General features: G+C 42.8%; 1 protein-coding gene across 1 annotated transcript; it reads right to left on the reverse strand.

Moving 5' to 3' along the window:
* Positions 1–6,563: 6,563 nt before the first annotated feature.
* Positions 6,564–33,839, reverse strand: LOC145341364 (uncharacterized). Its single transcript, XM_080186296.1, has 4 exons — positions 33,275–33,839; positions 19,680–19,827; positions 12,763–12,918; positions 6,564–7,571 (listed from the first exon to the last, which is right to left on the reverse strand). Exons 1-4 carry the CDS (start codon positions 33,357–33,359, stop codon positions 7,346–7,348), a joined length of 615 nt encoding a protein of 204 aa, XP_080042422.1. The 5' UTR covers positions 33,360–33,839; the 3' UTR covers positions 6,564–7,345.
* Positions 33,840–72,089: the final 38,250 nt, after the last annotated feature.

Here is a 72,089-nt window from a genome sequence, read left to right on the forward strand (position 1 = left end):
TCAAGATGATGCCAAATATGAAATCAGAAAATATGAAAAAGGAAAGATCACTCATCTTGCTGAATCTACCATATCAATGTATTCTATCTCAGTCATTTAACCTCCTCAACATATGTATATTTTCACCTGAATCGCAAATGTGATAACCTCAAAATTAAATTGACCATTGTTGTATTTCCATTCCTCTATAGCTTTTCAGAAGTAATGTTTTCTGTATCCCAGCACAATTCACTGTGTCCTGTGTGCCCTGTACATACTTCTGTTTCTACTTGGGTAAATTCAGACAACAGTGCCTTTAGACTTATCTTTTTAAAACATTTTTTATGCATTGTTTTGTACTATTTGCTGCCATCTCTTGTTTCCTTGGTCTTCCACTTTAGCTTTCCACTTTAATCTTTCATTTCTATCTTTGTTTCCTTCTCTTCTGTCTTTCCAGGTATCCACCTCACCCCACTCTGGTGTAAACCCTACCCAACAGCGCCAGCAAATTCCCCTGTAAGGAAAATGGTTCCAGTCCTGCTGGGGTGCAATCTGTCCAACTTGTACAGGTCCCATCTTCCCTAGAATCGATCCCAATGCCTCAGCAATCTAAGTCCCTTTCCCCTTACACCATCTCTCCAGTCAGCCATGTGTTCATCTGAAGTATTCTCGTATTCCTAGCATGTGGCACTGGAGTAATCCTAAAAGTACTATCTTTTGAGTTCCTGCTTTTTAATTTATTCCCTAGCTCCCTGGATGGTGCTTTCACGATCTCATCCCTCTCCTTACCTACATCATTGGTACCGATGTGGACATAACACCTAGCAGTTCACCCTCTCCCTTTTCAGAATGTCTTGCAGTCGGTCAGTGACATTCTTGACCCTGGCACCAGGGAGGCAATGTACCATTATGGTGTCATGTCTACAGCTGCAGAAATGTCAATCTGTTCCACTTACCATTGCTCTCCCAGTCTTTACTCCACATCCCACCTATCCATCGTGCAGTTGGGTCACTTGTGGTGCCACCTGTGGTGGTCATTCATTCCCTTTCTGCCTGCACATGTGTTACTGGCGGTGTGCCCACCTCAGTCTATGTGCTATCCACAAAGATCTCACCATAGCAGATGGCCCACAGAGGCTCCAGGCACTGCTCCGTTTCCGAAACCCCCTCCACACCGATGGTCCCAACAACTGTGGGCATTTGAGGTGCCCTTGCGCTTCCATTTCTGTCTCATCAACGCTCACTTCTCATGATGGGGCTGCCAGCCATCGAGGACTGTATGCTGTCTGTGGTGGGAGGCCCACTCACTGTTTCACCCGCTATCTTTAATCAGGCAGCAACCATGAGACAGCCTCTTCATTGTCGGCCTTTCATAAGGTCACACCGGGGTGGGGATGGGAGCAGACATCAGACACCAGTGAGGCTTAGAACCTGGAAATGGTCAAGTCAGGTTTCTCATTTTTCCTGAGCGAAAAATTCAGCTCGTGGTGTCTACCAAGATGAGTACAAAAAAATGTTCGAACAGGAAGTGGTCAAGGTGATTAAGAGGGCATATGGCATGCTTGCCTTCAGTGGCCAGGGCATTGAGTACAAGAGTTGGGAAATCGTGTTGCAACGATATAAAATCTTGGTTAGGCTATATTTGGAGTATTGTGTCAGTTCTGGTCACCAGACTACCAGAAGGATGTGGAAGCTTTGGAGAGAGTGCAATGAAGGCTCACCAGGATATTGCCTGGCCTCGAGAGTGTTGGCTATGAGGAGAGGTTGAATAAACCAGGATCATTTTCACTAGAAAGACGGAGGCTGAGGGGAGACCTGATAGAGGTCTAAAAAATTATGAGAGGCTTAGGCAGGGTGGATAGTTAGAGGCTTTTTCCCAGGGCGGAAGTGTCAATTGCAATGGGCCACAGGTGCAAAGTGAGAGGGGGAAAGTTTAAAGGAGATGTACAGTGGGAGTTTTTCACACAGAGAGTGGTGGGTGCCTGAGCACGCTGCCAGAGGACGTGGTGGAAACAGGCACATGAGCAACATTTAAGAGGCATCTGGATGGGTAAATGAATAGGGAGGAAATAGAGGGATATAGATCCAGGATAGGGAAGAAAGCTTTTTTTAAAAGTTTATTTGGAGCATCATGATTGGCACAGGCTCGGAGGGCAGCATTTCAGTTTAGAATGAAGAAATTCTTGATGACAAGAGGCTTTTAAGTATTCACAAAGTCTCTAAACTCTGCACAAAAATTATGATGCATATCCTCCATTTAAGATGAAATTATTTTATAAATGAAACCTTGTGATTTGATACTAAGTGCACTGCTAAATCATTAATGAAATATTGATGAACTTTGTAAAATTCTATTTTATCATGCCTATGACATGCATACTTTTTAGTAGTGGTGAAATGGCAGTTTTAGACGTCAATATCCATACAAGATGCACAAGATTTCTTTTCTGAGATTTAACAGCGCTTTCGATACACGTCCACCATTTTTGGAGTACTTTGATGTGGAACAACTGTGCAAAGATCCTTTTATACGATTAAAAACTGTAGAACAGATTGTTCTGATGGCCCACTGTCTGAGTTGTACAACCAAGACAACCACCTAGCTACCAGGAAGCAGCTATCATTACCAATCTGCCAGCAATGAGCACATCTGGAACATCTTGCAAATCGTCTTCATTATGTGTGTCCTGAGGTTTTAAGAGGTTAAATTAAATATACCAGGAAAAGAATCAAAACAAACACAAAATCAAGACAACATGAGTATAGGTTTCACAGTGCAACAGATGAAATTATATAGTTTAATCCTCAAAAATTGACAAAGTTTCAATTATGAACATATAGAACAGAATTTGACTTTTATAATTACTGTAAATAATTTAGTATTAAGTCCCGATTGTTATATCTAATGACTCACCGTCAGTGCCACTGATATTTCTATATTTATGAATTTTAACACGCACACATTTTAAATCATCCTTCTCATAACTCCACAACTTCAGCTAATCTTGATTGCAGTTCCAATTCTTTGTTGATATTTCCAAAGCTCCACACATTGTGCTGTCTGGCAGTAATGACTCAGAAGTCAAACATTCATTTGGCACATTTCCAATGGAACCATTGGAAAGAATGCATCTCTTACTCCCTGTGAGTGATCTGTAAAACATGAGCAAAGAACAGTACAGCACAGGAGCAGGCCCTTCAGCCCACCAAGCCTGAACTGATACATGGCTTATATCCCTCTGTTTGTCTCCTGTACCCATGTGGATTAATCACACACTCAGGTCCATAAATTGCCTGTATGAAGTGTTGATTTTTCCTGCCTCTAATATTCTGCCCAGATTCTGTAATATAATCCCTCATTTTAGCAATCCAGACTCCACATCAGTTCCCTAGGCTTTGAAAAGTCACTCATGTTTTCAGTGATGTGGAGATGCTGCATTGGACTGGGATTGGCGCAAGAAGAAGTCTCACAGCACCAGGTTAAAGTCCAACAGGTTTATTTGGTAGCACAAGCTTTCGGAGCACTGCCCATTCACCGGATAACTGATGAAGGGGCAGCTCCGAAAGCTTGTGCTGCTAAATAAACTTGTTGGACTTTAACCTGGTGTTGTGAGACTTCTTACTATGTTTTCAATGAGCAAATAACAAATGATTGCAATTAATAAAATACCACATCAGAGATGCCTCCTATTAAATACGCCACCTTATGAGAGGTGCCCATTATAATAGTTCCTCATCTTAACTTGCTTTGAAACACAAGGAAGATAAAAATGACACATCATTTGCACAGGATCTGAGCAGATGGAGAAATTGAGTTATACTTTCAAAGATCCTACCGCATTGCAAACTTGATTTAAAGGGTCATATTTCACATTAGTCTCAAATCAGATGATCTTATGGGGTACTTTGTAATCTGTTCAGTAACTCAGTGCTGTTTACCAGGATAGACCTCTACCTTTCTAACATGAAAATCAATATTGGATTTGTGTCTAAAATCCACGCAACCTACCAGAATCATCACAGAAAACAGATAATAGAAGGCATACTTAGGACAAATTAGGATGGAATTTATGAAGGTGGGGGTTAAAATATGGTGGCACAGTGGTTAGCACTGCTGCCTCACAGTGCCATGGACACAGGTTCAATCCCCAGCTTGGGTCACTGTCTGTATGGAGCCTGCATGGTCTCCCTGTGTCTGCGTGAGTTTCCTCCAGGTGCTCCGGTTTTCTCCCACAGTCCAAAAGACGTGCTGGTTAGGTGCAACGGTCATGCTGAATTCTTCCTCAGTATACCTGAACAGGCACCGGAGTGTGGCGAGTAGGGGATTTTCACAGTAACTTCATTGTAAACCTACTTGTGATACTAATAAGCTTAAAACTTAACTTAAAATGCAGATTTACTTATAATTGTAACTCTTAAACAGCTGGAGTTTATCTGGTTTGGTCTGATTTGATTTATTATTTTCGCATGTATACAATGAAAAGTATTGTTTCCTGCATGCTATACAGACAAAGCATACCATGAAAGGAGAGAGTGCAGAATGTAGTGTTACAGTAAGAGATTGAATTGGAGAATTATTAGAGAGTTTAAAAGAGTTAGAATGAAGTTTTAGGAGTATAGAATGAAGTTTTAGGAGTATAGAACAAGATCAAAAGACAGAATTAGAAGGTATGCTGGGCCCAACTTGCAAGAAGTCACCTCGCTCCGGTGCCCATCTTGTGAGAAACAACATGATCCAGTGAGAGCAGGACAATAAATGGCGCCAACTTGTGTTGCGTCTCTGACTGCTTTCCAACTTTCAGGCATCCAATTTTGAAAGCTCCCAAGAAGAACTTAACGATAGTCAAAACCTTGAGGCAGATGTTTTGTTATCGCGATTCTTGTAAATAGCATATTAAAGCCACAAGTGGTTTTCATAAATTAAGATAAAAGCAAATTCCAGAATCTGAAGAAGAAAATGAGATGCCTCATTCCCTTAAATCACTCTGATGTTCAGGTATAAGAGACAGAAACAAAAGTTAAGAATAGGTTCAGACTAATCCCAAACACTAAGGACGATACAATCATACTAACTGAGAAGAGATTCATGATAACAAAGGAATTCTAGGAAGGAATTAGACTAAAGACAAAAGGCAGAATGGGAAGAAAGGAGAGATGCTAAGACTCAGAAGAGGAAAATTAAGATTGAAGACTGACATATTTTGAAAGGTAATCTAGTAACAATTAAAAGAAATCAGGGGAAAATGTGCCTTCATGAAGCAGGAATAAACAATTGAACATTGAGGATTCTCTGTAGATTTAGCTTGCATAAACAGACAGATGGAACCAGAGCTTTGCAAAAGAGGATGTGATTTCATCAGACGTTGCAACTATTTCTGGCACAAAGACATGAAGCTTTTCTTTCACAAATGCCCCCAGGATGGATATCTATCAGGAAAGCGTTGAACATTCTGCAGGTGACAAAGGATTCATTTGCAACGACAGAGGAGGCTAAGGCAGAGGGGAGTCAGGTGATGTCATTCAGAGGGAAGTGGTCAGCTTTTGTAGCAGAGGCAAAATAGGACAGATTAGCTCTGAGTAAATCAGGACACGATTGAGCGAGTGAAGTGAGTTGCGATTGGCATCAAAAACAACATTGCGGTCTTACAAATTATAGAAAAGAACCATAAAATCCCTATAGTGCAGAAGGAGGCCATCAAGCCTGCATTGCCCATAATCCCACCCAGGCCCTATTCCTGTAAACCCATATTTACCCTGCTAATCCCCTGACACTAGGCTCAATTTAGCATGGCCAACCCATCTAACCCGCACGTCTTTGGACTATGGGAGGAAGCCAGAGCACCCGGAGGAAACCTATGCAGACATGGGGAAAACATGCAAACTCTACACAGACAGTGACCCCAGACTGGAATTGAACCCGGGTCTCTGGTGCTGTAAGGCAGCAATGCTAACCACTGTGCCACCGTGCTGCCGTGATGGAGGAAATTGCAACTCATCCAACACTGGATGTCGGACAACACAATGGACAATGCCGAGGTAAAGTGAATTGGTGCAAAGGTACATGGGAGCTGGTCCAAAATCTGTGAATGATATCACCGCAAAGCAACATGTGGTGGAAGAGGAGAATGGACCAAGGGTTGGCCTTTGAGGGACCCCAGAATCCACTGCAGCGATGCTGCTGAATATTGGCATAATCATATTTAATCTGGCTTCAAGCAATTTAAATTGTACAGGCCAGCAATCCAGCTTTTACAGAGCTGTGTATAGATCTTTCCCAATAATAGGAAAATACTGTAGCAAAAATGAATAGTCTCAAACACATTTTGACAGTAACTGCATAGTGTGAGCTTCAGTGTGAAGAGTTATTTTAAAATCTTGACTTTTGACTGACCTCATGCACAAATTGCATGCATGCAATTATTCAATGTTAACAGGATTAGTTCAACACTCTGGATTGAATTATATACCTGAATTGCTTCCATCAGAAGTATTACATTAATCAGTCTTCTCTGACACTTGTCTTGATGTGGAGATGCTGGTGTTGGACTGGGGTGGACACAGTAATAAGTCTCACAACACCAGGGTAAAGTCCAACAGATTTATTTGGTATCATGAGCTTTTGGAGCGCTGCTCCTTCATCAGGTGAGTGACTCATTTGTCACACTTACCTGGGCTGTGGAGTGACTGGACGAACAGATCTTGAGGCAAAAATCCACTGTGACCTTAAAGCACAACACACCTTGAAATAACTAGTGCAATAATGCTTTAATGACCTCAAGTTTGGAATTTTGCTATATCAGGTATGCAAACAATAATAGAAAAAATTAATTTAAGAAGTACATTAAACAGCCTTTAAGACAGACATACAATTGTTTAAACAGAAAAACGCTGAAGCAAACATATATGATGGCAAAACATTAATTCTGTTTCTCTCTCCACAGATGTTGCCAGATCTGCTAAGTTTATCCAGCATTTTCTGTTTTTATTTCAGATTTCCAGCATCCGCAGTATATTGTTTTTATTATACAATTGCTGTACGCTAGTTACTGTGGAGTAAACAATCTTTTACATGCTTTGAATATTGTACTGTGGTCAATTGCAATTAAATTATTAATACCACAGCCAATGATTTATTCAGGACCTTTGATAAGACATAAAAAAAATGAATCCCCTTGAAATAGTCGATTGTCATTGGTGAACATCCTTTTTGTTTAGAGTATAAACATTTCCTCAATAAAACTTTAATAAAACCAGGCCTGTTATGTTATGTTAATCATAAGGCACATGTCAGTCCCAAGCATCTTATATTCTGTGGCTTTTCTGCTCAGTTGGACACTATACTAACAGGTGTTTAATGGTTCTCATGTCAGGGATGATGTCTTGGAATATGACCTCCATGTTTATCTTGAGGTTGTTCAAAAGCACAAGTCTCATCAATGTGCAAATCTGTCACTGAATTCAATAAAATCTCTGATTCAGTGAATCCACAATTGCTGGAAATCTGTGGATTCCATAGCTGAAAAGTTACTGTTGGTCCACTTTCCCTGCAACTCGCCGTGTTCTCAAAGTCCTTTACAGTCTTCTCTTGGTACCTGCATTCAATAAAACAGACTTTAAAAGCCAGCAGTAGACACTAGCAAGCAAAAACTATAAAATATTTGCCGTAAAGCACTTGCTGGATTTAGAAAGATAACTGGTCACTTCGGCTTTTCACAGCCAAACTTCACGGGTGAGCACAGTGTCAGCAAGCAGTTAAAGAGCAATACAGTCAAATCTGATCTCTTCCTCACCAAATGGGATTCCCTTTGTGTCTTAGCAATCACAGATCTTGTCTCGTATGTTTCCCTTTTTGTCCAAGTTACAAAACCAAGTGTAGTACCATAAACACCCTGGCTAAAGAATCTAACTCAAAAAGAGCAGGAATCATAACTAAAAATTAGCAAGTTACATTGCTCACCACCGCAGCACACAATATGTCACTGAGGCAGCTTTGAAAATCTGTTTCAAAGCAAATGAGATTCAAATAGTTACATACAGTAACATTACTGTGCATCCCTTTTGCTCCAGTATCAGGTGGACTTTATTTAATTCAACTTGACTTAGTTGCCACTCCAGTTCCGTCAGTCATTTAGAGTTGCCTTTTCACCATGAGGCTGCCACACTGGGGAGGATCACTCATTTAAAATTAGCCATATCCTAGGAGGAACCATAAGCATCTCTCTCTGCCTTTCTCGCTCTTCATTGCAAATCTGCACGCTTCAGTCATTCCTCCCTCCATCCAGTTTCTGATGTTGTCCACCCATTCAGTCCTTTTCTAATCTGGTCTGGTCTTTCCTGAAGTTTCACCCTCTATTGTCATCAACACCAGACCCTCACTCTGCCTTTTTCACTGATCATACTTTCTTATTTTCTGCTTTATCTTGACAGCTAAAAGCCCATGAGAAGCTGGGACTTGGATATTTTCCTGTGGACAAATTCATTAGTTCTTCACTTTGTCCAGTTGATTGTAAAGGGACCTTCACCAGAGCCACATTTCAAAAATTGTAATCCTCTTCTCGTCAATCCTATGAAAGGTCATTCCTGGGAAGCATGGCTTATCAGGCTAGTTGTTCTAGTTTTGAGTAGTCTTAGCTGCCATGAACTTTTGACAAGGCCACAACCAGCTTTGAAATTAGCCAATCATTTCACCAAATTCCACTTCTCCATTTCAGCTCAATAATTTCTCTCATCGCTTTGACGTGCATCACTCCTTCAGCCTCAGGTGTGATATCTAGGCCTGGCACTCTGCTGTTCTCCAGATTCTTAATTACATCTTCAACTTCACTAATCAGCGCTTCCAGTTCCAAATCCTCCCAGGAAACAGCTGTGGAACAAGCTCCATTCGCATCTGGACCACACAGCTGCCTCACAGATTATATTGCTGTCTGCTCTTTCAACACCAATGCCAATTGTTAAACTTCTTTCAAGTTTAAAAAGTTTAAAAGTTTAAAGTTTTTATATTAGTCTCAAGCAAGGCTTACATTAACACTGCAATGAAGTTATTGTGAAATTCCCCTAGTCGCCACACTCCAGCACCTGTTTCGGTCAATGCACCTAATCAACATGTCTTTAAGGCTGTGGGAGGAAACCAGAGCACCCGGAGGAAACCCACACAGACACAGGGAGAACGTGCAAACTCCACACAGTCAGTGACCGATGTCCCTGGTGCTGTGAGAGAGCAGTGCTAACCACTGTGCCCGAGCTTGACATTCCTGGAGTTTTAGAATCCCTACAGTGCAGAAGGAGGTCATGTTTTGAGTTGGCATTGACTAGAAAGTCAACGTGCACCCCCTTAACATCCTCTTTAGAGAATTCTGCAATTGACATATTTACCTGCATGAGGTTCTTTGCCACACGTTGTATCAGAATCACTCTGGGGGGGGCGATTTTGAGCTCACATTCACCCTCCGTGCAAGTGCCAGCAGAGGTTCAAGATCCGCAAGTGGCAGTACTCAGTGGTCAGAGCATGATTTCAGATCTTCTCTGCCCCTCACCAGCAACATCGTCAGGTTCACGCCCTTGGCAGTGCCAAGCTGGCAGTGTCAACCTGTGCCAAAGGGTGGGCCCTTGTGGGACCCTCATGAGGGAGAGGGGCAGATTTATTTAGATGGGCTGGTGGCCAGGACTAGTCGAAAGAGCTGGGGATGTCAGCAAATATGCTGGGCTCTGGGGGTATCTGAGTAGGTTTGACATCTGTTGTCAGGGTCTGACCCCTCTTGAAGGTTTAGGCCAGCTTCATCATCCATTATTCCATACCAGGCTAGGCCCTTTCCCAGCTGTACTTCTAGGGTTTCAACAACTTTTGGGGTCCTAACCTGTGGTAACTAACTCTTTTTACTTTGTACTTCCTTTTCATCGAGAGGGACAAATGGTTATGGCTTGAGGAGCACTATTCTGCATCAAGCGTTACTGACTGGGAACCTATAAAGCATTGAGGCCCTGTCCTACTACCTGTCATGCCATGGACATATTCGTCTGTGTCTTCACTGTCATCAGAAGCATCAGTTGGTGGGCGGCTCGACTACTGGAGATTTCAGGCACTTGAGGGATAGGTGCCCTCATCACCAAGTAACGCCTGCCATGAACACACTGGGTCAAATGCTGCCTTGATGTCAAGGGCATCGCTCTCACCTCACCTCTTGAGTTCAGTTCTTTTATCCTTGTTTGGACTCAGACTGCAATGAGGTCAGAAAGAGAATGGCCCTGACAGAACCCAAACTGAGTATCAGTGATCGGGTTTTTAATGCGTAAGTACCACTTAGCACTGCCTACACACATTCCATCACTTCACAAGTGATTGAGAATGGACAGATGGGGCTGTAATTTGCCAGGTTGGATTTTTCCTGCTTTCTCGGGACATTGTATACCTGGGCAATTTTCTACATTGCCAGGTTGTTGCCAGTGTTATGGCTGTATGGAACAGCTTGGCAAGGGGTACAGCTAATTCTGGAACACAAATCTTCAATACTACTGCTGAAATGTCAGAGTCCATAGTTGTTGCAATATCAGTGCCTTCAGACTTTTCTTGATATCACATGGAGTGAATCAACTTGTCTGAAGACTAGCAGCTATGATGCAGAGACCTCAGGAGGAGACCAAGATGAATCATCCATTGTCACTACTGGCTGAAGATTGTTGCAAATGCCTTACCTTTTGCTGATAAGTGGCAAGTGATATTTGCATCACAAATGTGCTAAGCAATGGCCACATCCATTGAGATAATCATCCACAAGAGATAATCTAACCATCTTCTACTGTGTATAATGACATGGAAATTGGTGAATCACCCACCATCAGTATCCTGGGGGTGATCACTGACCAGCCATATAAATAGTCTGGCGACAAGGGCAAGTCAAAGACTGGACATGGTGAGTAACTCACCTCCTGACTCCCCAAAGCCTGTTAACCATCTGTAGGCACAAGTTAGAAGTGTGATGGAATTCTCTCCATTTGCTGGAAGAGTGCAGTTCCAATAACATTCAAGAAGGCCTATTCATTCAAGAGGCAATCAGAACAAAGCCGGCAACCTGATGAAAAGCCCACCCTCCACTTTAAACATTCTCTCCCTTCACCACCATCTCACTGTGGCAGTAGTGTGTACCATCTACAAGATGATTTACAGCAACCCACCAAGGCTCCTTCGACAGCACCTTTCAAAGCTGCAGCCTCTACCACTTAGAAGAACAAGGGCTCCGGATGCATGGAAACACCACTAACTGTAGGTTCCATTGCAAAGTCACATACCATGACTTGGAACTGTATACCATTTCTTCACTGTTGCTGGATCTAAATCATGGGACTCCCTCCCTAATAGTACTGTGGGTGCACCTACACCACATGGACTGCAGTGGTTTAAGAAGGTGGCTCACCCACCACTAACTTCTCAAGGGCAGCTAGAGGTGGGCTTCATTTACCAGCAATGCTCATTTAACACAAAACATTTTTTTAAAGATTAATGCAACTTTGGCCACATTTTCAGAAGCTATCTTAGAGCAAAAGTAATGAAAACAATTATTCTTAACTACCTTAAATGGTCAGTCGTTTACAAGATTCTTGTGATTCAATGCTATATCTTCCTAGAAAATCCTGATTTTTTTACAATGATCTTTGAGATTGATCTCTATCTAAGGACAACAGCAGTGAAAGATCCGTGTGTTAATAGTACGTTTCGTGTACCACACTGCAAATCCCTTACAGCCAACAGAAACAGCTAGAAGTAGCCAACTTCAAATCTATATGTCCTATGACCATCAAGAAAGAATCCAGAAATGACAGGTCCGAGACAAAAATCACTTCATTCCTGTCAAACCGCTCCCCATAAATATCTCACTTTCACACGGCCGTGTATGTAACAGCTAATAAAACTTACGGATTGAGCCAAGCTGCACTGCAAAGGCCTTTCTGCTCTGTAACTAAGAAGATGTTTCACGTAAAGTGTTTTAACTATGTTAGTCCGGGAAACCAGAAAACAAAGAAGAGGCAGTGAATGATGGTTGAGTATTAACACTTGTACGCTTCCCTTTCAGAGTAGCAGTCGCATAGCACTTCACTACATTTTTTTCCCCATCCACTCTGATCTCATAGATTAACCTCCAGTATTCACTTCAGCAGCCAATAGTGACCCTGATCAAGTGATTGGTTACTTTGCTACAAGACAGTAACTGCAGTAAACACTTATTATCCCACTCCTTTCTGGCAGAAGGTGCTGAAAAAAAAGTGAGAACAGATTCTTCCTCCTCCTCGTATCTTTGATTCGCTCAGCAAGGACTTGGATTCAAATGTAGGATTTTCAAAGATGTGTGTGGCTCAGTTTCACAGCAGTCAGCAATCCATTAAATGATCAGAGACCTTTATTTCTTCGTATGTTAAAGAAAGGTGTATTATTTATTAGTGTCAAAAGAAGGCTTATGTTAACACTGCAATGAAGTTACTATGAAAATCCCCTAGTCACCACACTCTGGCGCCTGTTCGGGTACACTGAGGGGCAATTTAGCACAGCCAATACATCTAACCAGCACGTCTTTTGGACTGCAGGAGGAAACCGGAGCAGGCAGAGGAAACCCACGCAGACACGGGGGGAATGTGCAGACTCTGCACAGACAGTGAACCAAGATGGGAATTGAACCCATGTCCCTGGCACTGTGAGGCAGCAGTGCTAACCATTGTGCCACCGTGCTGCTTAATGCAGTGTAGCTATTTACATTCCACAAGTTCTTTGGCAATCATAGATTCAAAAAAAATTACCTGCAGAATTCTTTGTTGTCCAGTCCACTCCTTTCTAACTCTTTGGTTAGTATATTATCCTGGAGTTTATTGTTGTTATTGTTTCGGCCTTTGTAACCATGGTAAAAGATTCCTGACTCTTCCACCACATCATATTCAAACCAAGTTGGCAATCCTCTGAAAAATAAATTTCAGGATTTGGCTGAAATAGTGTTTGAAATAAAATTATATTGTTCCACGAATTAGCCTGCATGTTTATTGTTTACTGTCTCCCAGATGGCTACATGACTTTGGCTGAGTAGAAAAGCATCATAATTATTCCAATTGAGGTTAGATAGAGCCATTGGTTTTTCCCCTCCCTCGGTTTTAGGAATTTGTAGATAATGGATATTTTCTCCAAATGTTTAGGAACATTGGAACAGATGTAGGCTATTCTGCCTGTCACGCCTGCTCTACTGTTCAATACGATCGTGGCTGATCAGACACTTGAATGATTTTTACCCACACTTTTTCCAATAACCCTTTAATTTATTGTAAATCGGAAATCTATCAATCTCTACTTTAAACATACTCAATGACTGACCTTCCACAGTCCTCTGGGGTAGAGAATTCCGAAGGTTCACAATGAACACTCTGTGTAAAGAAATATCTCCTCATCTCGCTCCAAAGTTGCTTCCCCCTTATTTTGAAATTGTACCCCTTGATTCTATACACTCCAACCAAAGGAAACTGCTTACCTGCATCTACTCTGTCTATTCCTTTAAGTATTTTGTAAGTTTCAATGAGATCACCTCTCATTCTTTGAAACTTTAGAGAATACAGGCCCAATCTCTCTTCATAAGACAGTTCCGCCATCTCCAGAACAAATCTGGTGAACCTTCATTGCACTCCCTCTATGGCAATAATATTCTTTTTGTGGTAAAGGGACCAAAACTGCAATACATTGCAGGGAGCAGTCAAACTAAGCTGCTATACAATTGAAGCAAATCCTCACTACTCCTGTGCTCAAATTCTCTCATGATGAAAGCTAACACTCCATTTGTCTTCCTAATAGCTTGCTACACCGGCACGTTAACCTTCAGTGGCTATCGTAAGAAGTCTCATAATTCCAGGTTAAAGTCCAACAGGTTTATTTGGACTCACGAACTTTCGGAACACTGCTCTTTCTTCAGGTGAGTCCAAATAAACCTGTTGGACTTTAACGTGGTGTTGTGAGACTTCTTATTGTGCTCACCCAGTCCAATGCTGATAGTTCCACTTCAGGGACTATATACAAGGACACTCAATTCCCTGTGTACATCCACATTTTCTAAACTCTTACCATTTTAGAAATACTCTGCAAATCTGTTCCTTCTACCAAATTAGCTCCACATTTTTCCACATAATTCCATCTGCCATGTCCTTGGCCATTCACTAAGTCTATCCAAATCCTTCTGAAGCCACTTTACATCTTCCTTACAACACATATTCCCACCTAGCTTTGTAACATCCGTGAACTTGGAAATATTACATTTGGTCCCCACATCCAAATCATTGATAAATATTATGAATAGCTGGGGCCCAAATACTGATCCTTGCAATATCTCAGTAGCTACAGCCGACCAACACGGGAACATAAGAACATAAGAAATAGGAGCAGGAGTAGGCCATCCAGCCCTTTGAGCCTGCCCTGCCATTCAATAAGATCATGGCTGATCTGTCGTGTCTCAGTTCCACATTCCCGCCCTCTCCCCATAACCCTTAATCCCCTCGCTTATCAAAAACCCATCAACCCGCGTCTTAAAAATATTTAGTGAGGCAGCCTCCACCACCTCAATGGGCAGAGAATTCCAGAGATTCACCACCCTTTGAGTGAAGAAGTTCCTCCTCAACTCTGTTCTAAACCGCCTCCCCCCCTTTTATCTTGAGGCTGTGCCCCCTAGTCCTACTGTCCTTTCTGAGTGGGAAGAGCCTCTTCACCTCTATCCTATCCATCCCATTCATCATCTTATACATCTCAATGAGATCTCCCCTCATTCTTCTAAACTCTAACGAGTACAAGCCTAGTTTATCCAGCCTCTCCTCATAGCTCAACCCCCTCAACTCCGGTATCAGCTTAGTAAACCTCCTCTGCACTCCCTCCAAGGCCAAAATATCCTTGCGTAAGTGCGACGACCAAAACTGCACACAGTACTCCAGCTGCGGCCTCACCAATGCCCTGTACAGCCGCAGCAAAACCTCCCTACTTTTATATTCAATCCCCCTCGCTATGAAGGCCAGTATCCCATTAGCCTTCCTGACCACCTGCTGCACCTGCAGGCTGGGTCTTTGCGACTCATGCACAAGGACCCCGAGGTCCCTCTGCACCGTCGCCTGCTGCAGTTTTTCGCCCCATAAGTAATAGTCCTTCCTACCATTATTCCTACCAAGGTGGACCACCTCGCACTTGCCAACATTAAATTCCATTTGCCATTTCCTGGCCCATTCGCCCAGCCTATCTAGATCCTTCTGCAGACTCTCCACACCCTCCGCGCAATTTGCCGTTCCACCAATCTTGGTGTCATCAGCAAATTTCAACACCATACACTCGGTTCCCTCCTCCAGATCATCTATATAAATGGTAAATAGCTGAGGCCCCAGCACCGACCCCTGGGGCGCTCCACTAGTCACCAACCGCCAATCCGAATAGCACCCATTAACCCCCACTCTCTGTCTCCTATTTGACAACCAATCCTCTATCCACGCTAACACCCTACCCCCAACTCCATGCCCCCTTACCTTCTGCAATAATGACCTATTTATTCTTACTCACTGTTTTCTAGCTATTGGTCAGTCCTTTTTCCTTGCCAATTTATTGACTCCAATCCATGTGCTTTATTTTGCTAATCGATCTCCTTTGATGGATTTTATCAAAAGCCTTCTGAAAATCCAAATATACTACGTCCATCTCCTTTATCGATTTTGTCAAAAAACTCCAACATGTTCATGAAACATGACTTCCCATTCATAAATCCATGCTGACTATGCCTAATCAAATAATGATTATCCAAGTATCCATTTATCACATCCTTTTAATAGATTCTAGCATTTTCCCTTCCACTGATGTAAAGCTAATGTAGTTCCCTGTTTTCTCCTCTTAAATAGGGGAGTGACAATTTTCCAATCTTTTAGGAACCATTCCAGATCCTACAGAATTTTGAAAGATGATCACCAATGCATCCACTATCTCTACAGCAACCTCTTTCAACACTCTGGGATGCATAATATCCGGTCCCAGGGATTTATCAGCTTTCAGTCCCATTAATTTCTCCAATACAATCTTCTTACTTATATTAATTTCTTTCGACTCTTCACTTTCCTAAGTCTTTTGGATCTCTACATCTGGTAGATTTCCTAAGTAACTTGCTCAGTGAAAACAGACACAAAATAATCATTTAGCTTCTCTGCCATTTCTCTGTTCTCCATTATAAATTCTCCTGACTCTGCCTGTAATGGAGCTACATTTGTCTCAGCTAAACACTTCCTTTTTACAAACCTATGGAAGCTTTTACAGTCTGTTTTTATATTTTGTGCTAGATTGCATTCATGTTCTGTTCTCCCTTTCTTTATAAGTTTCTTGGCCTTCCTTTGCCATATTTCAAAAGCCTCCCCATCGTTAGATTTACCACTATTACTGGCAAATTTATAAGCCATTTCTTTTAATGTTATACAATCCATAAGTTTCTTTGTCAGCCACAATTGACAGTTTTTCTTTTAGGTTTTTGAACCTTGAAGGAATGTAGAGGTGCTGTGTGCTATGTAATAATTCTTTCAAGACTATCCATTGCCGATGGAAAGTCATACGTTTTCATATATTTTCGCAATCGAGATCAGCCAATTCCTCATGTGAAACCTCATGCTTTCAGAATTTCCTTTATTTAACGTTAACATCCTGTCTTCAAATTGAACTTCCTCACTTTTAAACATAATGTAAAAATCTATCACACTGTGATCACTCATCCCTATATGTTATTTTACAACTAGATCATTAATTAGCTCCTTTTCATTGCTCAATATTGGATCTAGAGTAGCCTGTCTTCTAGTTAACTCCGCAACATATTGCTCCATAAAATCATTCCTAGCACGCTCTGAAACTTGTCTTCCTCAGCATTCATGCTCACTTGGTTTAACCAGTCTATGTGCAGATAGAATCACCCATGATCACAGTATGGCTCATGTTATATGCTTTCCTCATCCCCTGATTAATACAATGCCCCACACTACCATTACTATTTGATGGCCTATAAATAACTCCAATGAAGGTCTGCTGCCCTTTACTGTTCATTAGCTCCACCCAGATAGACCCCATACATTGTTTTTATGACCTGAGATCCTTCCTTACCACTGTGCTGACACCATTCCTTATTATCAGCACAACTCCATCTTCTTTCCTTCCTTGTCTGTCCTTCCTAAACAATGAATGTCCATGAATAGTCAGTTCCCGGTCTTGGTTGCCATGTAGCCATATTTCCATTATGCCAATTATGTCATACCCATTTATCTCTATTTGTGCCTTTGGGCCTTGTTACGAATGCTGCACGCAGTCAGGTAGCGAGTCCTTAACTTTGTCCTTTTGACAACATTCCACATTTGGTGCATACTTGATGCTTTGTGCCTCCTGCCTTCTAGTCCATGATTTACTTCCTGTTACCAATATTACTTTCTTCCAATTTGGACCACCCTCCAGGTTCCAATCCCCCGACAAGCTCATTTACGCTCTCTCCAACAGCTCTGGCAAATCTCCCTGCAAGCATATCAGTGTCAGTCCTGTTAAATGTAATCTGCCCATCTTGTAGAGGTCCCACCTGTCCCAGAATCAGTCCCAATGCCTCAGAAATCTGATTCTCTCCCTCTTAACCATTTCTCCAGCTAGATATTTAATCAGTCAATCCTCCTACTTATATGCTCACTAGCATGTGGAACTAGGAGCAATCCTGCTTCTTAATGTCCTTCCTAACTCTCTGAAATCTGCTTTCAAGATCTTGTTCTTTGTCCTACCCATGTTGTTGGCATCAATGTAAACCACGTTCCTCCCTGTAAGGCTAACAGATAATCCAAAGCCAGCCGATTTTGTAATGCCATGGCAACTGGACAGGCACTGGCCGAGGTCTCGGCTGAACTGGTGGCTGTCTGAACCATGGCATTACAAAATCGGCTGGCTTTGGATTATCTGTTAGCCTCGCAGAGTGGAACGTGTGCCATTGTAGGTCAGGAATGCTGTACTTATATCCTAGATGCCTCTGAAAACATCACCAACCTGGCCGACCGCATAAAGAGACAGGCTGATCAAATTCAAAAGATTGGTTGTGAATTTCGTGACTATGACCCACCGGGTTGGTTAGGATGGCTGGGTCACGGATTATTTGATTGGATCTTTAAAGCCTTCATGCTAATACTACTACTGCTACTGGGGGTAGGGTTGCTTGGTTGCTTGTGTAAATGCATTTTTAATTGGGTCATGGATATACCTATTTAACTAGGTGTCATGATATGACAAAAGGAAGGAATGTGAAATTGTACGAATGAAGTAGTGGCATGATGGGAAAATTGGTCAAGTATTTGGTACGAAATAAGGAAAACTGATTCCGCATAACCGTGATGTGGAGATGCCAGCGTTGGACTGGGGTAAACACAGTAAGAGGTCTGACAACACCAGGTTTAAGTCCAACTGATTTATTTGACAGTAAACTCACAAGCTTTCGAGGTTAACCTCTTCCGCATAACCTAAGACATGAATAAGACCGGAGAAGGTCAAGACCTGATAAGGCTGACTCCGCATGATCTAGGGCTGTATGAGTGAGATAAGATGAGGTCAGAGATGACAAAGTCATCGGCCTTCTTCTGCTCTATCAAAAGGACAAGATAAAGGTATGAATGATGAGACAAAGAGTTTTAGGAGGTCAGCAGGTTGTACCATTATTTATGACATTACTTATGATGCCTCTATTTGATCAAATTCCTGAATAAGCTCTGGTCATGCAAACTGATAATGATTATGTATATATACTGAATTGATTCTGTATGTAAGCGCGGACTTGAGGAGGAATCAGCAAGTCATAACAACGGCTCTCTGAACTCAAGTTTATGCCTATGCTGCATGCAGTCTTTCGTAAATAAAGACAAGTTATTTGGTTGGAACGAATTTTGTTGAGTCTCTCTATCACAGTCAAGAAGCAGGAAAATTTCCACTTCAACATCCTACCCCCCTCCTCTTGTTTTTTCTGACAAAGTGTTGTAAGATCTAGAGAGAAAACACCCCTGTTTCAGTCAAAGTCTGACACTTTGGTTAGATTCCAGCCAGTATGTTTTTTTCTAGTTGCAAACAAATTTATCTCATTAAAGACAGAGAAAAGAAGTCTCAGAACTGCAGCCAGAAACTGAAAAGGACACAAAGGTTTTCTTACTTTTCAAGCCCTCACACAGAAAATCATGGGAAGTCTCATCTCTTTACAACCCAGCCCATGTTGGTAATTAACGCTATGGGACACTATTCCCCAAACCTGTCAGTGTGCTGACCCACTTGTTTTTTTTATAACAAAGCAATTTGAGCCAAAGCAATAAAGTGCTTCTGATAACATGGAACATCTCCAGTCTGGGCCAAGTTAGTTGATCCCAGTTGATGCAACATGTTGAGGTATTGTCAACATGTTTCTGGATTCGGAAGGCTAAACCTGGGAGGATTCCTGTCGCTGGGGGTTTTCCAGTGAGTCTTGTTGAAAATACTTGCACATGAGCACAAACAAGCTGGGTTGTGGTTCCTGACACAGTTGGGTTTGTCTGTCTAAGCTCAAGCACCAACAGAATTCATGGGGCCCCAATCATATGTTAGGGGCAGACAAAATGGGAGAAAATTGGCAGTGAGCGCAGAAACAACAATCACCGTAACATTATAACACATTCTTCACTAATACCCTTCTTACCTCTGCTGTTTTCTTCTTTCATTCTTCTTCACACATTTGATAAGACAATTGGTTAGAAAAGCCACACTCATCAATAAAATGACAGCCGTACTGACAATGGAAGCAATCACTGCAACTTTAAAACCGAAATCTTCATACTTCGAGACAGCTAAAATGAAACAGCAATATTCCTGTGATTAGTTACCTTCCAAAATCTGCATTATTCATATGTTAAGATGGGGAACAACATTCTGTAAAATTTGAAAAATGAAGAGATAGTGCACGTCCATGTCTCGATGAGGGATTCTGGCAAATTGTTTTATAAAATAATGAACATTCTAAAAGGAACTATGTAAGATGGGAGTAGTAGATAATTAGGGAAGAACGCAACAGCTTTACATTGTCTTATGAAGGTTGGTGACGAAAATGGATTGTAATAAAACGTTTAGTAAACATCTTGTGGTTAAAAGTCCAGTTCATAGCCGACAATTTCAGAAGTAAGACATAGGTCAGATGAAATCATAATGCGAACACAAACAGGATGTGGGTCTTGAATAGAATGAGGAAGCACATAAGGCTCGCTCTGAGCAATAAAGCAGAGCACACAGAAGCTTGTGCTATCAGTCTCTACAAAAAAAATAGGATATTGCAATGCAGTGACTGTCACTATTAGAAATTTACCAATCTCCAGTTTTGAAATGCCAAGCAGTTCCTACACCCATATATGAGGTCAGAGGTAACATCTGTCCAGTTCAGTTCCACTCCAGTTACCCTCAAACTTAGTACTCTGATCTCCGTCGCCAGCTAAATTATTGGCGCAATCAATTAACAAAATGTGATTTTGCTATCCTCCTAATTACCATGGCTAGTTGTGGTAAAGCTGATTAGTTAGATTGGGCCCATAGATTGGATAGATTTAAATGCTTTTCATAAGTGATTTAGATTACGGATGGCATGGTGGCACAGTGGTTGGCACTGCTGCCTCACAGTGCCAGGGACCCGGCTTCAATTCTTGACTCGGCTCACTTCCATGCAGAGTCTGCATGTTCTCCCCGTGCTTGTGTGGGTTTCCTCCGGGTGCTCCAGTTTCCTCCCACAGTCTGAAAGATGTGCAGGTTAGGTGCATTGGCCATGCTAAAGTCTCCCTCAGAGTACCCGAACAAGTGCCAGAGTGTGGTGACTAGGGGACAGTCACAGTAATTTCACTGCAGTGTCAATGTAAGCCTACTTGTAACACTAATAAATAAACTTAAAAACTTTGGTGAAGAATACGCAGCTAAGCTCCTTCATAACCATGTTTGAAAGTGTACTCACCTGTCTCCACTAACATTGTCACATTAACAGCAATGAGTTTTCCCTTCAAATAACTTGATAACAGAAAACATTTTAAACCATCTGTTGATATTTTCTGAATGTGCACCTGTTGATTCTCAGCAATTTTACAGAACCCAGGAGTAGGTGGTGTAGGGATAGATGTTAACTTCTATGTGGGTGATGGCACCAATATCAGCGCGTTAATGAGGAAGATACAATACAGCAACAGCAAAGAAATAGGACTCGACCTACCACAGATAAACAAATACATTGCAAAGTAAATACATAGTAGTACTGACACATCACTGAAATTAGATCCAATTAGTTAGTGATTGAGGAGTATGGGGATAGGGTGGTAAAGTGAAGTTGAGTTAGAAGATTAGGCATGATTACAGTGAATGGTAGAGCAGGTGAAACTGCATGGCATACTCTTGCTCCTATTTCATATGTTCTTTGATGGTGTGGTGACTAATGTGGCTATTTGCAGGGTACAGTAAGTTGTAGACAATGTTATATCAGAGGAGCCCGGCTCCTTTCATTGTTAAGATGATATGTAGATATATGCAGGAGGGATACCCATGGCCTATCTGCAAGAGTCTGCCAAAGACATTTCAAAAATGTGTTACTATATTAAACTTTGAGACAGTCTCAGCTTCAGAAGTATTAGTATCAGTTCAGCATTAAACTGAGGCTACTGTCAAAGTCAAATTGACATGTGGCACCATAGGATTTGTACCTGCAATACATTTGGGAGCACCTACATTTTTGCTAAGATGAAATCAAAAGAGTTTTCAGTTGTAAATTTCCATTCAATACTCTCTGCCACTTTTTCATGCAAGGTTGCAAACATTTTCATGGGCCTGAACTTTTCGCCCATTGGGCGCACATACTCGGTTTCGCTAGAAACAGGTGTGAAATGTACTTCCGGCCACAATTGGCCCTGGAGAACGATTTCCCGCTGGCTGACTCTTAACAGCCAACCAGAGTGAAACGTGCACTCTGAAAGGCTGAGCATTGCTGGAGAGGGCAGGTGATCAGAGAATTGTGAGTGGGCATTTCCAACCAGCTCCCAGAAGGCTGTGTGTTGCCTTGAGGGAGTTACAATGTTGTTCCAATGACACTTGCAGCAAAGGCATGTTGCAAACTCTCTCCATTGTGCAGAGTCAAGCAACTGGCAGCACAATACCTCAACCCTCAAACCTTTTCTTTTTTATCTCGGACACGTTATACCACAAGGATGTGTGAAAAAAACGTGAAGACCACCTGGCCAATTGGCCCATGCATCAATCGTAAAAATGCACAGGCCACATAAAGTTAGCTTCAATTGCATGCTTAATGTGCTCTGATCCCCTTTCAATTGTCGGTGGGTGTTTTTCCTGCTCCTGCATGTCCGCACCAACCAAAATATCGCAAAAGGGAGCCATGATATCAGGACATGCACCTGATGGCTTCTTGTGCAATTTCACACAAATTCAGCTCAGGTGTGCAGCCACTCAAGCTCTGTGAAACTCTGAAACAAAAACAGGAAATGCTGGGAAATCTCAGTAGATCTGACAGCATCTGTGGAGAGAGAATACAGCCAACGTTTCAAGTCTGGGTGAACTTTCGTCAGAGCCGCTTTTATCTGTAAAACGGTGGCCGTGGTTTAGTTGGGTTGGCAGCAATGTTGCAGAATATGACACAGAAGTCTCAAAGTACTGTGCTTGTAGCAGGTACATTACAAGCTTCATAATGTAGAAATAGGTAGAAGTCTGATTTTATTACAGATTTGAGTTTAAAAATTAAGCACATTAGAACAAAGAATTTAATCTGGAAATCTGACAGCAATGCTTAGAATTTATGAAACTGGCCTTGGAATAAAATCTCAGATAATTAAGGTGTTTTTGCTCAAAATTATGCTCCATTAAATGGAATGAATAGACTTAATAATGGAAGACTTCATCCCTATGAAATGAAATGCAAGTATATAATTCAAATAATACTCCAACTCATTTAATTTGATTTAAGTTTTGATTGCACACGCCACTTTCATTGACACAATTACTCTCGCTGAGAAATTAGTCTGATTGATACACACTGGGGATAATTCTCCCACCCACCCCGCTGTGCTAGTTCTGTAGTGCAATGGGGTGGGAGAATCTCACGTCCGGGCAAGCACGAGATGCATTTCCGCCACGTGCACGTCTCCCAGCGCCATCCGCATCACATCTGCACTGGAAACCGGCAGGAAGACCAGGTAAGTAATTTACATCTATTTTTAATGTCATTTTAATGAGATTAATGGACCCAGGACTGAATTCTCTGGGCCCACTAGTTCTCCCACCTGGGCCATTGTGTTCCAATCTGGCAGGGCTTACAGTAGATCCCCACTTCAGGAGAACTATTGGGATGATCCCACCCCCCCAGGGAGTCAGGCAGCGTGTGAGTGATGCCCCCAGCACTGCCCAGTGGGCATGGGGCAGTGCTAAGAGGATGGTGGTGTTAGGGCTTAGGGGGCAATCAGTGGGGGTGGAGATCCCCGTTCTGCAAGGGGATCAATGAAGGCAGGAGGGAGGCCAGCGATCAGTGTGGAGTGGATGGGGAGGGTCAGCCATGGAGGGTGGTCAGCCTGTAAGGGTGGGGGGGGGTTAGCTGGTGGAGGAGGGGGGCAGAGTAGGGGAGTATGGCTGCCTGTGGGGGAAGTGGGGGGGGGGGGGGGGGGTGGCTGGAGATCGGGGCGGTCCAGGACAGATGGTGGGGTCGAGGCTGGCCTGGGAATGGTCAGGGGCACTGCAATCGGGCCATGGGGGTTGGGGAGATAGCACTGCAGGGGTCGCTGGGCTGGCCAGTGATCGAGCTGGCCAGTAAACAGGAGGCTGTCAGTTTGGGGCCACAGTGCATAGAGCAGAGGTTCGCTGGTTTAAGCCTCTCCAACATGAATAGGCCCCGTGCCCTGAAATCTAATGATATTCACATTGGTGGCCTTTGCATTGCACAGAGTGTGGGAGATTGTAGTCTGAATTCCCACTGGAAAAAACAATGTGAATTACTCAGTTTTCTTGCAAATTTGACACTTAGAATTTTTTTGGGAGAATCACCCCTACTATTCCTGACAGCTCAGATGTCGGGTGAATAATTTAAGAGAGTTATGATGATGTAAATGAATGAAAGTATAAATAAAAACATGTTGGAAATGGTCAGCAGGTCGGACAGCATCTGTGAAAAGAGAAACAAATAATGTTCCAGGTCAATGACTTTTCCTCAGAACTTGAAAAAATTAGAGATATGACATGTAGAGAGGAAGGGAAAGTGGCAGGAGAGGAAAGGACAAAAGCAAAAGGCCTGTGACAAACAGGGTAGAAGGCAGGAGAGAATAAGTGACGAAAGTGGTAATGGGGCAAGTATAGCAACAAAAGATGGGTCCACAGGAAGTGTAAATGGCAACAGCAAAATGCACACCAACAGTTGTTATTGAAAAAAGGGGGGCAGAGCTTATGAACTGAAATTGGGAGTTCAATGTTGAATCCAGAGGGTTATAAATTATCTAATCAAAACATGGGATGCTTTTATTGAAATTTCCATTGAGTATATTTCCTGGCTGTAACCATTTCCACCTTATTCCAAATATGCAATGGCACGTAATAGGTAGATGTTTATCCAGCAATTTTAAGTGTGGTTGATTGATTGTACACCTCGACAGCAGTTCTTTCAGGATCATATGATGTGAACATTTAAAGCAGTAAGTAATCCACTATGTTCAAAATTGGAAGATAATCACAGCGTGTACAGAGTGGCAAAAGATCTCCATATTCATTTTTGTCTGTCTAATTAATATTATACCATGCACTGACTACAATCTTAATGAAATTGCAGCAACACAAACTACAAATCAAGCATAATGACTCTAATCAAAGTTTTGTCTGAATTTTCTAAATGTTACAACTGGAATCCTAATCAGTTGCATGATTGTTTATGTGATCATGCCTTTTTCATAGAATTTACATCACAAAACAGGCCATTTGCCCCAAATGCTTGCTTCTGGTGTCTGTGCTCATGAGCCTTCCCTTGCCCAACTTCATCTGAAATAACTTTTAATTCCTTTCTCCCTCATGTGCCAATCCAGTTTCTCCTTCAATATGTCTTATTTAACTATTCCCATTGTTCTAGACTGAGTGTTTTATTAAATGGGCAAGTTTTCCCCAAGATCAGGAAAGATGAGATTTAGTTAGCTAGTTTGAATACTCGGACCATGGTGTGCTTGAATATGGGTGGCACGGTGGCATAGTGGTTAGCACTGCTGCCTCACAGTACCAAGGGCCCGGGTTCAATTCCAGCTTCAGGTCACTTTCTGTGTGGAGTTTGCACATTCTCCCCATGGGTTTCCTCCAAGTACTCTGGTTTCCTCATACCGTCCAAAGTTGTGCAGGTTTAGATTGATTTGCCATGCGAAATTGACCCCAGTTTCAGGGGGATTAGAAGGGTAAGTAAGTGGGATTACAGGAATAGGGCCTGTGTGGGATTGTGGTTGCTGCAAGCTGAATGGCCTCTTCTTGCACTGTAGGGATTCTATGATTCTATGACCAGTGCAATAAGGTGGATTTATCCAGAGGCAGAGAATCTAAGACCAGCAGACAACAACTGCAGAGTCAGAGTTTTATCATTCTGATGTCTCAGAAACTAACGCTAGTGGCTTAGGGGAAACCCACACAATTTATAATTATGAGGTTGAGAACATTGTTAACCAGCAGCACATATAAACCAAAAGACGGCTTTCTAATGCTGCTAGCTTGTCAACTACATATTGAGTCTAATCTCAAATTAATCACACCAATTTATATCAATCTTAGATATTGATATTGACAGTCTGCAAACCATCAAGGTAAAATTACTGTGATAAAATTGGATCAGTATTATAACATCTCATTTATTTGGTAGTTAACATCATCAACTTTTTCAAAAATACACTCAGTATTGCCAATCCACAATCACCCATGATCACCTTCAACACTGATGCCCACAAGGCTGTGTTCTCAGTCCCTTATTATACTCCTTATACACCTATGACTGTGTGGCCAAATTCCCCTCCAATTCGATTTTCAAGTTGCTGATGACACCACCATCATGGGTCAGATCTCAAACAATGAAGAGACAGAGTACGGGAATAAGATGGAGAATCTGTGAACTGGTGCAACGACAATAATCTCTCCCTCAATGTCAGTAAAATGAAGGAGATAGTCATTGACTTCAGAAAGCATAGTGGAGGACATGCCCTTGTCAAATCAATAGAGATGAGGTGGAAATGGTTGAGAGCTTCATGTTTTCAGGTGTCCAGATCACCAACAACCTGTCTTGGTCCCTCCACACCTATGCTATAGTTAAGAAAGCCCACCAACACCTTTACTTTCTCAGGAGGCTAAGGAAATTTGGCATGTCCGATATGACTCTCTCCAACTTTTACAGATGCAACATAGAAAGCATTCTTTCTGGTTGTATAACAGCTTGGTATGGCTCCTGCTCTGCCCGAGACCGCAAGAAACTACAAAGGGTCATGATCAAAGCCCAATCCATCACACAAACCAACCTCCCATCCACTGATTCTGTCTACGTTTCCTGCTGCCTTGGAAAAGCCGCCAGCATAATCAATGACATCACGCACCCTGGACATACTCTCCTCCACCTTCTTCTATCAGGAAAAAGGTACAAACATCAGGTCATGTACCAAGTGACTCAAGAACAGCTTCTTCCCTGTTGCCATCAGACTTTTGAATGGGCCTATCTTGCACTAAGTTGATCTTTCTCTACACCCTAACTATGACTGTAACACTACATTTTGCAGCCTCTCCTTTCCTTCTCTATGTATGTTATGCTTTGTATAGCATGCAAGAAATAACACGTTTCTGTATGCCAATACATGTGACAATAATAAATCAAATCAAATTTATAAAATCATGATTTTGAAATTAATAAGCTATTCATGCATGATTTGCTTGCCGTCTTCTTTGGTAATTTGGCAAGAATGGTTAAATCATTCATGATGTGGAGATGCCGATGTTGGACTGGTGTAAGCACAGTAAGAAATCTCACAACACCTGCTTAAAGTCCAACAGGTTTATTTGGTAGTACAAACCACAAGCTTTCGGAGCGCTGTCCCTTCATCAGGTGAGTGGGAGTTCTGTTCACAGAGTGGTTCACAGACAGTTCTGTGACAGAACTCCCACTCACTTGATGAAGGGGCAGCGCTCTGAAAGCTTGTGGCATGTACTACCAAATAAACTGTAGGACTTTAACCTGGTGTTGTGAGACTTCTTACTTAAATCATTCACACATTAGCAATGAGTACCTAATTGGAGGTTTCTAAAGCAAATATGAATACAAACTAAACTAGCTGGCCTAAGGGAGATCTGCAAGCCAAACAGCAATATCATTCACTTTGAGGGGTAACCTGGATGATAAGCAGTTCCTTGGCAAGAATTTATGGTGAAAAGTTAAGGATTTGTTTTCTGGTTCCCTGACAAATGCATATCAGAATACCTATCCCCAGTTTTCTTACACTATCCTAAAAGCAATAACTTTTGTCAGTTCGTCCCTGTAAATATTTCTAACCATGTTATTACGCAGTTCATTCTTAGCACCTGGGAGGTAATACATGATTCAAAGTCATAGCTGGAATAAAGCTTGCCAATTCCTCTAATTAAATCACTACAACTACCACTTTCCCGTTCTCACTGGCACCTTTATCTCCTCCTCCCCCACCATGCGAAACCATTATCTTCAAGTGTCAAGATGCTGCTTGCTATTATTCTTTTGTTTTACAGGCATCCAGTTCTGCAAGCTAATTAGATAATTCCAGATCAAGGGAATGCCCTCTACGTGCTATTCCAATCTCCACTTCCCTTACTGATCAGTGATCAGTTGCTGCCCCTTCTATAATTTAGTCCTTTCTATCTGAATATACATCTACAGTGGTTAGCACTAGTGCCTCACAGCACCAGGAACCTGAGTTCAATTCCGGCCTCAGGTGAATGTCTGTGTGGAGTCTGCACGTTCTCTCCGTGTCTGTGAGGGTTTCCTCCCAAGATGTAAATTTAAAATTTTGTAAATTTTACAAGATGTAAAAGTTTGTAATTTTACATCTTGTAAAATTACATTTAGCACATCAGATGTACAAGTTTCAAGTATCATTTCAAACATTATACAAATTTAAAGGTATCCCAATGCAGTCTACTTTTTTATACAGTGTATTTACAAGCACTCATCACATTGGACAACTTTTTGTTTCCATTTATTCAACACAAATGTCCATCAAATACTTAGTTTCAGATGTCCATTTTTAAAGAAACAGGTATAGGGTGGACAGTGATAGCCTTTTTCCTCGGATGGAGAAAGCTAGCACGAGGGGGCATAGCTTTAAATTAAGGGGTGGTAGTTATAGGACGGATGTCAGGGGTAGGTTCTTTACCCAGAGGGTGGTGAGGGATTGGAATGCCCTGCCTGCTGCAGTTGTAAATGTGCCTAGTTTGGGGGCGTTTAAGAGATCCGTGGATAGGTTTATGGATGGAAAGGGTTTGGTTTAGGTTAGAGGGTCATTGCTTTTTAACTGGTCAGCGCAACAGAAGGGCCTGTTCTGCGCTGTATTGTTCTATGTTCTATGTGATAAATGCTGATAAGGAGTATCAGGCTATACCTGTGCATTTATTCTCAAATATTTAGCACAGTAAATTTTGTTCCACTGGTTTCCTCCCACTGTCCAAAAATGTGCGGGTCAGATGGATTGGCCATACTAAATTGACCTGTAGTGTCAGGGCAACGAGTAGGCTAAATACGCGGGGTTATGAGGATAGGGCGAGGATGAGATTGTTGTCGGTCAGGCTCAATGGGCTGAATGGCCTCCTTCTGTAAGGATTGTAATGATTCAATGATTTTACATGAGCGATGTATGTTATGGAGTATTTTTCATGTTGCTTAAGCTTTTACTATTTGAGCTTCTTTGTATCATTTTTGTACCACTGTGGAATGTTTCCAGCTGTTGCTTAAGGCTGTTTACTTTCAGCTCGAGAAAATCCAGCTGGACTTCAATTATTCCTGTTAAAATGAACTGAAAAATTGCTCCCTTGTGAGCTGTCAAGTCCTTTTTTCAACAATCCTCATCAAACAAAGCTTCAAAGATGTTATATTTACGTGCTGCTATAAGGCACTAAAACTTCGACTCTGGTTAGGACCCAAGCAAAGCAACTATCAGTCTTCAACAAGCAATGGTTATGCTGATGCCGAGAATACATAAATATCAACTGACAATAACAGATCATGAATAATACAAGAAATAGGAGCAGGGCCGGACCATATAGACCCTTAGCTTGTTCCTCCATTCAATATGATCATTCTTGATCATTGGTTTTAACTCCACTTTCTCACCCGTTTCCCCAAATCTCTTGATTTCTTTAGAAACCAAAATATCTGACTATCTTCACCTCAGATATATCCAACAATGGAGCATCCACCACCGTCTATTACTCAAAAGATTTATAACCCTTTGACTGAAGAAATTTCTCCTCATTTCAGCTCTAAATGATCAGTCCTTTATCCTGACACTGTGCTCCTGTTATTTTATTCAGTTTATTAGTGTCACAAGTAGGCATACATCAACACTGCAATGAAATAACTGTGAAAATCCCCTAGCTGCCGCACCCCAGAGCCTGTTCAGGTACACTGAGGGAGAATTCAGCGTGGCCAATTCAGCATGTCTTTTAGACTGTGGGAGGAAACCAGAGCATCCGGAGGAAGCCCATTTACAAGCATTCATCACAGTGGACAACTTATTGTTTCCATTTATTCGACACAAATGTTAATCAAATACATAGTTTCAGATGTCCATTTCTAAAGAAACAGGTAGTCACCCAAGCTGGGAATCAAACCAGGTCCCTAGCGCTGTGACGTAGCAGTGCTACCCACTGTGCCACCCAGCCACCCTGTCTAGACTCTCTAGCCAAAGGAAACAATTTCTCAGTGTCTACCTTGTCATACCCCTTCAGAATCTTCTATGTTTGAATGAGATCACCTGCCATTCTTCTAAACTCCAGAGAGAATAAGCCCAATTTACTTAGCCTGTCATTACAGCCAATCACAGGGACCCATTTGCTGCACCATCTCCAATGCAAGTACATCCTTCCTTTAATATGGAGACCAATTCTGGACACAATGCTCTAGGTGTAATCTCACCAAGCCAATTTCCTTATTCTTGCACTTCAATCCCCTTGCCATTTGACTTCCTAACTGCCAGCTAGCTGTACTGGCATGCTAAATTTGTGCGCCTTGTACAAGTACAAGGTTTCTTTGAATATCAGCACTTACAAGTTTCACACCTTTTATAAATACACTGCTTTTCTATTTTTACGACTGAAGCTATTTATGAAGATACCGAAAGTAAGGTAGCTCAGCCTGCTGCTTGGTGAAAACGTAAGCTGTGTGCAGGACACATTCCCACATGATATTCCATCTGCCACCTCAGTGCCCATTCATCTGACTTGTCTATTCCTTTTGTTTTTTTTCATGGGATGTGGGCATTGCTGGCTGGACTAGTTGTCCATCTTTGAAAGCATGTTAAGAGTCAGCCACATTGCTGTGGGTCTGGAGTCACATGTACACCACACTAGGTAAGGATGGCAGATTTCCTTCCCTAAAGGAAGTCCTTAAAATATCTTTTGTGTCCTTCACATAGCTTACATTCCCACCAAGCAGCAGGCATAGATACCTTATTTTCAGTCTCTCCATCTCAGTCACTAATATAAATTGTATATAGCTCAGGCCCCAGCACTGATCCTTGCGACACACGACTTGGCAAAGACTGCCAACTTGAAAATGCTGCATTTAGCTCCACTCTGTTTTCAGTTTGTTAACCAGTTCTCTGTCCGTGCTAATATATCACTTCAGAACCTATGAGACCTTGTCTTATATATTTTTGTAAATATCATAATGATTTATTAACTTCCTTAAATTTTGTTAGTCCACTTTGTACACATTGCTCAAGAATTCTCATACGCCATGGTTAACTGCCAAACTGCAAAACAGCAGAACTGAAGTGTCACAATGAAGACTAGATGCTTGCTAGGCTGCTCATCAACTCAAATTAATCAGAAACATTGTTATTCTGTAAATCAACATCACACAGATTAGTATCACGCAATATCCTGTTGTTTCAGAGTCCAGATTAAAACCATAGTGTCTATGTAGAATTGACTAATAATGCCTTTATGTGAGTAATAGTATGTACACATCAACAATCCATTAATGACTAAATAATTCTTAGTGACTTGGCAATATTTTATTTCTTCATGCCTCAATGAACTTTGGGACTGCGTTGGGGATTTCCTAAACTATCAGGTGACTTTTGAAGGATCAATTTCTAACAAACCTCATTTGGTGTGAAACGTGTCTCAAATCGATCACCTTAACCAAAAATGCATGAACGCTCTGCTGAGCACAGAAATATTTTACCTCAGGCCCAATGAATCAATTAATGAACAGTGAGACTGGGACAAAGCCGTATATCCCAAGCATGGCCAGTGAGCAGGAACTTCTGTGCAGATTCACAGCAGGCTGAAGAAGATTAGGCCACTTGGTGTGCAACTTTAGATCTTAGTTCTGTACAACTGCATGAAATATTGATAATTCCTTCAATGTTTCAAGATACTTGTGGGTAGGAACTGGTTGTGTATGCTGGGTTTTCAACAACAACAGAAAGCACCATTTAAATTATTCCTCTATTACAATGCTCAATTGATTAATGAGAGAATGCTTAGTTAAGCTAGAAATAAAGCTGCCCAAGGGAAGGAGAAACCACTTGTGATGGTTACGGTGTTCTTTTACAATTGGACAGAGAGGCACAACTCTTGTTTCCATTTGAAGCTGACAGATTATTACCCTCCCCCCCAAAAAAATTCAAAATCATTGAACAAACGCAGGTCATTATTCATGCAGCGAATCTCATTTAACCCATCGCAAATCTCCAGAAAAGTAACTCAGGGGATAATATTCCCCCGAGAAAATAAATCTGTGGAATTCGTTGCCACAACACAGGCATCCTGGGCAGCATGGTGGCACAGTGGTTAGCACTGCTGCCTCACAGAGCTGGAAGCCGGGTTCGATTTCAGGCTTGGGTCATTGTCTGTGTGGAGTTTCCAAATTTTCCCCACGTCCGCATGCGTTCCCTCTGGGTGCTCCAGTTTCTTCCCACAGTTTAAAAGATGTGCCGGTTAGGTGCAATGGCCATGCTAAATTCTCCTTCAGTGTACCCCAACAGGCATATGGCAGCTAGGAGATTTTCACAGCAACTTCACTGCAGTGTTAATGTAAGCCTACTTGTGATTAATAAATAAATAAATGGAGGCCAAGTCATTGAGTGTATTTAAGGCAGAGGTAGATAGGTTCTTGACTGGTGAGGGGATCAAAGGGGAGGAAAAAGGAGGGAGAATGGGATTGAGAAACTTATCAGCCATGCTCCAATGACGGAGCCGAATCGATGGACTGAATGGCCTAATTCTGCTCCTGTATCCTATGATAAAATGGATCAACTGAGCCTTTGAAATGAAGGGAATGAGGAGCAATTTCTCCAATGGAATGGGTACCTGCAGCCTTTCCCCAGACTGATCGGGAGGCGGCGCTCACTAAACTACACCGCTAATGTATCCAAACATTAACATGATACACTCATTTCTGAAACCAATTGTCACGATTAAACAACACATGACTGATACATTCGTCAACCAGCTACCCCCACCCCCCCAGTAGACACCAAGCCCAGTCTTCCAAATCACTCTTATAATTTTTATTTCTATTTAAATAACTTGACCTGTAATAACTTGAAAGCAAACCTTAATCCACACGTGCCTTTTTTTAAAAAAATCCTCTCTCTCATTTTTGCCTTATTTTAAAAAGTTAAAACTCGAGAGATTTACGAATGTGACAAGACGATTGTGTTTGTAACTGGGACACTCAAATGTCCCCTTCAAATCCTCTGAAAGGCTGGGAAACGGGAGGCAATGTGTGAAGGGGTGAGATTTACTGTGCTGTCCTTGTAACAAACGCTGCTGCAAGCTGTACTATTTCACTCGCTGACAGCGGGGCACATTATTATCTTTCCTGCGGGAAATGTGGACTGGAATATTACAGACCCTGTCCCAGTTTGTGCAAAATCACACCGACTCTAGCTAAATATTCGCAATGGCGTCTAAAAGGGAGAGAGAGAGATCTGGTCTATAAAAAAAGATACAGCACCAACAGCAAGTGCTGCCTCTGTATTCAGACAATTTAAACATATCCCCTCTCACCTTTATGATTCTGGACGCTGTTTGCATCTTCAGAGAATACGCCAATTCCTGAGTTATTAAAGGGTGCTTCGGTAGTTGTTTGCATATCCGAGGTGACAAATTGATTGTCCCCCCCACCCCAACGAGACCCCCCTCTCAGTTTCAGGACGGTTCCGATCACTTTCCTGCTTTTTTGCTGCCGAGAGCTGAGACTTCCTTCTTTTGTTGCCGTTGTGTTTCTGAGCTTTGAAAGTCTGATCCTTTCCTTTCCGGAGCTTTTTGGTCCTTGTGTTGGAGAGAGAGAGAGAGAGAAAACACACACTAAAATAATGATTCTCTCTCTTCCCCCAGCCCAGGCGCGGTTATCACAGGGCGAGTGAAGAGCGGTCCATTTGCCCAGCCACTTAACCCGAGGCGATGGAAGCCGGCACTAGCAACCCGAAAAGTTGCATGAGCTGCCCGTTAGACCACACACACTATCGCAAGTATCACTTGTGAGCAGGAGGGAGGGGGAAGAGCCAATTGTGGTTTCACTATGAAGCAATGCTTCACTTTAAACTAACATTCCGCTCTCTCTCTCTCTCTCTGGATGAGAATTGTTCAAGAAAAAGGGCTCAGTTGTATCAAAAGATGTTTTTTGTCATCTCTTCAGTGATAGCAGGGGGTTACAGTGAGCTGCATAATCCGAAACTGAGCAAAGATGGTCTTACATTGGCGGGGGGGTGGGGGGCGGTCTTTCGGGTAAAGATGGTCTTACATTGGGGTGCATTGGGGTAGCGGGGGTGTATCTATCAGAATATTTATGTATATATAACGGAAAAACAACGCTAAGAGAAAGATAAAGATCGATTAAGTTTACAGTTCCCCTCAGCAAGCTTCATGATCTTACTGCCAATGTTTAATCTTCAGCCTAAAAGCTCCCTCTTGCTGCTCCCCGTCTATTTTATATAGAGTCTCTGTTCAATTGGCTGCAAGACCATTTCTCAGGTTAGCATCTACGGTTGGATTGAACACCGCCCCACTTATGCCACTTCTGCAATTTACTCCCAAATACTCTTCATTCTGAGGCAATGTTGTTTTGGCACTATTTTGTACTTGCGTGGACTTTCATTGTTATGGTTCTTAAATAACAGAAAAAAATGACAAAATTAAAATGAGAAAGTGTCAACTTATGACAAAAAGGTGGATGTGAATACAGCAATGTGTCCCTCACGTGGGTGCACTGGCATTACACTTTCATCATCTCAGCTATACCAATGACAATTGAAAGATCCCTATCAGTCAGCGTAAGTCTATATTCCATTACGTTGCAGCCAATCATCCAGCTTTAGGGTAGAGTTCACAACTCAGATGATGATTGCCAGAAGGAAACATTGCACTTTATCCCCAGCCCAACAGCCAAAACATCGCTAGCTGGCCACCATTTATTGCCCATCCCTAGTTGTCCTTGGAAGGCAGTTGAGAGTCAACCACATTGCTGTAGTTCTGGAGTTACACGTAGGCCAGACCAGGTAAGGATGGTAGATTGCCTTCCCTAAAGGACATTAGTGAACCAGATGGGTTTTTCTAACGATCGACACTGGTTTTAGGGTCATCAGTAGATTCTTAATTTCAGATTTTGTTTATTGAATTCAAACTCCACCCTCTGCTGTTGTGGGATTCAAATCCAGATCCCCAGAACAGTAGCTGAGTTTGCTCAATAATCTAGCTATAATACCATTGCCTCCGCTAAATCTCCTCCAGGCCCTCCACTAATTCTGGCTGCTTGTGCATTCCCAATCATGTTTGTTATACTATGGCCCTGTCTTCAGTTTCACAGGCCCCATGCAGAAAAATTTAAGTTTGTTAATTATTTACATTGATTAGTTTAGGTATGTACAGTAATCCGAGGAAGCAGATAGTAGTTTAACAGTAAAGAACCTGAATATTGCTGAAGAAAGACATTTTGTCAGAGCTTTTTGTCTTGTATTCATCAGGACAATCACAAGAATACCATTGTCAAGGGAAACGATACCTTCGTACTCTATGAGAAAAGAGTAATGAAAGGTTGGCAAGTGGACACATTAGTAGATACATTGCCATGGTGCATGCTGTCAGAGACCAGTTCATGGGTGACTAACTGTTAACTGCCAACATTCTTTGAAAATTTAAACCAGGCAGATTGACTCTGGTTGGTCAAGGCACATTGCCCTGAGGAATGAACCAGTAAATGGCTATCACTTATTATGTTTATCAGCTGAATTTTAAAAAATAATTCAAAAACACTTCTGCTTTCAGACAGACAGTGAGAGGATAAAGAAGTGTGGTTCACCTCTCTCACCTGTCCATAACACAAGAAATTTCACAGAGCAGCTGAGTTAACGTAACTGGTCTGACACCCCACCAATCATAAGAGATCACTGAGGATGGGAATAGGGCTGCTTCCTGAGCTCTCCATCTTCCTGAGAAATAGCCCCTTATCTTCCTAGAATTTACCTCATTCCAATCCATGCCTTTGTTTTTTACTAACTCTTCCCTTTATATTTCGACCTTAAACTCAATCATATTACTACACTCAAGCTGCTCACTTACTTTGAACTAGTTTAAACTTTTTCATTATTGACAGTTGGATCTTGCAATGCCATGACATTTTTGACAAACATGCTCATGAAAGAAGAGCTGAACATATTTTAATATCTGTTCCTTTTCTCTTGTTTAACTCTTCCTTCTCCCAATCAATAAGTGAATGCTGGAAATATCCTGGAACAATAATCAATGATTTGTTATTCCTGCTCATCTCACTTTCTCCCTCTTTGAAGTTTCAGATCCTTTCCAGCTCAAGTTATCTTTGTTAAGATTTTCAAAATTATGTTTGTCTGAGTTAACATCTGCCACTTGAAGATCCTGCTTCCTGCAGGAATCACACAGAATCATTGTCCCTTCCTGTGCTGCTTTTGTTACTTTTCACCATAATCCTTAGATTCAGTGGTGTAAGGTATCAAATTGCACCTAAACAGTTATACACTAGGCTTGCAGTTCCTCTGCTTGAATAAAGTTCTTGGGAGGTGAGAATGATCAAACAATTGTAGAAATGGATCCCTAGATAAATCTCCAATATAATGGCCATGGGATCATTTCAAGATCAGTTCCAAAATATGATTGCAGAATGGCCTCCAGGATTGTTATAAGGCAGTATAGAGTTTATTTATTGGTGTCACAGGTGGGCTTACATTAACACTGCAATGAAGTTACTGTGAAAATCCACATTTTGGCGCCAGTTTGGGTATACTGAGGGAGAACTTAGCATGGCCAATGGACCTAAGCAGAACGTCTTTCAGACTGAGGAAACTGGAGCACCCAGAGGAAAGCCACGCAGATACAGAGAGAATGTGCAGTCTTCTCACAGACAGTGACCGAGGCTGGGATTCATCCCGGGTCCGTGATGCCGTAAGACGGCAGCAATAAAGTCCCGAGACAGGATGGCATGTGGCTTAAAAGGGAATTTGTAGGTGTTGATATTCGCTTTGCTCTGCTGTCCTAGTCATTCTAGATGGTGGAGATCACAGGTTTGGAAGGTGCCGTCAAAGGAGGTTTGGTAAATTGCTACAGCGCATTTACGGATGGTACGTATTGCTCCCACTCTGCGCTGGTGGTGGAAGAGGTAGTCAATGACGAGAGAGCCCGGCATGTCAATGCAAAAGACAATGGGAGGCACGGTAGCACAGTGGTTAGCATTCCTGCTTCACAGCTCCAGGGACCTAGGTTCGATTCCCGGCTTGGGTCACTGTCTGTGTGGAGTTTGCACATTCTCCTTGTGTCTGTGTAGGTTTCCTCTGGGTGCAGGTTAGGTCGATTGGCCGTACTAAAATTGCCCCTAAGTGTCTTGAGATGCATAGGTTAGAGGGATTAGTGGGTAAATATGTAGGGATAAGGGGGTTTGTGGTCAGTGCAGACTCAATGGGCCAATGTAGGGTTTCTATGATTCTATGACTCTAAGGCTGAAGCATTTGTATCCATCCTCAACTAGAAATATCGATGGATGATCCACCCTGTCCTGCTTCTGAGATCCCCAAACATCATAAATGCCGGTTATCAGCCAATCTGATTCACCCCACATAATATAAAGAAATGGCTGAAGGCAGTGGAAGCAGGAAAGGCTAAGTGCATTTACAACATTTTGTCAGAAGAACTGAAGATTTGTGCTCCACAACTGGCTGCACACCTAACCAAGCTTTTCTGGTACACAACAAATTCTGGCATCTACCTGACAATATGGAAAATTGCTCCAGTGTACATCCTGTCCACAGAAACAGGACAAGTCTAATCTGGCGAATTACCATCTCATCAGCCTACTCTTGATAATCAGCAAAGTGATGGAAGCTGTCATCAACAATTCTACCAAACATCAATAACCTGCTCACTTATGCTCAGTTTCAGTCCTGCATTGCATTCTTGATCCAACATAGACGAAAGAGATGAATGGCTCAGCAAGCAAAGCAAGAGTGACTGCCCTTGACATCAAGGCAGAATTTGGCCAAGTGTGGCATTAAGGAGCCCTAGCAAAGTTGAAAACACTAGTTGGAGTCATACCTAGCACAAAGGAGAATTGTTGGAGGCCAATCATCTTAAGCCTAGGACATCTCTGCAGGAGTTCCCCAAGATAATATCTTTGGCCCAACCCTCTTAAGCAGCTTGGTTAATAATTTTCCCTCTGTCATAAGGTCAGAAGCAAGGAGGGATGTTAAACGAAAAGAGACTATGCTGGAAAATCTCAGCAGGTCTGGCAGCCAGACCTGCTGAGATTTTCCAGCATTTTCTCTTTTGGTTTCAGATTCCAGCATCTGCAGTAATTTGCGTCCAGGGAGGGATGTTCATTGATGACTGCTTGGTGTTCAGTACCATTCGTTGCTGCTCAGATATTGAAGAAGTCTGTGTCCACATGCAGCAAGACTTGGGCTAACTGGCAAGTGATATTCGTGCTACACAATGGCAGGAAATGACCATCTCCATCAACAGAGAATCAATCTATCCATCTCCTCTAACCTTCAACGGCATTACCATCATTGAATCTCCCACTGTCAACATCCTAGAAATTACATTGACCAGAAATTGAACTGAGTCAGCCATATAAACACTGTATCTTTAAAAGCAGGTTAGGGTCTGGGAACTATTCGATCGTTCTGTTGAATAATTACTTAGACAATTGAATGGGAACAGAAATCATAGCACTTGGATGAATAGGATGAATAAATGTATGTCTGGTGATAACATCGCAAAAGACTTATAGCCTTTATTAGAGCGACAGAGGGCTGATGAGTCCTAAGTAATAATAGATCAGCAAATAAATGAACAATGAACACAGATAATTGTGGATCAGTAACCCCTCTGTCACCAAAGTAGGTTGTGCATTCTAAAAATAAATTGGGAAGGTGGTGGCACAGTGTTATTATCACTGGATGAGTAACCCAGAGACAGGGTAATGCTCCGGGTACCTGCGTTCGAATCCCCCAGGTCAGATGGTGGCATTTGAATTCAATAGCAGTTTTGAATTAAAAGTCATCCATTATCATAAAAATCCATCAGGTTCACGAATGCACTTTAGGAAAGTAAAACTGCCGCCTTTACCTGTGACAGAGAAATGTACTTCACTCTGAAATGCCCCCGAAACGACCAAGCAAGCTACTCAGTCATCCACTAAGGACATGCCCTCAGCTGTGGTATGGATAGAAACCTAGGAAGGAGGACTCGGGAATCACTGCTTGTATTCCAGCCTTCACATCCTGTTAAAATAAGGTGCACCCAGAAATGAAGGGAAGATAAGGCCTCCAAGTGACCCCTGTGCACCTCCTCCTCTCTGAGATTGTGAGACCCGCCACCCCCGGTCTCAAGTGTCACTTATCAGTGTCCTCTGCATCCTCTCCAGTGTCTTCTGAACCGAACTCACCTCCGAATTCCCCCTCAGAGGTGAAGGTGCCAGGTGTCATTCTTATGTAAGCGGTTGTAAATGGCGCTAGCATGACATCATGCCAGTGCCCGCTGAATATCCAGTGAGGTATGGACAGCACGGTGGTACAGTGGTTAGCACTGCTGTCTCACAGCGCCAGGGTCCCGGGTTTGATTCCGGTCTTGGGTGACTGTGTAGAGTTTGTACGTTCTCCCTGTGTCTGCATGGGTTTCCTCTGGGTACTCTGATTTCCACCCACAGTCCAAAGATATGCAGATTAGGCAGATTGGCTTTGCTAAATTGACCCCTAAGTGTCGCAGGATATGTAGATTAGGGCAATTAGCAGGATGAATGTGTGGGGCTATGGGGATAGGGCCTGGCTGGGATGCTCTTTCAGAGAATCAGTGCAGCCTCAATAGGCTGAGTGGCCTTCTTCTGCACAGCAGGTATTCTATGATTTAATGAGGGGGGAAGTCCCAGAGAGAGTGTTTGCTAATGACACACATATTAAAATGATCTTACTGCAGTCCCACGATGTGTTTTGTGCCATTCCACCAGGAGAGGCCAGGAAGATCGAAACTCGCCAGCAGGAATCACACTTTCCGGATTGTGAGCGCACACCTCCATTTCTGCATGGCCAGCAGTGTCTCCAACATGCCTCCCGACACTTGTGGCCACGCCTGATGTGCCTCCTGGATACCGGCGACGCCCTCAGCTGTGGCCCGCTGTGTCTCCAGGATGGCCAGGATATGTCATCCATGAGGCCTAATCTCTGAGCCAGACTATCCACTGCGGACGCCACTCTTACACTGTGCCGGCACCACCTCCTGCTACAGCGCTCTGTTTGAATCTTCTAAACAGCCTTACAGTTGCAGCATGGTTGCTGACAGCCCATCCACAACTCCCTGGGGTTTGCTGATGCATCTCCACCAGCTTCAGGACGAACGAATCCTGAGGCCCGGCATCTGGCTTGGGGCCTCTGGCAGACCCCTGTGTGCCCGAACCCTTGGATGTGCCCGCCTCCACCCAAGGTACATCAGCAGCTTTGATATGCTCACCAGTTTGTGACCCAGAAGCCTCAGCACTAACATGACACACTGTTGTGATGGTCTCTATGTTGGTGGGTTGTGTGGTTGATGTCGAATCACTGGTGATGTCCTCAGAAAATCCTTCAGGGCTCTCCTCCAAGGTGTCCTGGATAGTTGGTTGGGGAGCAGCGGGGTGAGGGGGGTGCCAATATCTGAAGGGCCTGGTTCCTCAGGGTCCAGGACTGTAAAAAAGAACGGACATTAGGGAAAGGGAAGGAAAGTGGCCCACACAGCATAGCATTTCACTTCAAAAAAAACTTCTCACTTGTGAGAAAGGTACAAGCAACCTGGTTTTAATAGAAGGTGTTGATTGGGTTAAGTCAATGAGGTAGTGTGGCCGGGTGGGGGTGGGACGGGGAGACGGGGAGGCAATGATCCAGCAGTGTGCAGGTCACTGGAGAATTGGGAGGCCGAGATGCCAATGATATCCATAGTGGTGAGAGGGGAGGGGTGTGGTGAGAGACCGACAATGTCTGTGGTGGGGAGGGGGTGAGAGGCCAGCAATCAGGCCAGTGATGTGCGTGGGGTGAGTGAGAAGTCAGCGAGAGGCCAACAATGTCCATGGGGGAGGTTGAGGCCGCAGGGGTGGGGGGTGGGGGGTAGCGGTGGGTAGGGGTGAGAGGCTAATAAGAGACCAGCAATTTCCTTGAGGGGTGGGGGAATGGGTGAAAGGGCAGTGATGAGGCCAGCGATGTCTGTGGGGGGGTCTGAGGCCAGTGGTGTCTGTGGGGGGGTCTGAGGCCAGTGGTGTCTGTGGGGGGGCTGAGGCCAGCGATGTCTGTGGGGGGTCTGAGGCCAGCGATGTCTGTGGGGGGGACTGAGGCCAGCGATGCCTGTGGGGGGGTCTGAGGCCAGCGATGCCTGTGGGGGGTCTGAGGCCAGCGATGTCTGTGGGGGGGACTGAGGCCAGCGATGCCTGTGGGGGGGGTCTGAGGCCAGCGATGCCTGTGGGGGGGGGTCTGAGGCCAGTGATGCCTGTGGGGGGGGCTGAGGCCAGCGATGCCTGTGGGGGGTCTGAGGCCAGCGATGCCTGTGGGGGGTCTGAGGCCAGCGATGTCTGTGGGGGGGTCTGAGGCCAGCGATGCCTGTGGGGGGGTCTGAGGCCAGCGATGCCTGTGGGGGGGTCTGAGGCCAGCGATGTCTGTGGGGGAGTCTGAGGCCAGCGATGTCTGTGGGGGGGGCTGAGGCCAGCGATGCCTATGCTGGGGGACTTGTCTAGCGATCTCCCAGCGGCGTGTCCATGTGCAGGGTTCCGTTCAGTGCATTAATCTTTATCCGGAATAGGCCCCGTCCCCGGACTTCTGGAGTGATTCACACTGGTGACCTCTGCAGTGCTCAGAGTGTGGGAGATTCATTTTAAAAAACCGCTGAAAAAAAAGCACAATTTACTCCAGCTTTCATGTGAATTTGACACTTGGAATGTTTTGTGGAGAATCCTGGCCATTATTTCTAATCTATTTCTAAGGCTTCAAACAGCACTCCTCTCTGACATTTACGATAAGGGATACATTTACCTGTTGATATGCTTCCCAAAAAAATCTGTAATCGCTTTGAAGAGTTAAATTTTAAGTCATATGTCACTTGGGACATTTGACATTCACTGGAATGGCAAATTGAATAATACTCCATTCAATGTGGCTCAGGTACGGGTGGGAGACAATGAAGAGGCTTTCTGGTAACAAGCGCAATGAAATTGGATCTATGGAAATGTTCAAACTTGCAGTGACGTTGTTCTATATTTACAAAGATTATTCAGCTTGTTTCTCTTCAATTTACTGCAGTGGCTTGTGCTGAGGTACTGGAAAACACTTCACGTTAACCTTGTGTGCTTGTGGATCCGACAATAGCTGTCAACCACAGAAAGAATGGCTACTGATGTCTCTGTCACCTTCACCACAGCAGTTCCTCCCACACTGTGAGGTTTGAAAAGAAAGAAGGCAAACAGTGATGTGGAATTATTTTAGCATCAATCTTGATGATGAATTCAGCATGGAGAAAATATGTTACTGCCATACAACACAATAGTGCTAATGAAACTTCCTGAATAATGCATAAGATTTTCGGGTCAAACATGATTAAGTACGACTACAAGCCAAAATAGTAGAATTATATATTAGCATTTATGACAGTTAAAGCAATTCATATACCTTTTCATTTTACTTGAATCTTGATCCGTGAGAAATTTAACATAGAGAAGAGGAGAATAGAGGAGCTGTTGCAAAGTCTGCCAAAGCATCATCATGCTGGCATGTTATTGTAAAGAAACCCTGTGTTAAGAGAGGAGTCTCTGAAAAAGAACTTCATAGAATCCTGACAATATAGTAGGGGGTCATTCGGCCCCTTGAGTCTGTATTGACCCATTCCCACCCATGTCCTATACCTATAACCCCATACATTTACTCTGCTAATCCCCCTGACACTAGGGTCAATTTAGCATGGCCAATCAAGCTAACCTGTATATCTTTCCTCCCACACTCCAAAGATGTGCAGGATAGGTTGATTGGCCGTGCTAAATTGACCTTTAACATCAGAGGGTTAGTAGGGTAAATAAGTAGTTATGGGAAAGGGCCCGGGTGGGATTGTGGTTGGTGCAGACTTGATGGGCCGAATGGTCTCCTCCTGCACCATAGGGATTCTATGATCTTTGGACTGTCGGAGGAAGCCGGAACACCCGGAGGAAACCCACACAGACACGGGAGAAAGTGGAAACTCCATACAGACAGTGACCAAGGCTAGAATTGAACTTGGGTCCCTGTCGCTGTGAGGCAGCAGTGCTAACCACTGTGTCACCGTACCACCCACTATGCTGAGAGAAATTGGGCAGGCTAATAGCACCCAGCGTTATTTTTGGGTAAATGTTACAAACAGCTTCAGGCATGGCTGAATGCTAATTTCCAAAAGTTAACAACAAGATTATTTGATGCTAGAAAGCTGACCTAAAAACGGAAGACACCAGATGAACGCAGCTGTGGAGAGAGAAGGAGTTAATGTTTCAGGTGACAACAACAATAACAACTCGTAATGTTACCTCTGTTCTGAATGGCATGGAGCAGCACCAAGCAGCCTACCCGATATTATCCACAAATTGCAGGCAGTGGGACAGATCAATGGCAGACCCATTGGAGGGGCGAGGGGGAGATGATTATAGTCTGTAAGCAGCCAATCATCAGGTATTTTCCTACCTTATTCCAATTTTACCATGGGTTGTATGGAAGATCACCCCCTTGCCTACTCATGTGAGGCAAGAACCCAGAGGCAGACGAGCTGTGGAGAGAACTGACAGCCATATGGCGAGTCTGCCTGCAGGCCATGTGTTTAGGAAACAATACCATCAGGTTTTAATGCACTGCAGAGGTGTGGGGGGTGGTGGGGGAGTGGGATGGGGGGGTTGCTGGGGGGTGCTTGGAGTGAACCCCAGTCAGTGGAAGATAATCACCAAGACCTAGCTTGGGTGGTATTGAGAAAGGTCCTCCCTACCAGATTCTTCCTATATGCCCAGTATCTCATTCCATCTGCACGTTGCCCTCTTGATGGCTGGGGAAGAGACCACTGTCCATCTCCTTGTGGAACGTGTCTTTGCAAAGCAGATCCAGAGAGAGATGAGATGGTTTATCCCATGACGGAGGATTTTGTACTCTACCCAGAGATGCACACCAGAAGAAACTTCAACTGTTATTGGAGGATCACCGACTCAGGAAAAATGCTCTTTGGCATGCCCAAAATTTGTTGGCTTTCCAGTGCAAGAAACTGTCCCTAACTGAGTGTTACAGATTGGCAGATTCCAAATCCGAGTACTATGTGCTGAGGGACGCACTAAAGCATGGGGCAGCCACCACAGAGGCAGAATGGGGAAAGGTCCTGTCTAAGACCTTTCAGCCCCAATAAACTGAGGGGAGGGTAATTATATAGAACCCTCTCAGGCTGAATGACTCACACTGAATGTACACAGTGACCATTACATATGTCACAACTGTATTGAAGCACCTCAGAGTGCAACTTGATCTATGTAGACAACTGAAATGCCAATGTATCATTTGTAATGACCATTTGAAAGTATTGTTTTGACTGTATTGAAGTGCCTCAGAGTGCAACATGGCATATGTTGAGAACCTAAATATTATTGCACTTTGTGTGATGGCCACTTTGAAATGCTTATAATGTTCTTTCAGATAGTTTATGAATCAAGTATAATTTTGCAAAAGTAAAGTCAGTGGACAGTTATTATCCAGTCCACAGTAGGCACTGGAGACAGGACAAGGTTCTTGAGATGTACAAGGCATTGAAAGTTTCCATGGCAATGGGGTCAATGCTGTCGAAGTTTGACACCGCAGGGAAGGAGGAGATTAGCACAGAGATGGAGGTAGAGCCTCAATGCTGGCATCTGCTGCCTGTACTATCTGGCAGGAATGGTCCTCCAGCAAGGAGCAGCACTGGGGCCAGAGGAAGACACTGAGTGAATCACAAAGGATGAAGATAAGCCTGAGGTGCCTCAGCAGGTGACAGCTGATGACGATAGTGGTGTGAGGCTCAGAGGCACAGGACAGTGATATGCCTGGTAGGGAGCTTCATAACTCTCTAATCAGCAGATGCTTCACTTGTGGATAGATGCAAGAATCCACCAAACAGAGTTTCTCAGAGGCCGTCTTGCTGACCTATTTATTAGAGGGCCTTCTCTATAACTCTGCACCCATCAGCACTAGGTCTTCTGTCAACACAGGTACTCATGAGACACTCACCTTTACAGACAGTCCATATATTAATTCCATATCTGGTTTCTGTAAACTGGTGCACAAAAATAAACACTGAAATCGAAAACAAAATCCGAAGATGTGCAGGCTCGGTTGATTGGCCATACTAAATTGACTTTGGTGTCAGGGAGATTAGCAGAGTAAATGTGTGGGATACAGGAATAGGGCCTGGACGGGATTGTGGTCGGTACAGACTCGATGACCAAATGGTCTCCTTCTGTACAGTATGGATTCTATGATTCTATGAAAACATTAAAGATTTTTAACAAATTATCACCTGAGGCAATTCCACGTGCATGCATTTGCACACTTGCACCTATAAATTTAAAAGTGATGCTGTGTGTACGAAGTTGGCAATATGTTAAAGTTGATTTATCCTTGTCATAAATAGGCTTACCTTAACACTGTAATGAAGGTACTGTGAAAATCCCCTAGTTGCCACACTCCAGTGCCTGTTCGGGTACACCGACGGAGAATTTAGCATGGCCAATGCTCCTAACCTGCACATCTTTTGGACTGTGGGAGAACATTGGAGAACCCGGAGGAAACCCATGCACAGACACAAGGAGAACATGCAGATTTTGCACAGACAGTGGCCCAAGCGAGGAATTGAACCCTGGTCCCTGGCGCCGTGAGGCAGCAGTGCTAACCTCTGTGCCACCGTGCTGCTCCTGCCCATCGCCCTTAATTAGTTAGCTGCCCTGTCTGCTGGTTCGTAATTGGTTCTTCCTCATAAAATAGCCAAGGAAATCCCGTCCATGTGTACTGCCCTCCTATATATCACGCTGATTTCCGAATGTCCACTTTTTTTGCAATATTCAACATTTAAGGCTTTCTAAACAGGGAAATACCATCAGATGCCTTGCTGCAGCAAAATATGTTGTAGATAGGTTAAGTGAATGAACAAAAATCTAGCAAATCAAATATAATGTGGGAAAATGTGAAATTGTTCACTTTGGCAGGGAGAATAAATGACAGAATATTATTTAAAGGAGAAAGGCTGGAGGATTCTGAGGTATAGAGTTGTTCTAATGCTTGAGTTGCAAGAAAGTTAGTATGCAGGTACAGCAAATATTTAGGAGGGCTAATGGAACATGAACTTAGAATGCTGTCAGGATAGTTTCCTCAAACAGTATGTTACAGAACCTACGAGGGAGCCAGTTATTTTGGATCTGGTCCTAAAAAAAAGTTTAAGTCACAGGTAGATTGTTTAAGTCACAGGTAGATAGATTTCTGATCAATAAGGGAATTAAGGGTTATGGAGAACAGGCGGGTAAGTGGAACTGAACCACTACAGGATCAGCCATGATCTTATTGAATGGCGGGGCAGGCTCAAGAGGCCAGGTGGCCTACTCCTGCTCCTATTTCTTATGTCCTTATCCTTTGTTACGAGAGGAATGGAACGTAAAAATAAGATTGTTATGCCTGAGTTATACAGGGCATTGTTGAGATCGCATCTTGAATACTATGTACATTTGTGGACTCTTTATTTAAGGGAGGGTGTTCAGAGCAGTTCAGGAGCAGTTCAGAGGGAGTTTACCAGATTTTATTAATTTACAAGATGTAGGCATTGCTATCTAGGCCAGCATTTATTACCCATCCCTAGATGTACTTGAAAAGATGGTAGTGAGCTGCCTTCTTGAGTCGCTGTAGTCCCTAAGGGGAGGGGGGGGTGCTGCTACTGTTATGGAAGGGGTTCCAGGATTTTGAGCCAGTCACAGTGAAGGAACAATGATATATTTCCAAATTAGAATGGTGAGTGCCTTGGAGGAAAACCTCCGGGTGGTAGTGTTCCCAGGTACCTGCTGCCTTTGTACTTTGCAGATGGGGACATTGTCCTAGCTGATGTTGAGTTTCTTCAATGTCATTGGAGCTACACTCATCCAGGCAAGTGGAGAGTACTCCACGCAGTCCTGACTTGTGCCTTGTAGATTGTAGACAAGCTTTGAGGGGATTAGGAGATGAGTTACTCATTGCAGGATTCCTAGTCTCCTAGCCACAGTACTTGTATGGCTAGTCCAGTTTAGTTTCTGGTCAATGGTGACCCCTAAGATGCTGATAGTGGGAAATTCAGCAATATTAATGCCATTGAATGTCAAAGGGCAATGGTTAGATCCTCTCTTGTTGGAAATGGTGATTGCCTGGCACTTGTATGATACAAGTGTGCATTGTCACTTGTCAGCCCAAGCCTAGATATTGTCCAGGTCTTGCTGCATGTGGGCATGGACTGCTTCAGGATCTGTGGAATCACAAATGGTACTGAACATTGTTTGCTGAAGACTGCACATTCTCAGTTCTGACCTTATAATGAAAGGGAAGTTATTGATGAAGCAGTTGAATGTGGTTGGGCTGAGGACACTGAGGAAGCAAACCAAGCAGTCAGTGTGAGAGATTTTGATAACATTCAAAAAGATTTGTAAATGCTAAATGGATAAATTTAAAGATGGTGAAGTGGAGTTGAATGTGGATGAATGTATTATTGTAGTATATCGGTCATTAGCAAGATCAGATTTGGGATTATGCTTGGACTTTAGGCATCTAATCTCTTAAGTGTCTTGTCTCATTTATTCAAAGAAAATGATACTTGGAAATGAATAGGTTGTTATATGAGGAAAGCAGACCTTGTCTCCACTGCAGTTTAGAAGAGTGAAGGATAAATTGATTGATGCCTATAAGATCCCGAACAGTCTTGACAAGGTGGATATGTAAAGGATGTTTCCTCTTGTGGATGAGTCCAAAACTGGATGGCACTTCAAAATTAAGGTTCACTCTTGTAGGATAGAGATGAGGAAAAATGTTTTACTCAGAGGATTGGAACACAGAAAGTGGTGGAAATGGGCTGACTGAATATTTTAAGGCAGAGGTAGGTCAAGTCTTGTTGGGGGAGGGAATCAAAGGTTATTGATGGTAGATGGGAATGTGGAATTTGAAACAGAAACAAATTAGTTTATTGAATGGTGCAGCAAGCTCGAGGGGCTGAATGGCCTCCTCCTGCTCCTATTTCATATATTCATATGTTCATACGGTCCATTTTAAAAAATTAAATAAAGTGATCAAGATTTAGCAATTCCAGTAATAATGAGAGCTGTAAAAAAGCGAAGTGGTTATTGAACGAGAGTCCTGCAGATGAAAAGCGCATTCTCAAACATTACTGACCCAGTTCTCTTTGCAGATGTTGACCTTTCAAGTGCTTCGAGCATTTCTGATGCTTGCTTCAAGTTCCCAGCATCTGGTGTACCTTGCTTCAGTTTCTGCCGATATCTGTTTGAAGTTACCTGCTGTTCGCAACATTCATGAATAATGCGGAGGACATTTTTTGTAACATGACCGAATCTGTCACTGGCAGCAAACCATGCAGCCAGGTTATAAATGTGAGGGATTTTGATAGCATTCGAAGAGATTTGTAAATACTAAGTGGAAAAATTCAGAGATGAAGTGGATTTTAATGCGGATAAATGTACTATTCTGGTCTTTGGGTCATTAGCAAGGTCAGATGTGGTATCGTGTCTGCATTTTGGGGATCTGACCTCTGAAGTGTATTGATTCATTTAGGGCAAAGAAAATTAGCAAGGATTTTTACCTTCAGGGACAAAAATTTACTCAGCTCCGAAGGTTAGGTAGATTCCTTGGCTGAGTGGATTGTCTGTAAAATAAATGGCCACTTAACAGTTGCTATTTCTCATGTCACCACAATCCAACAATGTTTTATAAACTGCGATTGAAATGCTGCCATCTTTAATTCATTATGAATTGAAAATAAGATATGTTGATTCTGACATTAATATTAATAAATGAATTCATTGTCAATTATGTACAAAAAACGCCAGTGCTTACACAGTGAAGTACCAGAATAGCTGTACTATTTACAAAACAATCCTCGCTCTAATTTTAACCTAAACCATTCAATGTGAATGGGGTGAAAGTTGCTAAAATGGGATTCCCTCCCCATTCTGACAAGAATCTGTGGCTGGCTATTTTAACTACAGTGTCGACCCACGTGGGCAAATGTATTCACCAAGAGAGCTGGGTACATCCTTATTAAATTCAAACCAGAGGTCCCTCGATCTTATTAGCACTCTAGAGAGATTCTAACTGGATGGGTCACAAAACAGGCAAACTATAAACCTCCTGAACAGCTGGATTAACTTCATAAACTGATTGAGATGACTAAGTTAAATGTAAAGGGATACTCATCTGCAGGCACTTATGCCGTTTGGAATCGGTGGGTCATTGTGAACAGCACATTTCCATTTTCCCTGTAAGTTCACTTCGAAACCTCAACAACCAGAGGAGGTGAGTCTGAAGAAGACCAGTGAGAGAAGCTACTTGTTCATACCTCGCCTACCTGCCCAGTCGCCTTCCTGGAGCCAAGTAGCCGAGGATGGTGCGTTCCACCAGGGGAATGTTCTACCTGTTACTTACTGGAAAAGATGCAGAGGAGATTGACCAGGGATGAAACATTTAAGTTATAAAGAAAGGTTGGATAGGTTTGAGTTGTTTTCTTTGAAGCAAAGAAGACTGAGGGACGACCTGATTGAAGTGTTCAAGTTAATGAGGGACATGGACACAGTGGATAGGGAACAGTTGTTCCCCTTATTTGAAGGATCAGTTAGAAGGGGACACAAGTTAAAAGTGAGGGGTGGGGGGTTTAGGGGGGATTTGGGGAAAAACTTCTACTCAGAGGATGGTGATGGTCTGGAATGTTCTGCCTGGGAGGGTGGTGGACATAAGAGAGTTCACACATGTAGCTTTCAGAGTACACAATTAAACCCTGAGATTATTGGGAAAAGCTGGAGCATTCCATTCACATACTGAAGTAAAGGTTCCCATAACTTGTGCCCAGGGAAAGTGTACTGTACATTTGCTGTTTGCAATGCTAGGCTTGCAGAATGCAAAGGGGATTTGAGTTGCATGAGGCAGAGGCAGATCGATTCATGTTGGGCAAGGGAATTAAAGGTTATTTGTGGTAGTTGGGAATGTAGAATTCAAAACAGAAACAGATTGGCCATGATCTTACTGAATGGGGCAGCAGACTTGAGGGGCTAAATGACATACTGCTGCTCCTGTTTCATATCATCATATGGTCCATTGCAGCAATTCCACTAGTGAGAGAGACGATGGAAAGTTGTTGGAAGAGACCTAACATTAAAGAATCACATCATTAGGTGAGGAAGAATTGGATGAAGATAAGGGGGAACCACAAAAGAAGAGACAGGGCAAAGCAGAGCCCATAGAATGGTTGTTGGAGCAACGCTTTTGGTGATCTACTCGATCCTCTAACTGAAAAATGAGAACGGTCCCTCCACACTCACAAAAATTGTTATCCATTCAGTACTTCCTTCTGCACTGAAGAATATTGAAACCACTCATTAAACAACAAATTCAATGGCCTTCTGATAATATTGACTCAGATACTGCCTGAAAATAATCTATACATTCAAGATCCATAGAGGATAACTAATGCTATATTAGTTTCTTGCCCTACTAACCCAACAGAGAAATCAGCCAGAAGGGAAGGCAACTTTCTTTTTAAATGTGCATCCAATTGGTGCAATAAATGTTGCAGAAATGGAGATTTGATTGTCATTAAAATACTCAATAGTTTGTTTTCTAGTGCCAATGGCTGAACTTTGAACTGGTGCAGTTATCTATGTGCTTGGAGAAAGAAGTTGGGCCAAAAGTTATTGTCAACTTTTGAGCAAGTCTGATGGCATTTAGTTACATTTCTGGGTAAATGATACAATTATTATACATGAAGAACAAATGAACTGCTCAATTGTTGTGTTACAAGGAAAGGTTAAACAGGCTAGACCTGTATCTACTGGAGCTTAGAAGAGTAAGAGGCAACTTTACCAAAACCTTTATGATCTTGAGGGATATTGCCAGGGATGTAGAGTGGATGTTTCCTCTTGGAAATCTAGAATTGGAGGTCACCACTTAATAATAAGAGGTGGCTTGTTATGACTAAGATGAGTTTTTTTTTCTCTTGGAGGTCATTGGAACTCTTTTTCCTTCAAAGGCAGTGGAAGTAGGGTCTTTGAATATTTTTAAGACTGAGCTAGATAGATTCTTGATTAACAAGGGGCTGAAAGGTTATTGAGGTAGGCAGGAATGTGGGGCTGAGATTACAAGAGATCAGCCATGATCTAATTGAATGACAGAGCAAGCTCAAGGGGCCTGCTCTTGCTTCTAATTCAGATGCTTGTATATTTGTATGGTCAATGGAAATATCCAAAAGATGCTCTCAGCTGTGCTGCTACATTTTACATTTTGCAAAGGTGGCATCTTGCACTTTAGTCTCCCATTTTTTCTCTTTCAAAGGAACCAGCTATACTTACTAAATTCACAAAGTTAACTATTGTTGGTACAAGTTTGAGTAATCTTAAATGTGATAAGAATTAATGACTGTCAACCAATCCCCTTGGCACAGAAAATTCACTATTTCAAATATGGATTTTTTTTCTTCAGGTTTTTTTTCTTTCTTACTTTGTCTCTTAATCCCATCCTTCTTTCCCTATATTTTCTTTCTGTACCTGGTTTGTCATATAATTCGCCCTCTTTCTCAGCCCTTCTTGTGTTTATTCCCCAGTCCTTATCACCCATTGGTTAAGGAGCTAACCCTGATATTCATTCTGGACATTTACACCCCTGTCTTTCTCACTGAGCCAATCTCAGCTCGCACCTTCAGGAACTTTACATGAAAATCTTCTGAGCGGAAACATACAAGAGAAATCTAACTGACAGCAGATGCCATTCGTGGTCTGTGATAGCAAAAAAAACATTCTCCTTCCTCTTTTATGGGTTGTGGGTGTTGCTGGCAAGGCCAGCATTTATTATCTAGAACTGAATAGTTTGTTACCTCATTTTAGAGGGCAGCTAGAAGTCCACCACATTACTGTGGGTCTGAGGTCATGTGTAGGTCAGATTAAATAAAGATGGTAGATTTTCTTCCCATTCATGTACCAGATGGGTTTTTATGACAATCAACAATTGTTTCATGGTCACCAATTTGCATTTCAGATTCTTAATTGAATTTAAATAGTACCAGTTGCTGTGGTGGGATTTGAACCTAAAGCATTAACCTGGGCCTCTGGATCCCTGGTCCACTGACATTACCACTTTGCTTGTATACCACCATTTCTGTACCTATGTCCCCCTCCCCCCACGCTCTACCCCCAATTTAGCCCATTATCAACATTTTCAACACTTAAGAGGCTTGTCAAATGTGGCATAATTTGTGATCATTTCTGTTGTGGTTAATTCATTTTACAACCTTTCCAGAGCACTTTAACATGCATTCCCTTGAGGTGATTATTTCCCACAGTAAAGTCTCCACTGTGACTAATTGAATTTAATAAGGACAATTAAAACTTTCCTTTTAATAATCTTGCGCAATTCAAGAGGGGAAGACAAAGGACAGCCAGATAGTTCATCAGGAAAGGGCCTTTCTCGTGAATCAGGTGAAGAAGGCCTCCCCTCTTTTCCCACTCATTGTTTGACTGAAGCAACTTTATTTTTTAGAAATAGTATACATACCGGTTCAGTGAGAGTTTAACTTTTTATGTGCTGTGATTGTAAATGATACACAAAGGCAGGTTTCCTTGCAAGTTTTTGGAAAGATAAAATAATTGTGTTTAGTTATACTTATCCAATCTAAATAAAGCTTCAAATCTCTCGCACACATGGATTCAAGAGCTCACATGCAGACACACTCAGGCAAGTTACAAAGTGGGAGGATAGATTAAGCAGTATTTGGCATATGGATCTTGGAGATCGATGATTTGGCGTGGAAATGAACAATTTATCTCATGGAATCAGCACTACTGGGTTGATTCTTAAAATACGTGCTGTGGTGTGTGGATGGTAAAACACTAGATAGGGCTCCATATGCAGGCTGGATGGAGAGAGAGAGACTGCTCCATTCTGGTCCTAAATCTTTAGCATTTCTTCTACTTCTATTTTCGTGGTCTGAAGCAAAGCAGTTCCTTAAATACAGATGAGGGTTTGTTGGCCAATCACATGATTGCCTGATCAAATATGGTCATAGCAAGTTGATTCTAGGTCCATGGCAGAGACGATTAGATTGTGACTGGATAAGTTCCTTTCTCAGCCAGAGTCCATGCTCTGAAGTGATTATGTCGAATGGCTTGGCCTCACTCTGTTGTTTAAGCAGATGCTGTCCGCCTATTTTGTGGGAGATGTGGTCATTCATATTCTGCTAAAGTAATTGTCTTTGGGTTTTTCCAGACAAGCTAATTCCATTTTAATGGTTTTGAAATATGTTGGGTGCAGCCATGAAAATGTTCAGCCACCTTGGAAACTGTTGTTTTAAATTCCCATTCCAGAGAATTCAGTCTTTTAAAACTTAACCAGTGATTTCAGCCTAACTTAAAGTTATTTTCAGTTATAAAACAAACGGTATGTTAGGAACTTTTGCAAAATTAAAGAAAATGCAATTGTCCTTTCCAGCTTACTGCTACCTTTTGAGGGAGTAAACATGCTTGCTATTTGTCGCAGAATTGTAACTGTACTTCGGATAAAGAAGCATTTCACAACAAAGAGGAAAGCATAAGAACATTGAAGATAGGAGCAGGAGGAGGCCATTTGGCCCTTCGAGCCTGCTCCTCCATTCTTTAAGATCATGGCTGATTGTCCAACTCAATAGTCTAATCCTGCTTTTTCCCCATAACCTTTGATCCCATTTGCCCCAAGTGCTATATCAAGCCGCCCTTTGAACACATTAAATGTTTTGGCATCAACTACTTCTTGTGGTAATGAATTCCACAGGTTCACTACTCTTTGGATAAAGAAACGTCTCCTCACCTCTGTTCTAAATGGTCTATCCTGAACCTTCAGACTATGATCCCTGGTTCTGGACTCCTCCACCATCAGGAACATCCTCCCTGCATCTATCCTGTCTAGGCCTGTTAGAATTTTGTAAGTTTCTATGAGATCTCCCCTCATTTGTCTGAACTTCAGCGAAAACAATCCTAACCTACTCAATCTCTCCTCATACATCAGTCCTGCCAACCCCAGAATCAGCCTGGTAAACCCTCGCTGCACTCCTTCAAGAACAAGGACATTCTTCCTCAGAAAAGGAGACCAAAACTGCACACAATAGTCTAGGTGTGGCTTCACCAAGGCCCTATATAGTTGCAACAACACATCCCTGCTTCTGCACTCAAAACCTCTTGCAATGAAGGCCAACATGCCATTTGCCTTCTTTACCACCTGCTGCACCTGCATGCTTACCTTCAGTGACTGGTGCAGAAGAATACCCAGGTCCCACTGCACACTCCCCTCTCCCAATTTACAGCCATTCAGGTAGTAATCTGCCTTCTTGTCTGTGCTTCCAAAGTGAATAACCTCAACTTGTGCAGACACATGGATTTGGGCCTGTGCCTGTGGGAGTTTGCGCATTCTCCCTGTGGTTGCGTGGGTTTCCTCCGGGCGCTCCGGTTTCCTCCCACACCCCAAAGATGTGCTCTTAGGCTAATCGGTTTTTACCAAATTGACACTATTTCTTCCCTGAATCTGACTGAGTAGGGTTCCATTCGTAGACATGCAGGGTAGAACAGGTGTAGGGTGATGCGGCGGCGCGGGCTCGTTGGGCCGAAGGGCCTGTTTCCCGTGCTGGGTTGTTCTTTGTATCTTTGTAACTTACCCAAATTATACTGCATCTGCCATTGATTAGCCCACTCATCCAACCTATCTAGATCATTCTGAAGGACCTCTGCATCCTTGTCACAGTTCACCCTCCCACCCAACTTGGTGTCATCTGCAAACTTTGAGATGTTATATTTTGTTCCCTCACCCAAATCATTAATATATATTGTGAATAGCTGGGGTACCATCACCGATCCCTGTAGCACCTCAATAGTTACAGCCTGCCAATTTGAAAAGCACCCATTAATTCCTACTCTTTGTTTCCTCTCTACCAGCCAGTTTTCTATCCATCTCAATATACTTCCTTCAATCCCATGCGCTTTAATCTTGCACGATAATCTTTTGTGCGGGACTTTATCAAACACTTTCTGAAAGTCCAAATATACCACAAATACTGGTTCCGCCTTGTCAACTCAACTAGTTACATCTTCAAAGAATTCTAACAAATTTGTCAAGCATGATTTCCCCTTCATAAATCCATGCTGACTGTCTGATTCTGCCACTGCTTTCTAAATGCTCTGCTATAAAGTCCTTGATAATGGATTCAAGAGTATTCCCCACTACTGATGCTAAGCTTACTTACTGGTCTATAATTCCCTGTTTTCTTTCTACCTTCCTTTTTGAATATTGGAGTGACATCTGCTGCCCTCATATCTGCAGGGCCTGTTCCAGAGTCTATAGAATCCTGGACGGTGATTATCAATACATCCACTATTTCTAGAGCCACTTCCTTATGCACTCTGGGATGTAGATTATCAGGCCCTGGGGATTTATCCGCCTTCAATCCCATCAACTTTCCCTGTACCATTTCACTTCTAATATCCATCACTCTCAGTTCTTCCGTATCACTAAATCTTTCATTCGCCAACATTTCTGGTATCTTTCTAATTTGTGTTCTCTTTTGTGAAGACAGAACCAAAGTATGTATTCAGTTGCTCAGCCATTTTTTTGTCTCCTATTATACATTATATATTATGGCTCATATTATACAGACCTGCATTTATTTTCATCAAGCTCTTTCTCTTCACGTATCTATAGAAAATCTATAGAAAGCTTCTGAAATGGTCGGGGGTGGGTGTGTAAGGAGCTGTTAGTGTGGCATATTAGGGATGGCATTGGGCATCAGAATTCAGGGGTTGTGTGGTTCAGCATGGTAAGAAGTCTCACAACACCAGGTTAAAGTCCAACAGGTTTATTCAGAATCACAAGCTTTCAGAGTCACCTGATGAAGGAGCAGCGCTCTGAAAGCTCGTGATTCCAAATAAAGCTGTTGAATTTTAACCTATTGTTGAGAGACTTTTTATTGTGCCCATCCCAGTCTAACCCCAGCATCTCCACATCATGGTTTAGCATGGTCACTGTTGTCCTTCATCCTTATTACAATGGGAAACTACATGAAACTTTCATGGAGGAGTGAGGCTCTTCTCTGTAGATTACAGTGTACAAATCTTCTAGATGGGGTGGGTAGAGGTCCAAATGGGGCATAGGCACCTCGCAGGTGATGGGCTTAGATTGGGCATTCAAAATGTTCACCACAACAATGATAGAGCCAGTATTATTGGCATAGTCTGGAGAATAACTCTACCTTCACAGCATTAGACTGAAGGTAAACAGGAGATACATGGACAGGAGGGCAGGAGCGATTAACTCGACCCTGCAGTACACGTGTAGCAGCAGCATTGTGAGGTCCCAGAGGTTTTTGGCATCCACCAAAAACAAGATCCAAGCCGACAAGATAAGGCATTGCGCCCCATTTTGGGTTTAAACTTCTGCTTGATTTTTAAGAACATAAGAACATAAGAAATAGGAGCAGGAGTAGGCCATCCAGCCCTTCGAGCCTGCCCCGGCATTCAATAAGATCATGGCTGATCTGTCGCTGCTCAGTTCCACTTTCCCGCCCTCTCCCCATAATCCTTAATCCCCTCTCCTATCAAAAACCCATCAACCCGCGTCTTAAAAATATTTAGCGAGGCAGCCTCCACCACTTCAACGGGCAGAGAATTCCAGAGATTCACCACCCTTTGAGTGAAGAAGTTCCTCCTCAACTCCGTTCTAAACCGCCCCCCTTTTATCTTGAGGCTGTGCCCCCTAGTCCTATTGTCTTTTTTGAGCGGGAAGAGTCTTTCCACCTCTATCCTATCCATCCCATTCATCATCTTATACGTCTCAATGAGATCTCCTCTCATTCTTCTAAACTCTAACGAGTACAAGCCCAGTTTATTCAGCCTCTCCTCATAGCTCAACCCCCTCAACTCCGGTATCAGCCTAGTAAACCTCCTCTGCACTCCCTCCAAGGCCAAAATATCTTTGCGCAGGTGCGGCGCCCAAAAATGCACACAGTACTCCAGTTGCGGCCTCACCAATGCCCTATACAGCTGCAGCAAGACCTCCCTACTTTTATATTCAATCCCCTTCGCTATGAATGCCAGCATCCCATTCGCCTTCCTGACCACCTGCTGCACCTGCAAGCTGGGTTTTTGCGACTCATGCACAAGGACCCCGAGGTCCCTCTGCACCGTCGCCTGCTGCAGTTTTTCGCCCCATAAGTAATAGTCCTTCCTACCATTCTTCCTACCAAACTGGACCACCTCACACTTGCCAACATTAAATTCCATTTGCCATTTCCTGGCCCATTCGCCCAGCCTATCTAGATCCTTCTGCAGACTCTCCACACCCTCCGCACAATTTGCCAAAGGAAAAGCAGCCTGGGATTATGTAATCACACCTCACAATTTTACCCTTGGGGTCCAGGTATCATTCTGCTAAATCTGTGCTGTATTCACTCCCAAGACAAGTATGGCTTTCCTAAGGCCTGGTGCCAAGAAGTGCCCATATGACTTCCACATCTTTGTATTCTGGTCTCCTAGACATCTGCTTACAAGGAGATGAATTTAGTAGTGAGAAGTCGTCCAATCCATATTTAAAATTGTGAATAAAAATACAACATAACCTGAAGAATTTGTGAAGTTCACCATTTTGAATTTGTTAATAATGGATCAGTAAATTTCAAAAACTCAGCTGAAGAACTGATATAGATCTTGTTATTTTTATTCACAAATTACTATTTGCCCAAAGTAATAAGGAAAATACATATTAAATGGTAGACCCTTTAGAAATTTTAGCATAAAGAGAGATCTAGGTGTGCAAATCCAGTTCCCTGAAGGTGGCAACTCAGGTGGACGAGGTAGTCAAGAAAGCGTGTGGCTTGCTGGCCTTCATTGGTTGGGGTGTTGAGTATAGGAATTGGAAAATGTTGCAGCTGTGTAAGACTTTGGTCAGGCTGCATTTGGGGTATTGTGTACAATTCTGGGGTCTCCACACAACCGGAAGGATGTTGATGCATTGGAAAGAATGCAGGTGCAGCAGGTGGTTGGGAAGGCGAATGGGATGCTGGCCTTCATAGCGAGGGGGATTGAATATAAAAGTAGAGAGGTCTTGCTGCAGCTGTATAGGGCATTGGTGAGGCCGCAGCTGGAGTACTGTGTGCAGTTTTGGTCGCCATACTTACACAAGGATATTTTGGCCTTGGAGGGAGTGCAGAGGAGGTTTACTAGGATGATACCGGAGTTGAGGGGGTTGAGCTATGAGGAGAGGCTGAATAAACTAGGCTTGTACTTGTTAGAGTTTAGAAGAATGAGGGAAGATCTCATTGAGACGTATAAGATGAAGAATGGGATGGATAGGATAGATGTGGAGAGACTGTTCCCGCTCAGAAAGGACAGTAGGACTAGGGGGCACAGCCTCAAGATAAAGGGGGCCGGTTTAGAACGGAGTTGAGGAGGAACTTCTTCACTGAAAGGGTGGTGAATCTCTGGAATTCTCTGCCCGTTGAGGTGGTGGAGGCTGCCTCGCTAAATATTTTTAAGACGCGGGTTGATGGGTTTTTGATAAGCGAGGGGATTGAGGGTTATGGGGAGAGGGCAGGAATGTGGAACTGAGCCACGACAGATCAGCCATGATCTTACTGAACGGCGGGGCAGGCTCGAAGGGCTAGATGGCCTACTCCTGCTCCTATTTCCTATTTCTTATGTTCTTATTATGAAAAGATTTACCAGGAGGTTGCCTGGTTTGGACTATATGGACTATGAAGAAATGTTGAATAAACTTGGATTTTTTTCATTGGAGCGTCAGAGGACGAGGGGGGACCTGATAGAGGTTTACAAGGTTATGACAGGCTTGGTTAGAGTGAATAGTCAGAATCTTTTTCCCAGTGTTGAAGGTCAATTACTCAAGGGCATAGGTTGAAAGTGAGGGGGGGAAGTTTAAAAGATACGTAAGGGGCAAGTTTTTCACACAGAGCATGGTACACTGCCAGAGGTGGTGGTGGAAGCAGATTCTATAACAACATTCAAGAGGCATTTGGACAGATACATAAATAGGAGGGGAATAGAGGGATATGGACCATGTAAAAGTAAGAAAATACTAGATTAGAGAGGCATCTGTGTTGGCACAGACTTGGTGGGATAAAGGGCCTGTTCCTGTGCAGTACTGTTCTTTGCGCCCAAACTGTATTATTTTAATTAAGATTTGGCAGCTGAACAATTGGATATCCTGGGGATTTTGATGGCATCCTTAACTTGGATGTTAACTTAGAAAGGGCACTCTTCTTGGAATTGGAAAGGAAAGAAAACCCACAACCTTGGTGATTTGTTAGCCACCACATCACTTCCCCATAGGTCCCACTACTAACCAGCAAATAGCAGTGAAACATCTAGCTCACTATGATTGGGGGGGGCGGGGGGAGGCGGGGGGTGGCGGTGTTCAAGGATGTGTGGATAAACACATGGTGAGTACAACCTCAGGCCAAAGGGACAATCCTTTAAAACAGAGCTGATGAGGAATTTCTTCAGCCAGACAGTGGTGAATTGCGGAACTCTTTGCCATAGAACGCAATGGAGGATAGGTCATTGAGTGTCTTTAAGACAGAGGTACATAGGTTCTTGATTAATAAGGGGATCAGGAGTTATGGGGAAAAGGCAGGAGAATGGGGATGAGAAAAAAATCAGCCATGATTGAATGGTGGAGCGGACCTGATGGGCCGAGTGGTCTAATTCTACTCCTATGTCTTATGGTCTATGAATTGCAAGAGACATTTTGTGTGATTAATAAGTCAGCTGATGAGTGCAAGTTGTTGAAGGTGAATTGTGCAGATTTAAGGTGGAACTGATATCCTTGGAGTCTCACTTGGGTGCTTGGAAAGTCCTGTGGAGATTTTCGTCTGCTCACCTCTTTAAAGTGACTGAATGAGTTGGGAAAGGTTCTTTGTTCTGGCAAATTGGGGAGAAAGGATGGCATTTTCTTTCCCACACTGTATAACATAAACAATTGAAATCAAATTACTTTAACTTAGATCGTATTATGCACAAAGAGTTAAGTTTAACTAAAAATATTGCAGTCTATTTCAATGGTGTCAAAATATTTAATCACTGGCAAATCAAAAATAAATGATCCATGTAGAGCCCATAAAACCGTAATGTGCCAGAACAAAACTGGGGCATGTACAGTGTCTGGAGACCGGAGCGCATCTGTAGTTTATTTATAGAAAAACTGTGTGATTGTCGCTCTCAAACATCTCAGCAATGATCGGAAATGACAACATTTCTCAGAAAAGGTTGCACCCAACAGCGTGCAGAAAATATCATCAGCGCACAGAAAGGATGTGTGGTTTACTCCAAATGAATAATATGTCAGTGACAGCCTTCCTGACTCAAATTCATTTTAGTTAAGACACTGCTGTGTAACATTGCATTTGATTTGTTGGCAGTGTTAGGTATTAATGAGCTGGCTTGGGCATAATAAAGTTTGAAGATAACACAGAGTAGTTAACAGAAGATAGTTACAGAAAAGGTAAATTGGACAGACACGTGGTTGGTGCACTTGAATGCAGTAATGAGTGAAGTGAGTCATTTTTATAGGAAGAATGAGGAGGGATAAAGGGGGTGCAGGGGCAGAGAGACCTGGGACAGTCTGGTCATGAGTCTTTGAAAGTGGCAGGACAAATTCAGAGCGCTGTTTAAAAATGCACATGAGAACTTTGGCTTTTTAAATAAAGCCACATGATAAAATAAAGCAAAGAAGTTTTACTAAACTTTTATATTAAAAAAATTCCCAACTGGAATTTTGTAGCCAATTCTGCGCACCAGCTTTAGAAAGGATGTCAAGAGGAGTGCAGAGGAGATTCTCCAGAACAAATCAGGGAAGACTTCTGGAAGGTATTTTTGTGATGCATGCGAGGTGGCTGGCTTGCTAGGTCAGTTCAGTTATAGGTTTAGTGTCACATGTTGGCCAGACCAGGTCAGGATAGCAGTGAGCCAGATGGATTTTTACAACAATGGTTTCATGGTGAACAATCAGGGGGTGATTTTCCCCAAAAAGAAACTAAATGCCCAACAGGTGGGGAAGTGGAAGATTTTCCCACCCATTTTTTGGGCATACTTAGTCAGGTGAACAAAGAACAAAGAGTAAAACAGCCCAGGAAACAGGCCCTTTGGCCCAACCAGCCCGCACCGCCATTTTAACGATACAACTCCCCCCTCCACCCATGACCCTTATCTACGCTTATGGCATTCCACATTGAGGGAAAACTAATTTAGGGACAATTTATTACACCAATCAACCTAATAGCACATCTTTGGGGTGTGGGAGGAAACCAGAGCACCCGGAGAAAACCCACACAAGCATGGGGAGAATGCGCAAACTCCCGCAGACACTGGTCCAAATCCATGTGTCCGCACAGCAAACAGTGATAGTCATTGAGCTGTCGTATTGCCCAGCATCTGGTCTAGTTTAAGCGTACACTAACGACATGAAGTACTAGGCTATTCTCGAAACAACCGAGAGCAGCCCTCGTACGACCCATCGCGTGTATGCCCCTTGTTGGGCAACAAGTCGGACCGAAGCACCACAGCCACCAGCACTCTCCAAGGTGAATTTCTGATGTCTTCTCCGCACCCCAACCCCACTGATCCCTAGTGCAGAGTGTGCAGAATTTGAATGTCAACGAGCACCATTGTGGGATTTGAACCCAGATCTCTGGATTTCTAGTCCAGTGATAACACCACTGCCTCCTCATGCTTTCAAGAGCAGGGAAGGTTTAGGCAAGATTTGATAGAGGTACACAAAACCTGAAGGCTTTTGATGGAGTAAATGAGGAGAAACAGACTCCAGTAGCAGCAGAAGACACAAATTGCAGGCAATGAACAAAATAACTCGAGGCTATATGAGAAAATAAATTGATGCATCCAGTTATGATGAACTGAAACTCATTGCATGAAAGGGTGGTGGCAGCAGAATCAGTAAGAGCTTTCCAGTGGGAATTGGATAAATTATTGAAGGAAGAAAATTTGCTGGGCTGTTGGGAAAGATTAGGAGATTGTGGCTAATTAAATATCTTTTTCAAAGAACTGGCACTGGTGTGAAGAGTCAAATGGCTTCCTCCTGTGTGCTATCATTCCGTGATTGAGTACAATTCCTCACTCATCTAGATATTTTTAATGTACTTAAGTTTATATTTTTTAAACAACTATCAGTGTGATAAAATCTATCCTGGGGAATTCCTGGAAAAAATGCTTGCTCCTGACTCCAAAATGTGCAGGCAAATCATCAAACTCCATTGGGCCATTGCCACTTCAGAATAATAAATTTACTAAGCTATAATACCCTAACTATGTTAGGGGTTGTGGGTTTTAACAAGGAGGAAAGAATGTAACAACCAACATATTTATTCCAGGAGATGTTCTCTGCACTGCACAGAGTACAAACTCAAAGTAAACCAGCAGCCTGAGGGGGCAACACCCTAATGACATCACCATCAAATCACGTGATCAGCTCTTAAAGCATTCATGCAACCCTTTTAAATATATTACAAAAGCTTATCTGTGATTTTGGGAATGGACTCAGGTCACAAATCATAGATACTTCAGCACAGAAAAGGACCATTTACCTCATAAATGCTTTCGCCGTTGCCTGCGATAGATGTACATTTGAGCTATCTATTTCAATTACTTTTGCCTGCTTTCTCCCAGCCTCTGAATATTAATTTTCTTCATATGCTTGTCAAACTCCCCCATAAATACAGTGATTGATTTAAAGCATGTCTTCCATTTGAAGAATAGTAATACTTTCCATCCTCTAACTCTTTGATATAAAAGAAAATTAATTTCCCTTTCTGCTTCTGTGACAATTCCAAATTTATGCCTTTTTTTTGAACAGTACGATTAGTTTTTTGTGATTTACTATTTCACAATGTTGAATACTTAAAACCCTTTGTCAAAATAGTCCTAGCTTTCAAGCAATAACAACTTGGATTTGCAGGTACTATATAAATGCAGCTGTGAATGAGTGAGGTACGATTGAACTATGCACACAGCCTGATATTCTGACTTTGGAACAGAGTCAGAAATAAAAGTCAGGGGGTGGATTGGGGAACTATAATGCACCAAAATATCATATTTTCTGTAAAAATAAAATATCCTTCCAGTCATCCGTTACATTAACTGGAATGTTCTGTGCAAATTCAGCTTAATCAGTTTATAAATAACTTCCTTTACAGAATGACCTGTGGAAAAGGCTTTCATAATGTGACAGTTCTGTGGTTATAATCAGTGCATTAATGATGGAGAGATATTTGTGAGTCACTTTCATAAGTAGCTACCTTGTTATAATGTGTTGGTGCTTCAAATATTTGCCATGGAGTAATGGAATGCAAGTCTCCCTGGACTCTCATACCGCATTCCTGTCATCAGAAATACCCAAGGGTCATTTTCTAATCATAGGCATTAACCATGAAAAAATAGCCTAGCTTGTTAAAATAGTTGGAAAGGAAAATTAAGATTTATTAGACAAAACATTGAGTACATAAGCAATTAATCCCAGACAATAAATCATGATTTTATAGGATCCCTACAGTGCAGGAGGAGGCCATTTGGCACATCAAGTCTGCACCAACCACAACTCCACCCAGGCTCTATCCCCGTATATTTACCCTGCTAAACCCTGACACTAAGGGGCAATTTACCATAGCCAATCAACCTAAGCTGCACATCTTTAGACTGAGAGAGAATACTGGAGCACCCAGAGGAAACCCATGCAGACATGGGGAGAATGTGCAAAGTCCACAGATAATAACCCGAGGCCAGATTTGAACTCTGGTCCCTGGAGCTATGAGGCAGCACTGTGCCACTGTGCTGCCCCAATAACAATAAAATGTATATGTTTTGCAGAAAAACACAAAATGAAAAGGAAAGAACTTGCATTGATATGGCTCCCACCATGATTTCAAATGCTTTATACCCAGTGGAGTTTTTTTTATTGAAGTGTATTCACTGGTGTAATGTAGGAAACATCACAGCCAATTTGCACAAAATAAAAGCAAAATACTGTGGATGCTGCAATCTGAAACAAGAACAGAGAATTCTGGAAAAACTAAACAGCTGTGTCAGCACCTGTAGGGGAATGAAGTTCCAGGAGCAATAATCACCAGATTTAATTGTTTTGTGTTTTAGCAGTTTAGCTTGTGACATAAATATTTGCCAGGACTTGGAGAGAATGCCCCTGCTGTTCATTGAAAAACTGCCATAGGATTATTTTGTGCCCCATCTGTTTTATTTAAAAAGGCATCTCTGACAGTGTAGTTCTCCGTTGGCAGTACATCGAAGTGTACATACTCTTCAAAGCATTGAGTACTCAATGAATAGTAATTGGTCCTGCCCATCCAATGGTGCAGCACATCTTTGGCACTGTGCCTCTGATAGTGCAGCATTCCATCAGTATCCTGACCCACCAACAGCATGCACCCACTTCAAAAAAACTCACTGCACAGCACAGAGGTAAGCGCTGCTGCTTCACAGTGTCAGGGACCTCGGTTTGATCCCTGGCTTGGGTCACTGTCTGTGCGGAGTGTGCACGTTCTCCCAGTGTCTGTATGGGTTTCCTCCAGGTGCTCTGGTTTCCACCCACAGTCTGAAAGACGTGCTGGTGAGGTACATTGGCCATGCTAACTTCTCCCTCAGTGTACCTGAAGAGGCACCAGAGTGTGGCGACTAGGGGATTTTCACAGTGACTTCATTGCATGTTAATGTAAGCCTACTTGTGACAATAATAACTAAAACTAATTAGAAGTTGACATTTTGGATCCACTTCCTAACCCATAGATACTGAACTCAATTATAATATTGCCTGGATTGTCTAGCTGAAATCGGCTGGTTCAGCATGAACCAAGGATTGAAACTGGTACTGGTCTGGTGTGTTGGCATTGGTACTGCACCATGCCGTGCAGTCCCTCACATGAATAGAATTGTTTGTAAAGATCCGCCCATCTCCATAGATTTTTGCAGTTTGCGGAAGAGCTGATACATGCTCACTATCTTTTGTTGGTGAACATTGATGAAGAGAGACCAAAAGAGAAAGTGCTGGAAAATGGCATCTATAAAGAGAGAAAAGAGCTGACATTTCGAGTCCAGACGACCCTTTGCCAAAGCTGCATATCCATGGTGAGTAGGAGGTTAGGGCCTTCGAACTGGAAGCTGACAATATGACCTAGGGCATCAGAAGAATCCTGGACGTAGGGGGAGAGGGACTGGCCCAGGGGAGTGAGGATGGAGTGAAGATAAGAGGAAATAAGTTCAGTGGGGCAGGAGCATGCTGACACAATGGGCCTACCAGGACAGTCCTTTTTGTGGATTTTGGGAAGTAGGTAGAAGCAGGCTGCCTGGTGTTGGGAGGTTATGATGTTGAAAGCTGTGGGGGGGAAGGCATCCGGAGGATATGAGGTTGGTAAAGGTGTTGGAGATGATGACTTGATGTTCAGTGGTGTGGTCGTGGTCCAGGGGGAGATAGGAGGAAGTATGAGAGAGAGTTGGCACTCAGTCTCTGCGAGGTAGAGATCAGTACACCAGACAACAACAGCAACCCCTATGTCGGCAGGTTTGATGACAAAGTTGGGGTTGGACCTGAAGGAGCGAAGGGCGGAAAGTTCAGAAGGAAAGAGGTTGGAGTGGGTGAGGGGGGCAGAAAAATTAAGACAGCCAATGTCCTGTCAACAGTTCCTAATGAAAAGATCGAGGGCAGGTAATTGTCCTGATGGGGGTGTCCAACGGGAGGCATAATGTTGGAGGCACTTGAAAGGATCTGTGGAACAGGTGAAGACTCTTGCCCACAAAAATAGGCATGGAGATGAAGGCGATGGAAGAAGAGTTCAACATCATGTCGAGCCCGGAATTCATTGAGGTAAGGACATAAGGGTATGAAGCTGAGTTCTTTGCTGAGAACAGCACACTCAGCCTCAGAGAGGGGAAGGTCAGAGGGCATGGTGAACACATGGCAAGGGCTGGGGCTAGAAGAGATGAGGTTTGAAGGATTGGAACTGGTGGAGGGTTTAGGATGCGCAGTGGTGTTGATGAGTTGTTAAAGCTTGCGTTCCTTGACATCTGCAAGAAACAGGAAAAATTTTTTGTTAAGACGTCAAATGATGCAGAGGATGAAATGAAACTGGGGACAGTGACAGTTTTGCGAGAGAGTAAGATGGTGTTGCTGGAGAGAGATGTCAAGTGTCTTCACGTGGTGGTGCATGGCACTGCGTGTGGCTTTCAGGATGCAGCGAGAACAGCAGCTTGAAGAATGTTGTATTTGCTGGAAGTACCTGTGATCCTGGAGGTTACATGCAAGGTGGAATCTGAGTTGAAATCCATGGGGGGGTAAATCCCTTTCTCAAAGCTTTGACAAAGGGTCTTCTGGACTCGAAACTTCAGCTCTTTTCTCTCCTTATAGGTGCTGCCAGATCTGCTGAGATCTGCCAGCGTTTTCTCTTCTGGATTCAGATTCTAGTATCTGCAGTAATTTGCTTTTATTGATGAACAGAGTACTATAGGAGGGTATTCAAATGAACTACACCACAAGAGAATGCAAAATAAAGTGTTTTCTTTAAAGCATAAGCAACAACTTTGCCCTATTTGCTACCTTTAAAACTATTAGTGTTAATCCTTCTGATATTTGTTCGATATGTCTGACTGAAAAATGTACACGTTTCAGAAGTATTCTGCCTGTGAAATATGTTTTAAAGTTTAGTTAGTAGTTACAAGTAAGGCTTACATTAACATTGCAATGAACTTACTATGAAATTTCCCTAGTCGCCACAGTCTGGCACCTGTTTGGGTCAATCCACCTAATCAGCATGTCTTTCAGACTGTTGGGGGGGGAAACCCGGAGGAATCCCACACAGATACAGGGAGAACGTGCAAACTCCACACAGACAGTGACCCAAGCTGGGAATCGAACTCAAGTCTCTGGGGGTGTGAGGCAACAATGCTAACCACCGTGCTGCGCAGTCTTGATTCATTTATGGAGAATTAAACAAAATAGAAAAAATGAAAATATTCAGTAGTATGTTAGTGATGCTAAAAGAGAAATAAATTAATCTCACAGATTGTTGCAGTTAATATTTTTAAATTTTATTTGTTTATGGGATGTGGGTGTCACTGGCTAGGCCAGCATTTATTGTACAGTTCCAATTGTTCTCGAGAAGGTGATAGTGAGCAATCTTCTTTAACTGCTGCAATCTATCTACGGAGGGGTTTTCTTACGAGGAGAGGTTAAAAAGGTTGGACCTGTATTCACTGGAGTTTAGAAGAATGAGACGTTGCCCTCATTGAGATACATAGGGTTCTCAGGGGACCTGACTGATAGATGCTGAGAGGCTGTTTCCCCTTGTGGGAGAGTCTAGGACCAGAGGGCATGATCTCAGGGAAAAGGGTGGCCCATTAAAGCAGATGAAGATGAATTTCTTCTGAGGGTAGTGAATCTGTGGAATTCTTTACCGTAGAGGCAGGGTTGTTAAGTATATTCAAGGCTGAGAGAGACGGATATTTTAAACAAAAGGAATCAAGTATTATGGGGATAAAGCGGGAAAGTGGAGTTAAGGATTATTTCTTTTTTTTGTGACTATCAGAAGCTTTTTTTTACTGTTTAATCTTCCCTTATGTTTTTCTAGACAACCAGAGAATCTAGATTTGGCAATGCCATTCTAATTTTTGGAAGGGACATGTCTGCTTTATAACTTAAGGATCTAACTTATTCAATGTTTCCCACTGGTTTACCATTGATATATTCTTGTCCAGTCTACCTCAGCCAAATCACTTCTCAGTTTTATAAACTCTGCCTTCCTCTGATTAATCTCTGTCCTTGTAATTTTAACTGAATTATGGTCATTATACCCAATATGGTCACCTTCTTGACCAATTGGCCCATCTTCATTTCCCATGACTAAATTCAGAATTGTCTCTTCACTATTGGGCTTGTCACATGTTGCCTTAAAAAAAATTCCTGGACAGTACATGAATTTTATGCCCCAATGTCCCTTGTATTGTTTGAAACTCAGTTGATATTGAGATAGTTAAAGTGTCCTACTATTATTTGCTTCTTATTCCTACAAGCAGAAATTTGCCAACATATTTGTTCTCCTATATATTTGGGGGTTCTGTAGTATAGTCCTGGGAGTATAACTGCCCCCTTTTTAGCCTCAATTGTTAACCTGTTTAGTATATCATCCTTTCTCACAACTGTAATTGATTCTTTAACCAATAATGTTTCCTCCTCCTTTCTCGCCACCCATCCTAGCCTGTCTGAAAACTTCTTATCCAGGGATATTGAGTTGCCAATTTTGCACCTCCTTTAGCCATGTTTCCATTATGATATCCTGCTGCCATGTGTTTATCTGTGCCCTTAGTTCATCTATCTTGTTTGTAATACTCCTTGCATTGAAGTATAAACCATTTCCTTTGCTGGATGCTTTTTAACTTTCATTTCTTTTGTCTTTCTGAGTTGCTGCCTACATCACTGATTGATGTTCTACCTCTCATTTCCTGATCTGAATCTGACTTATTTAAGCCTACCCTTTGGTTCTCATGTCCCTATCATACTAATTTAACACCTCCCAGTGGAACTAACAAAAGCTCCATGAGGGTATTGGCCCCAGCTCTGCCTGGTGCATTCCATCCGGCCTGTACAGGTTCCACCTTCCCCAGAACTAGTCTCAATGCCTCAAGAATCTAAACTCCTCCCTTGTACACCATTTCCCCCGCCACTCATTCATCTGATCTATCCTCTTATTCCTGCTCTCGCTAGTGAGAGGCACTGGGAGTAATCCTGAGATAACTACATTTGAGGTCCTGCGCTTCTCCTAACTTCCTATATTCAGCTTGCAAACTACCATCCCTTTGTCTACCTATGGCGTTGATACCTATGTGTACCACGACCACTGGCTGTTCACCCTCACTGTCTAGAATGTCATATAGCTGCACAGTGACATCCCTGACCCTGACATTAGGGAGGTAACATGCCAGCCTGGATTGACATCTGTGGCCACAGAAATGCCTGTCCGTACCCCTTACTATTGAATCCCCTATCACTATAGCCCTTCTGCTTGTTTCCTTCCCCTTCTGTTCAGCAGACCTCCCTTGGTGCCATGTACTTGGCTGTTGTTGGCTTTCCCCCAGGGGGCCACCCCCCCACCCATTCCGCCCCAATAGTATCCAAAGCAGTATATCTGTTTGAGAGGGGTTGACCACAGGGGATTCCTGCATTTCCTTCCTCACTAGTTCTGCTATATATTAAAAATAACAATGGTCATATATATCAGATACAAATGGAATGCTGCATCAGAATGTTCCTGGTGTGTTAGCTACATCACAGTACAATGAGTATCATGGCAGGCTACAAATTTAATCCAAAATTACTTGGATCAATTGCACAGAATAAGTGCCAAGAACTGTTTGATATACCAGCCAGCTCAGCAATGCATCAAGTTTATACACACCATAAGGAAACGTCAATGATCTACTCCATATCTAGGCGGTATATCTTTTTACATTTGCATTGTCATTTTAATGGAGCCACTTATGAATTTTTGGCAAGTTGACAAATAGTTGTTTAAAATTCATAGACCCCCAAAAATAATGAGGTTAGGAGGAACAGTGCGAATGTGTACATGTTACATTAGCAAAGAACTAGGCTGGATGTCAGAAGATATTTCTTTTCATACAGCCGTAATATGTAACAATTTGTTGGCTGTGCAATGAGTAGAAATTCAATGTAAAGGTACAAAAGAGAGCTGGAGAAGTTTTGAATTTGCTAGGATATTGGAAGATGTACATCCCATGATCACTGTTTTTCACTCCAATTTTTAATTGCCTTTGGAGGTTAGAGAAATTTCCCAGAGATTTTCTTCCCCTTAAATTAGTCCAAGGGTTTTCAGTGAAGTGTCTCCTGCCAATGCTAGATGGCTGCTGTTACCCAACTGTACCTGCACACTGGCCGTGCATGCACAGAAATTCAATAACGTCATCCCTGTGGGATTGGTGGGATAATGTTACATGGATCCAACATTGGGGAAGTAATAGCTTGGCATCAGTAGTAGTCGTGGTCTGGAAGAAGATGGGAATCAGCTAGCAATTGTCCCCAGACAGTTAGGTTTTTCTGTCACAAAACGGTGATAGTCTTCGGGGCAGGGTTAGGAATGGAGAGCGACAAATTCAAGAGAAAAACGATTGTAGAAGCTCAGATGGGATCCCTGGACAGACACAAAACCCCTTCTACTTGCCTGGGAAAACTTCCCCTCAGAGGTCAGGCCCCATCCAGTAAAGTCTGTCATCTAACGTTACAGGTGGAGGGAAGAGCACAGTCGGGAACACAGACGGTCAAAAATATCCGTGCTACCTTGTTTCCTGACCATAACCCCACCCAAAGTTAAAACCCATTCCACTGGTGACTGTTTGGGAGGTATGGCATATCAATCATGGGTCAGTTGGTGAAACTCTCATCTTATTTATTCTTTTAATGGGATGTGGCGTCACTGGCAAGGCCAGCATCTATTGCCCTTGAGAAGGTGTTGGGAGCTGCCTTCTTGTACTATCCCAATCTATGTGGTCCACATCCTCTGAATCAGCAGGATGTGAACTACAAGTTCTTTCGAGTCAGGACATGATGAAAATCAAAGCTGATCCAGTGAAATCCTGAGGGGATGCTGCATGGTTAGAGATGGCACCTTTCCAACAAGATGTTAAACTGAGGCCCTGTCTGACATCTCAGGGATGTAAAAGATTCCACAGCAGGGGAATTATCTCTGATGTCTTAGTTAATATGTATTTGTCAATGAACACCACATACATACACACAGATTATTTGGCTGTTATATTACTGTCTGTGGGGCTTACTGTGCAGAACTGGGCTGCCACATTTCCCATTTTACAATAACTATGCCTCAAAAGTACTTTATCAACTGTAAAGCACCGTGGGGCACTCTGTGTTTGTGAAAGGTGCCAAATAAATGCAAGCCTTCTTCTAAAAGTTGTACCATGACAGTATGGGATCGGTTTTGATGGACCAGCAGGTCCTTTTCTGGTATTTTTTTCATATATAATCATATACTACCAAGGTTTATTGTGGGCAAACTATTAGGGATTCAATCTGATCTCTGCCATTGACTACATGGAGAATTTTGCAATGGGTTATGGGGGGCTCCTTTGAATTTTGATATTTCTGAATTGTCGCGTAATACTTACCACTCGCTGGGTGTAACTGCAACGCACAAGAAGCAGATCATTTGTTAGGCACCCTGCAATCAATTCAAATCCATATCTGTATATATATATTGTGTACAGGATTCACTGCAGGAACTCTCCAAGATTATTTAGCAGCAACAGTAATTACTGTCAATCAGGTCTAGAGCAGAAATATCATTAGAACACCACCTATTTCCAAGTATCACATCATTCTTATTTGAACTGATACTAATTTCTAAATAATCATTGGGTGATTTCCTACCTAACACCTTCAGTACATGAAGTGCAGCAGTTTAAGAAAAAGGCCCATGGACCAAGGGCAATTTCAACTGGGCAACAAATGTCATCATGACAGTAGTGCCACTGCCTGGCTGAGTCAAACAAAGCATATACTGGCTTTCCAAATGATCACCTTATCCAAATTTCAAGGGTGTTGAAATGTCGGCATTGGACTGGGGTGGACAAAGTAAGAAGTCTCACAATACTAGGTTAAAGTCCAACAAGTTTATTTGGAAACATGAGCTTTCAGAGCCCTGCTCCTTCGTCAGGCCAGTATCCACTCACCTGATGAAGGGGCAGCTCTCCAAAAGCTTGTGATTCCAAATAAACCTGCTGGACTTTAACCTGGTGTTGTGAGACTTCTAACTGTGCCAAATCTCAAGGTATGGGCAATGAATACTACCCCAGTCAACGAAACCCTTCAATGAATAAAAAAGTGACATTAATGGTCAAATTTGCCTTACTTGACAACAGTCGTCATGAAATCATTACATTATTTTTTCGTTGAAAGTCAGTGCATGGTCTGTCCAGTACTTGGACATATCCAGGAACATGTTATTTTATTCAGTATAATCCTTT

The sequence above is a fragment of the Carcharhinus amblyrhynchos genome, chromosome 3 (assembly GCF_965287045.1).
Source record: "Carcharhinus amblyrhynchos chromosome 3, sCarAmb.v2.hapA, whole genome shotgun sequence".
Classification (NCBI taxonomy): Eukaryota; Metazoa; Chordata; class Chondrichthyes; order Carcharhiniformes; family Carcharhinidae; genus Carcharhinus; species Carcharhinus amblyrhynchos.

Coding starts and splice junctions, on each gene's coding strand:
- LOC145341364 (XM_080186296.1), bottom strand. CDS start 33,359: ATGCAAACAACTACCGAAGCACCCTTTAATAACTCAGGAATTGGCGTA. Junction 19,828..33,274: donor CAGCGTCCAGAATCATAAAG/GTGAGAGGGGAT, acceptor GTTTCATTTTAG/CTGTCTCGAAGTATGAAGAT. Junction 7,572..12,762: donor GACAACAAAGAATTCTGCAG/GTAATTTTTTTT, acceptor TATTGAATGCAG/GTACCAAGAGAAGACTGTAA.